The following is a 72,089-nucleotide window of genomic DNA, read 5'->3' on the forward strand; positions in this document are numbered from 1 at the left end:
AATGAACATAAGTTGTTTTTACCTTAAGTTTTGTAAAAAAAGAAAAAGATAAAAAAAGATAAACATAGTAATTTTTTTGTACCATTTCATACTATACTCTCTCTCTCTCTAAAATTTTATTTCTCCAGAATATTTCTCTCTCTATAAGTTTTCTCTACCAAACCGATTCAAATTCTTGAAACCCTAAGATTAATTTGGTGAATTTCGAACTTGTTGGTGCGAAATTGTTCAAGTATGGTTGACGAAATTGTTCGACTGTAAGTAGTTTTTGCAACTTTCTGTTTTTTTTTTTCTTTTTGTGCTTGGTTTGATTTTTGAGTTCAAATCGATTTTTTGTTTTATTTTTTTGATTTGTTTTTTTTTATTCCATTTTTGAAGAAGATCGTTCGATTATTCCATTTTTGAAGAAGAAAGCAAGCAAATAGACAATTTTAGAAAAAGTTGTAGATTCAAATAATACAATATACATTAAAATACAGTAAAATGTTCTTTTTTCATATACTTACATGATGCAAATAATACAATGTACATTAAACATGTAACCAACATTATAACATATATGTTCATTAGAATATATTACAATGTACATTATAATACAATAAAATGTACTTTTTTATATGCACTACAAAAATTTGGCCTTTTAGCAACAGGTGAAATCCGTTGCTAATTGCTAAAAATCCGTCGCTGGACATAGCTAGCTACAGATTTATCAACGGAATCACTCCGTTGGTAAAAACCTTGTCGCTAAATGAATTTAGAGACGGAAAAAAAAATCCGTCGCTGGACTTAGCAACGGAAAAAAAAATCCGTCGCTGGATTTAGCAACGGAAAAAATAAATCCGTCGTTGGATTTAGCAACGGAAAAATAAATCTGTCGATAGATTTAGCAACGGATTAAAATCCATTGGTAAAAAAATCCGTTGCTAGATTTAGCAACGGAAAAAAAAATCCGTTGCTAGATTCAGCAACGGAAAAAAAAATCCGTCGCTGGATTTAGCAACGGAAAAAATAAATCCGTCGTTGGATTTAGCAACGGAAAAATAAATCTGTCGCTAGCTTTAGCAACGGATTCAGCAACGGAAAAAATATTTTGAATCGAAAAAAAAGCTGCTATTTGGGTCAACTCGGCTTTCCATGTAACGCTCCTTGAATCTCCAATCGCAATATTACTGTTAGTAGGAATCGAACCCATGACCTCAATGTCAAATATTGATACTCTTACCAACTATACCAAATATTATTTGTTTACTTTTACGCTCATAATTGATAATAAATTAAAGAAATATTAGAGACGGAATTTAAAATCCATCTCTAGTTTAGAAACGGAATTTAAAATCCGTCTCTAATTTAGAAACGGATTTTCAAATCCGTCTCTAATTTAAAAACGGATTTTCAAATCCGTTTCTAAATTAGAGATGGATTTGAAAATCCGTTTCTAGTTTAGAGATGAATTTAACTTACATAATTCGTCTCTAATGTAATATTTTAAATAATTAGTTTAAAAAATTATCTAGAGACGGAATAAAAAAATCCGTTGCTCATATTAGCAACGGAAAAAAAAATCCGTCTCTAACTTAGCAACGGAAAAAAAAAACTCCGTTGCTAACTTAGCAACGGAAAAAAAATCCGTCTCTAAATTTAGCAACGGAAAAAAATCCGTTGCTAGATTCATCAACGGAAAAAAAATCCGTTGCTAATTTAGCAACGGAAAAAAAATCCGTTTCTAATTTAGAGATGGATTTTCAATTCCGTTGCTAATTTAGCGACGGAATTTTTCATTCCGTTTCTAAATTAGAAACGGAGTTTTAAATTCCGTCTCTAAATTAATTTAGAGACGAATTTTTTGATTCCGTCTCTAATTTAGAAACGGATAAAATTCCGTCGCTAGAATTCCGTTTCTATATGGACATTTTTTTGTAGTGATGCATACATGGTCATTTATACCAAATGTACATTTACTATTTGAATAATGTTCTTTAATATTATCATGTTCTTTACTAATATTACAAATGTTCTTTAGATTTACAAAAAAACATATAAAACTAGATGTTCTTTATAAAATAGCTATATGTTCTTTATAAAACAAGTATATGTTCTTTACTGAACAACTAAATGTTCATTCCGCCTTTTTTTTAAAGAAAACCAGATGCACCATGCTTGGTGCATCCGCCTCCACAGAAAAAATTTCAAGTTCACATTATTTTTACGTATTAGATTAATGAGAAATGCGAATTCTTATACGTGGCTGGCCACACTGTGTGGCCACATCATGGGGGATAATTCGTTAGTGTTAGCCCTATACTCTTCACCTTATTTTTGCCGAACTGAAATTATTTTTAGGAAATTTTAGATTTTAACACTAGGAAAAAACCCGAAAATGGTTTTTAACACCCCAAAAATAAAATTAATTAATTAATTTTGAACACATTAAAATTTTTCGAAAATTTGATTTTACCACCACTTAACAAATTTCGTCCATGAATCTGTTAAGTGGGGTTTACACTGCCACGTGTCGCTTGTTGGTTGGTTAAAAAACCAATTTTATAAAAAATCCTAACACTACCCAGCCATCCCAACATTGTAGGGGTTACTCGGTCAGCGTTAAAGAGGTTATTTGGTCAACATTATGGGGTTACTCACTTAGTGTTATAGGGTTTACTTTGTTATTTTATAAGTGGTCACACGATGTGGTCACTTGTCAACCACACACAAGATGGATTGTATTGGAACCGGTTTAGGACGTGTTCAAATAAGTTAAAGCTAAGGTCCAATAAGTTTTAATATGTATAGTTTAAACCAAAACCTAATACAAATGTATAAACAACTTTATCCAGTCATCATCATTGTGGGACCCACTTTTATTGAAAAAGTTATTGATATATTTACAAAATTGTCATGTGATAAACAAATATTGTGTATCTCAGAGATTAACTTGTATTTGCCCTATTAATAATATCATTTTATACTAAGGACTCCTTTCTCTCTCCAAAACCCTAGCTTCCATTGTTGAATTTTGAAAGGGCTTCCATCGATTTTAATCGGTGGAAAGCCCCAATCCTTGTTTCTTTATTATTTTTTTAGGTTTATAATAATGCTTCCTCCTTCTGGGAGGAACTTTTCTCCCTCGACAGAAAGGGTTTCCGATCTCCTTCGAAAGACAAGGGTTTTTCGATCTCATCATTCGAAAGACAAGGTATATCTCCTCTTTTCGAGGGAGAAATTTCTTAGTTTTGAATCCATGGTAGCAGATATAATGGATTGTCGTGAAATTATTTCGTTGGTGAAAAAGTTATCAAGTTTTCGAATACGAACAGATGAATCAGAAGGAAATCATCCTCACGGCTACAAACGATCGTTAGATTGTCTCTCCAACAAGGCTATAATTTTCAGCGATATAAGAAGCGGGAGATGCTGCGCAGTGCAAGATCTACTCGACGATCGTAGTTTTTATGAAGGAAAATTCTATTTGATTCAATATGACAATATCTTATGTATTTGTTAACGTAGAATCTCTATTGTAGATGTCGTATGACTTTTAATTAATGAAATATTTTTGCTATTCACAAAATATATATATATATATATATATATATATATATATATATATATATATATATATATATATATATATATATATATCATTTTATACTATGTAGTTATTTTAGTATTACAATATTATTTTTTACTTTGTATACGTTCACCCAAGCCCGAAGTAACATATCATTAACATTGCAAATCATGTTTATAAAACTTAAATTTGTCCGATGTCTATACATGTATTAAAAAAAATAAAAATAAAAATCTTGCTAGAAACAATCTGATAAAACCAAAATTTTGTGAGAAACTACTATTAAAAAAACTACTCCGTAGTATTTAGCCTGTACGATGTACGGATTAAATTTATTTGTAAAATGTTTTTTTTATAAAAATTAAAAAAACCTTTTAAATGCACCATTTTGCGAAAGAAAACCTTTTAAAAGCTTTGTTGTAAAAGAAAACCCAAACAAACATAATTTTTATTGAAGACAACCTGGTAACTCTAATTCACCTAATTAACTACTAATGACTTCTAATTATCCTTTATCTCTCACTTAACTTTTTAATAATAACATTAGTTTATAAGTAAAAAAAAAAAAAAAAAAAAAAAAAAAAACCAAAAACCACCATCCCCACCACCACCCAGTAACCCACTCCCTTTCCCCCTCCACTAGCAACAGCCTCCACCACCAATTAAGCCACCAGAATCGTTGTCCCCATCCAATAAGCCAACCACAAAAACCACCCCAGCCACAACCTACCACCAGCTAGCCTACTCCCGTCGTCAACCACCACCAAGAAAATCGTCGTACTCCCTTCGCCAGCCCACCAAAAAACCACCCACGCCCCAGAAACATTAACTTGATCCGACCCCGAATTCTCGAAATACAACATCGTGTTCCAAAGAAGGTCAAGAACAATAATCAGAGTTTGCACAATTGTAGGTCAAGTATAATAATCGTGGTGGACATGGCAGTGGAAGGAGGAGAGAGAAATTCGAGGTGATATTAAAGTCTTCAATTTATAAATTAGGGTTTTTATGAGATAATTTAGGGAAATTGAGAGGGAGAAGCCATTGCTAACCATGATTGAGCTAAGAGAGAGAAAGATGAAATTAGGAATCTTTGGAGGAAATTGATGAAGAAGAAGAATGGAGGTTGTAAAGGGGAAAGGGAGGTGGGACGCCGGCGGTAAGGGTGCTAGGCGGTGGCTCAATTGGGAGGGGGGGGGTTGCTGCCGAGGGAAGAGGAAAGGGAGAGGGAGGGGTGGCTGGCTAATGGCGGGGGTGGTTTTTTTTTTTTTTTTTTTATTTATTGATTTAATCTATAAATTAATTCAATTATTATGTAGTAAAATGAGAATTAGAGGTTGGTAAGAAGAAATTAGAGGTTAATTAAGTGAATTAGTGGGACTAGGTTGTTTTAAACAAAAAAATTTCAATTTCGGGTTTCTTTTACGATAAAGCTTTTAAAAGGGTTTTTTTTTTTTGACTAATTTGCCTTTTTTATATAAACAAAACTTACATTTAATTTCATTATAAAAAAACATATATTTAATTTCATGAAATTTACCACTGTAAAAAAAATTATTATTTGCATTAATAGGTGTACATATCATCACGAATTGAATTAGGTGATTACAACATAAATTAAACAAAAAAAAAACCAATAAATTCATCAAAATTAAATTAAAAAAAAAATAATTTTTTCCATTTTGTGATAGATTTCATGAAATTAAAGGTATATTTCTCTATAATTTTTTATTTATTTATTTTTTAAATAGATGTTTCTCTATAATTTATTTTGTAATGTATGTAAAAAAAAAAAAGTTATTTGATAAATTCATGAAAGCTATCACAAAAATTACAAAACTAATATTTTGAATAGACTATTACATAAAAACGAAAATCGACTCATCCAACAACCCCATTATCATTTAGCTAGAACTTACAAAATACATAAAAGAATGGAAAAGTTTAGAGAAATTAAAATGTAAAAATTGACTTAAAATATGAAATTAATATAAGGGGAAGATCAGAACACTTGTAACTAACCTTTAAAAATGCATAGAGATTATAAGTAGGAGAAATAAAGATGATTGATCAAGTTACATCGAATAATTGAAAATTAATTTATTTGTAAATATTAAATAGAAAAACTTTAGGGGAGTAGTGTCATTGGGGAAATGATAATGAGTAAAAGCATTGTTAGTGTCATTTGGGAAATTAAATGATATAAAAGCATTATTGGAAGTAGAAAACCTACCCCAAAAAAATAAATAAAAAATAAATAAAATAAATAAATAAAATAAATCCTACATGGCACTCTATACGGCCTTTGAATTTTCCTGTTATTAAATATTAGTATAGATGTTGTAAGAAATTACATAATAAAAGGTAAAATGTAGTATGATACTACTTTTGGTTGAGTTTGAACCGTTGACCTAATTTTATGGTGTTGACCCACCTCATAACACCCTCAAAACCACTGCAAGGGTTTGTTTTCAAGGTAGTATAAGGTTATATTCGGGGTGGTTATTGGAGGATATACTGATTTGGCACGGTTAGTTTCGTACTTCGGGATGGAGGTTTTGGGAGTTAGAGGTGGTGGTTATGAAGTTGGAGGGTGACGTGGCTTCGACGTGGTGGAGGCAATTTCAAGCAAGATGCATTAGTTTTGGGGATGAAATAGGTGGTTTTGGGGTGTGTTAAGGTGGGTTAGGGTCAACAGTGGAAATCCGGCAAAGCTAGTAATTTACAACATTTTACCTTAGGTAGTTTCTTACAACATTTTTTATCTTTCATTGGGTAATTTCTTATAATATTTTTTTTTATTATTAAGTAGTTTCTTTTGGGTTTTATTTCCCTCCATTTTATATTAATTGCAACACTAGTATGTTCACAAAGTTAAAATTTATAGAGTAGGCCCAAAGGAGGGTTTTTTTTTTTTTTTTTATTATTTATTTTTTTAAACGGATGTAAAAAGAATGTGTTGCGATTAATACGAAACCGAGGGAGTAGATAGTTTCTTACAAAATATCAAAAGACAAAAGCTAACAAACGCCCCCGGGGCGTTGGATAAGCTACCTAAAAGTAGAAGGATTAAATTAAAATGAACATTAATTACACCGATCGACACGTGATTTTGTCATGCTTTCCCAAATTAATACCACTTTAGGTATTATTTTAAATACTTATCCAACGCCCCGGGGACGTTCGTTAGCAAGATCCATATCAAAATATTACATTGATCTATAATACTCAGACTTCTATCAATTCAATCAAATAAGATTAGCACATTAATTTTCCAAAGTTCCAATAGTATAACTTCTATAAATGTACAATTATACTAATTAAGGTCCGATTTACTTAATCTTATTTTGGCTAAACTGAAATCATTTTTAGTGACCTGAATTATTTTTAATAAGTTGAAATTATTTTTACTGAACTAAAAATATGTACACTTCAAGGTAAAATAAACAGGACCTAATAGCCTTATATTCGATCTTAATAGGAAGTAAGACCATCTCCAATGGTGAGATTCAAATTTGAGTATTGAAATACAAAATGAGTTGTTTTTTACTTCCAATGGTGATACCATACTCACTTCTCAATTTAGCAACTCATGTGAAGCCTAATTTCCCAATGATGAGACTCTCTAAAATATACAAATGTCACTTTCAATTTATGGTTCACCAAATCCATTTCTTTTTTAATATAAAATATTATAAGATTAAAAAAAAAAGGTAAAACTTAAATAAATTACAAAATATATTAGAATATTGAAACGGGCCCACACTTTTTGTCAAATGAGACTCAAAGTTTAGTATCTAAACTTAGCAACTTTCTTTTGGAGTTGTTAAGTTTAGATACCAACTCATTGGTATACATTGCAAAAAATACTCTCTCTCTCTTAAAAATTATAAAGACTATAATAAACCCGGTCTACATTAATATTAATGTGAAGTGAGTAAAGTCATGTTATTTATCAGACTTTTTTTTAGAAGCTTAAATCACACGCTTTTTCTTTCTTTTCCTTTTGATTTTCTCTCTCCTCTTTAACTGTTATTTTCTCTTTCTTCTTCTTCTTTTTTTTTTCTCTCTCCTCCTTTGATATACTCTGACACTCTGTATTATACTTATACTTTAACAATGTGAAGTTCATCAAAATCAACAATGGCGGTTAGAACTAGAGTTGAAATTTCATTAACTTGGAGTAAACAAAGAGTTTTTTTTTTTTTTTATCATATTAAACTAAATGGTATGTAAAGTGAATATATTAAACCAAATGTGATTATAAGAAATAAAAAGTGATTATATCAAACTAAATGTGATTATAAGAAATAAAAAGTGATTATATTAAACAAAATGTGATTTTAAAAAATGAAAAGTGATTATATCAAACTAAATGTGATTATAAGAAATAAAAAGTAATTATATCATATCAAACTGATTGTACTGATACAAAACTGATTATACCAAATCAAAACTGATTATAAGAAATAAAAACTAATTATAGAAAATCTCAAGTACCCCATTTGATGTTTACCTTTGTAATTGCTTTCAATTACATAAAATTCTTTCAAATCGAAGTTGAACAATAATTGAAATTGTCTTTATATATATACTGATTTAGATCAATTTGATCTTGTAATAATGAATTTGACATGTTTTTTGCAACAAAAAAATATTAAGAGGAGAGAGAAAAAATCCCCAAAATCTAATATATAATTACAGAGTCTGTTAACGAGAATCCTTTAAAACCCCAATGCTAAACTCTCATGCATTTAGGTTTTTTTTTTTTTTTTTTTTTAAATAACTACACATCCTTATCCCATACTTTATTTAATTATTTTAAAACTTTTTAAAAAAAAAAAAAAACAATAAGTACACATACCACTTTTTTTGTTTTTTTTAAATTTTAAATTTTTTTTAAGGACTACTACTAAGATTTCACTTTGTGTGTGTGTGCGTTTTTTTTTCTTTATTTAAACGCAATATTATATATGCCATGCATTAGCACGGGTATACAATTCCTTTATCAACAATTAACCATAACACTCAAAATCCTCAACCCTTCAATTATATACATTTTTAGGGACAATCCTTTAAACAACATCCTTCTCTAATCATTAACAAAAAAAAATGTACAACGCGCTTTTTGCGTGACTGGCCTCGCCGAATAACTGCTTGCAAAATACAAAGTATGTAACTCCTAGAGCATTGAAGGAATAACCCTTATGAGGGTAACCGAGTAACCCCTATTGTTTCGGGGGTTTTTGTCCCTCGGGAGAGTTACAACACTGAAACTGGATTCAACTAAGGATGCCTGTACCTGCAAAGCAAACGGACCGCCGGATGGTCGGTGGTCCGCCTCCGAAGATTAAGTCAGTAAATATTCGGAGATAAAACGTGCGGAAGTAAAGTTATCTGCTTGGATTCCAAGCTCAGGTAAAGTGCTGTGTGTTCCTTGAAAACGACAGCTCTGTGGTAAGTGACGTATTGTCTCGTATTGTGTGTCAAAAATTCTCTCTCTTTTTTCGTATATCGTCATAAATGACGTAATGTCCCTATTTATAGGGAAAAGTGTGCCCTCCTAGGATCTCGTGACCTAGGAGTTAGGTCACGCCGTTTTGCGGCGCCTCGGGATTTGGGCCTTAGAAGGCCGCCATCCCAGGGCCAATACCTGAGTGACACGTGTCACTGTGCCCAAAAGGATTCTGAAGCACCTTTTGGGTGACACGTGTCGCCGCCTGAATGGTCCCTGCTGGACCTTCAGTCCACGTAGGACGGAGAAGAGTCCTCCCTCCACGTGTCATCATTCCGTAGGTCCAAATGGCACCTATATGGAGGACACGTGGCACTATCTGATTGGGCCACTTGGCCGGGTATAAAATACCCAAATCATTTGCCCCTCACAGGGGACACGTGCATTGCACGCGACTCCTGTGACAGGTGTCAGTATCTGAGTGGTCAGATTCAAAAATTACTGGAGGGAAAAATTAGGGTTTTTACCCCCCTATAAATAGTAAGGTTTGACCCCCCTCTTGGATTCACACCTTGGCGAATCTCTGGAGAATCTTGGACTTTTTGACTTAAAGAATCTCAAAATTCCCTAAGCGTTTTTCAAGCATCCGACACTCGGCTACCAGTTCGACTGTTCTTTAGTCAACCAGGCGTCTTTCTCCCTTCTTCTAAAGGTAACGCCTGTATTTTCTTTTTACTCTTCATTTTTTCTTTATTTTCGAAAAAATGGTTCCCCAATTGCATGCGGCACGGCGTAGGATAGTGATCAGCCGATCACCGGGGACGGCTGAATCTAGAACTAGCAGTGCCGAATGCTTGGCCAAAGATCCTGCTTTGCGAACTTCTCCGAATCCGATCGTTTCCGTGTCTGTGCAGGACACTATGGCCAGGACCAAAAGAACAGCAAGGCAATGTAGCTCCGATGGAGTTTTCTACCATTCGGACGGGTCGACTGTTTATTCAGACAGCTCAATAAGAGTGCCTCAAAGTGAGCTGTCGGAACACCTTGACAGCCCTTCCTATCTTCCTCCAACCCCCACTTATTACCATTCGCCCACATCTAGTGGAACTCCCAGTGATGGAATCCTGAGGGAGGCGGATGAAGAATATCAACCCGGGCCTTCTGGACAGGCGCCGGAAGAGAGTCTAGGGGAGGACCCCGCTGACACCAGTCGGCGGTCCCCTAGCTCTAATGAGAGCTCTGATGACGAGTCGGCCTCGTCATCTTCTTCAGAGAATGCCTCCGAAACTTCAGAGGAGGCTAGATCAAACATAGATTCTGCCAGAGAGTCCCTGGCAGTGGATAGGGGGGAAAGCTGGGCCGAGCCGAGTGCTTCCAGGCGCTTGGAGAGAGCCCCCTACTATCAGCATGTTCCGCCAGGCAGGCGGAGTGCCATGGCATCCGGCCTTGCCAATTTTAGGCGCAAGGTCGTCCTAGGCTATGGCTACACTTTGTCAGTCCCTAACGACGGCGACACCATAACCTGGCCGAGCCTGTCCAGCTATCAAGACAAAGCATTCGGCTGCTATGAAGCGGCCTTCCAGGCTGGTCTCCGCTTCCCTCTCCATCCGGCCGTGGAGAGGATCTTGGACATATACCAACTGGGTATCTGGCAACTTGTACCCAACTCCTGGATCAATATTCTGGGGTACGTTGCCGCCTGTGAGATGCTGCAGGTGGAGGCGAGCTTTGAAGCGTTCGCCCACATGCACTATCTGAGCAGGGCGTCTGCTAGGGGCGGTGAAGGCTGGTACACCTTGACCACTTGCAAGGGGTACATGATGGCTGTTGGCAAAGAGAACAAGTGGAAAGACTGGAGGACTAAGTTTTATATAGTCAAGTCTGCCGACAGCCGCCTGAACCAAAAGTATAACAGGTGGAATAAGGATCCACCTCTCCTAGCAGGCAGGAGCGCATTGCCGCCTATTCCCAGGCGGGCAAAGGAGGAGATCATGGACGCGGGGTTGTTTACCGTGTCCGTGTGGACGAATGATGAGGGGGACAAGGAGGTCACCCCTCAATGCTATCTCCCTTTGTACAAGTGGTTCGAAGAAGGGACATTCTTAGCCGCCTGTGGGCTAAGTTCTGAGATGCCGAGAGGTAGTCGGCCGTCTGTTTTATATGCAATTTACTTCTGCTTTTCAGTACTTGTTTAATGATGCTAATCACTTGTTCAATTTTGCAGATAAAGCAATGGAAAAGCTCTCGGCCACAAGGAAGCCGGCTGTATCTGCTCGATATAGGTCGAATGTTTTAAACAGGGCAGAAGTAACCACTCACACCAAAGTGGATGAACAGAAAACTGGCGGCACCTCCAAGGTAGAAAATTGTTATACTTTCATTTCTGACCAATATTAAATTTGCCCGAATGATTTCTAACTTGCGCTTATCTTGTGTTGATGTAGGGTGCGCCTTCCAAATCTCCTTCAAAACCATCCGACCCTAAAATCCAAAAGACTAGGGCGGGTGATGTGAGCGCATCCGGCAAGGGCGGCCGGAAGCACGTTGCTCATAAGCCCAAGAAGGGCCCAGACGCCTCTTCTCTCGAAGCTGAAAAGGAGATCAGCAAACCGGATGCCCAGAGGGCATCGAAGGGTGGCTTTAAGCAACCCACCACTGCTGTCGGCTCAGCAGGAGAGAAGAGAAGCCTGGGGAGAGAGGAGGAACAGAAGGACGACGGTAAAATCCATTCGCCCCTCTTGTTCTTCCATTTAGATGTACTTGAGTTATTTTCTCTAACTTTCTCTCCTTCTCAGTTCCGGTGCAGAGGCCGACTGTAGTCCAGATGGCCAAGTCCATGCTGAGGGCGGTCGATCCTGACGACAAGGCGTCTGTCAGAGGAGTCGGCACCCTTGACTTGGATGGCATCTTGGGGAACCTCTGCGAGGTATGAGTTAGCTCAAGCAACTCTCTTTTTTTTTTTTTTTTTTTTTTTTTTTTTTTTTAAGCATTATTTCTTTTTCCGCCTGGTTTTAACCATTCGGCTCTTTTGCAGGCCATGCTGCGCGTCCAAGGGCTCAGGCAACCCCTCAAGGAGAAATCCAAAGAGGTAACAGTCGCTAAAGCTCAGGCCGAGTCCGCCTTGGATCGAGCTCAATTTGATATTGCTCAGAATGAGTATCTGACGCTTGATATGATGTATTCGCAGGCGGAAGCCAATATGCAGGTGAAGAAGGACCTGGACTCGGCCCGCCTGCGCATCACTTCGCTTAAGAAAGAGATTACAACTCTTAAGGAGAAGCTCGAGCCTCTTCAAGATGCCAAAGAAGAGGCCGAGAGAGCCAAGCAGAAGGTGGGCCGCCTGGAGCAGCGCCTCAGCAACCAGGAGCATCAGCTGAAGTCCAAGTTTGAGTCCGTGGCTGATCAAGAGAGAGAGGCTCTTGTTAAGCAAATGATGAGCGATTATGAAGCCATCATGCGGGACACTTGGGCGGCTGTACAGCCGGACTCGGACTATCAGATTTGGAAATCCAAATTTGACGAAGCCAGCAAAGCATTCGACGCTCGCCTTATTGAAGAGGCTGAGAATGCTGAGGCCGAGGAAAGTTCTGGGTCCGACTCTTCTGGGGAGTCGTCCTCGGGCGGCGAGGAGGAGGAGGATCAGGCGGAGGAGCCAGAGAAAAAGGAGGAAGAGCAGCCGAAGGACGACAAGCCGGCTGCCACTGAAGAGGCTCTCCCCTGATCACTTAAGCTTTTATGCTTTTCTGCGGCCGAATGGCCATGTACTTTTCTTTTCCGGCCTGTGTGCCGAGTATTTGTATCTTTACCGACCGAGGGGTCGGGTAATTTGACAATCTTTCTGGCTTTGCCAGATAACAATCTTAACCAATCGTCTGGTGACGATTGGTCTTTAATTTAAATCCTTCGGCTATTTGGCTGAAGTTATCCATATTGTTGTTGTCCTTTGCATTTTGAATTTTTCATTGCATGTTTTTGGCTAAGTATTATAACCTGTATACCATGCGAATGTTCTTGCCCCTGGACGGATGTCGGGTGGTTTCGGTTTATTGGATTGATTGACTTAGAAATTTTTGATACTTAGAAGAGTATGCATGGTTTCTAAGTCAATCAATCACTATGGTGATTGCCCCAAACCACGCGGCAGACGTCCATCCAGAATTGGCAAACATAAGTGTTCATTCGGCCATTGGCTCGAACTAACTCAAATTTCCAACTTAGCTAATTTGCTAAGGGTAAACCTCCGCTTGTTCTGCCCCATAAGCAAAAACAAGCGCCTCCGGCCATATGCCTCTTTGAGATAAAATGCTAAGTTTGTAACTTAACCAATTTTCTTTAAAAATAATTGTCCGCCTGTCTTGCCCCATAGGCAAGGATCAGACGTCATCCGGCCAATAGCCTCAATAATTGCTAAGTAGTTAACTTAACTTGTATATTAATAAAATATTCCGCCTGTTTTGCCCCTGAGCAATAACAGGCGCATCCGGCTTTATGCCTCAATTAGCCTCTACTCATGAAACAGTGACGACTGCGTTAAATAGAAAATTCAGGTCTTTTAGATTTCACTTTCGATTAAAACAAACGACTGCGAATGCTGCCTAAGCATTCGGTAGAGCCGCTTGATATATTCGTAGAGCAATGTGCCACCCAAATGGGAGATGCTTCTCCTCGACGAATTCGCCCAAATGGACGTCGCCGGTTATCTGACTCATGTTGGAGCAGACGGTCATGCTCATGTTGGAGCAGACTGTGACCATTCGGTCTCTTTTTGTTTATTAACATCCGGCCATGGGCCTCATCATGATTTTATCTGGCCTTAGGCCTCTTACATGATCAAGTAAATATTCATCAAGTGTTGGTGTAAACTTGATGAATTTCGTAGGGACGCCTGTTCTAAAACAATCGGCTCCTTCAGAGGGATTGGGGCGTCTGCTGTTGGGACAGACGCTTTCCAAACATATTGGCCGTCTGTATTTGGTACAGGCGGCACTTAAAAAACTTAAATAAAAAGATAAGTTGGGAAATGAAGGCATATTCTCATTAACTATACGTGAGATTTACAAAATTGAGGTCTTTACATTCGTACTTAGAAGTAGTACTTTTTCAAGTTGTCTACATTCCAAGTTCTGGGCAGCTGCCTGCCGTCTGATTCTTCCAGGCGGTAGGTGCCGTCTCTTATCTCCTCATAAATTCGGTAGGGGCCTTCCCAATTTGGGGTTAGCTTTCCCTGTTCATTCGCCCTACCGACTGTCTCCATTTTCCGTAGCACAAAGTCCCCCACTTTGAGAGGACGCTTGTGTACTCTTTTGTTATAAGCCCGAGTCATTCTCAGACGGTATATCTCATGACGCAAGGCAGCATTGCCCCTGCGTTCTGGAAGTGAGTCCAATGCTAGGCGCATGGCCTCCCAATTTGCCTCTTCATCATACAACATGATTCGAAGGGTAGGCTCATAGTGCTCAATGGGCAGAACAGCTTCTGCACCATACACCATTAGGAATGGGGTTTCTCCCGTTGCCCCTTTAGCAGTCGTTCTGATGGACCAAAGGACGTGTGGTAATTCATCCGCCCAAAGGCCACCAACCCGCTCAATCTTCTTTTTAATTCCGTCTGAGATTAACTTGTTGAAGGCTTCGACCTGGCCGTTTGCTTGTGGCCGGCCGACTGATGCGAAGAAGCTTGAGACCCCCTGGTCTCCCAGCCAAGTCTTGAGTTGAGGCGTCTCAAATTGAGGACCATTGTCAAAAACCATAGACATGGGCACCCCGAAACGAGTGATTATGTTCCTCCAGATAAAGGAAATGACGTCTTTAGTCTTGATGTTTTTGACTGCCTCAGCCTCTACCCACTTAGTAAAGTAATCCACAGCCACCATTATATAGCGCTTGCCGCCTGGTGCAGTTGTATATGGCCCCAGAATGTCCATGCCCCATTTGGCAAAGGGTATTAGGCTGTGGATGGCCGTCAGGTCTGTAGCCGGACGATGGATGAGCTTGCCAAACTTTTGGCACTTGTCACATTTTTTCACCATTTCCATGGCATCCGACTCCAGAGTCGGCCAAAAGTAAAGCCGCCTGGCCTTGGCCGCGAGGGATCTGCCGCCTATATGGGAGGCGCAGAATCCCGAATGCAACTCTTCGAGAACTTCCTTCCCCTTTTCAGGGGTAACACACTTCAACAGGGGTTTCAAAAAGCCAGCCCTGAAGAGCTCTCCTTGCCGTAACTCGAAGTTAGCTGCTCGTTTTTTCAGAACAGCCGCCTCCCGTGGTGAGTCAGGGAGCGTGCCGTCTGTAAGATAGGTCCGGATGCTGTCCATCCAGGTTGAGCTTCGGTCAAGAATTCCAATGGGGTCTTCCTCTGATATACTTCTTTTTTCCATGACCTCCCAGAAGACTGACCGAGGCGTTTCACAGGAGGCGGACGATGCCAACTTGGACAGAGCATCCGCTTGGTTGTTTGAAGACCTGGGCACCTGAGTTAGATGAAATTCTTCAAGTTACCCAACTTCACTCTTGACCGCCTGCAAATATTTTATCATGGCCGGATAAGTGGCCTCGTACGTTCCATTAACCTGGAGTACGACCAGTTGAGAATCAGAGCAGGCGGATACCTTCTTCGCCCCTGCCGCCTTGCAATACCGGATGCCGGCCAGCAGGGCCTCATACTCGGCCTCATTATTAGAGACCTGAAACTTGAACCGTAGTGCGTATTCGTACTTATCTCCTTCAGGAGATTGACAGATAATCCCCGCACCACAGCCGTTCACAGTGGAGCTCCCATCCACATATACTTTCCAGACTTGGTCCGTATTGTCCGGAACAACCGGCCTTGTCATTTCGACAATAAAGTCAGCGAATGCTTGTCCCTTTATTGCCTTCCTTGATTCATAAGTGATTTCTAATCCTTGTATTTCGATTGCCCATTTGAGCATTCGTCCAGAAGACTCCAAGGTTGTGAGTGGCCGTTTGATCGGTTGGTCAGTATAGACCTCTACCGCATGCGCCAAGAATTAAGGTTTAAGCTTCTTGATGGCCATGTAAAGGGCAAGGCCGAATTTCTCAACCATGGGGTACCGAAGCTCCGCATTTCTCAAAACATGGCTTATGAAATACACCGGGAGCTGGATGCCGTCTCTTTCAGCTAAGAGGACAGCACTGAGGGCATGATCAGAGACGGCTAAGTACATGAAGAGCTTCTCTTTAGGCAAAGGGCTGACAAGCCTCGGCAAAGAGTGCAGATGAGTTTTTAGCCTTTGAAAGGCCGCCTCTGCATCATCCCCCCATTCAAAGTTTGTCTTCTTTTTGATTGCCTGGAAAAAGTAGAGACACTTGTCGCTTGAACGGCTGAGGAATCTCCCCAGGGCCGCCAGACAACCTGTTAGTTTTTGCACTTCCTTCACAGTATGGGGCGACTGCATGTCGATTACCGCCTGTATTTTCTCAGGGTTGGCCTCTATTCCTCTTTGGTCAATCAAAAATCCGAGAAACTTCCCAGACTCAACACTAAAGACACTTTTTTGGGTTAAGCATGACCTTGTGCCGCCTGAGTGTGGCGAATGTTTCTCGGAGATCAGCAAGGTGATCCGCCTGCTGTTTGGATTTGACTATCATATCGTCAATGTACGCCTCTACATTCCTTCCGATTTGATTAATGAAGACCGTATTAATCATTCGTTGGAAGGTAGCAGGCGCATTCTTCAAACCAAACGGCATCACAGTATAACAGAACAACCCCTGATCAGTGACGAATGCCGTCTTTTCTTGATCTTTTTTCCACAGGGGGATCTGATGGAAACCTGAATAGGCGTCCATGAAACTCATCAGGGCATGTCCGGCTGTTGAGTCGACCAGACTGTCGATCTTAGGCAGTGGATAGCTATCCTTTGGACATGCCTTGTTGAGGTCTGTGTAATCAACACACATCCGCCAAGTTCCATTCGGCTTTTTTACTAACACAACGTTAGCCACCCACTCAGGGAAGTTGCACGGCCGAATGAACTTGGCATCTAACAGCTTTTTTACTTCGGCAGCTGCCGCCTGACTTCTTTCTTCGCCGTGGTTTCTTTTATTTTGCCGGATGGGCTTCTTTTTAGGATCCACGGCGAGTTTGTGGACGGCGAGATCCGGGCTGATGCCTGGCATTTCTTCCACTTCAAAGGCAAAGATGTCTTTGAATTCCTTGAGCAGCTGGTGAAGGTTTTCACCCAACTTTGCAAAGACAATCGTCCCCACCTTAACAGTCCGCTCTGGACGGCTATCATCCAGAGGGATATCAATGTGCTCTCCAGTAGGCTGGGGACGAAGATCATCCGACCTTTCCCCGGTCAGTGATTGCTATTGCTTTTCTTTTTTGACCACCACCAGCTGATCAGTCTTTCTTTTCTTTCCGGCTGGTGGGGCCGACTGTTCTTCCTCGACATCGTCGAGGTCAATCATTTGCTTGCCCCGGCCGGATGCTGCGGCCGCAGGCTTGACGTCCGAGAGATAACACTCTCGAGCCGTCTTTTGGTCCCCATTAAGGGAACCAACTGTTCCATCATCCTTCTCATACTTGAGTAGCATGAGAGCAGGGATGATGACGGCCTTACACTCATTAAGAGTGGGTCGGCCAAAGATGAGGTTGTAAGCCGTGAGCTCTTCAACCACTAGGAGACGGATGGTCATGTGTCGACCGTCTCCCCTGCTTCCCAGGCGGACAGGTAGGTCGATTCGTCCGACTGGGTGCACAAGTCCTCCTCCAAACCCAACTAAGGTGTGGGTGACCTCCATCATGCTATCCGGTTTGTACTTGAGATTGGACAAGCATTTGAGGCTGATGAGGTCAGAGGAACTTCCTGTGTCAATCAGAATTCGGCCAACCAGCTGGTTGGCGACTTTACACTCAATGACAACAGGGTCATCATGCGGCCGACGGACTTTGCCTCTGTCCTGTTCGGTGATGACAACTTTAGGGAAGGTGGATGTGCTAGATGTATCCCCCTCCTCAACAGAATTGACCATCTTTCTTAGATGGTCCTTGGTACCCCGAATGGTCGGGCCACCACCGGCAAATCCGCCTGCTATGGTGTACACCGGTTCTTCATCAGTTTCGGCACTCACAGCAGGCTGGGGAGTCTTTTTCTTGGACTGCCCCGGATTTGCTTTTGAAGTCACTTTGGACTTCACATAGGACTTAAGCTGTCCTTTGTCGGCCAGACGGTCGAGCTCCCGCTTGAGACTAAAGCAGTCGTTCGTGTCATGGCCAACATCCTCATGGAAATGGCAATGCTTGTTTTTGTTCCTATTTTCAGCGGAACCTTTCATAGCAGTCGGCTTTTCAAGAGTTAGCCGATCCTTAATTTCCAAAAGGATGGAGCAGCAGTCCTTGTGGAATTCGTACCTTGGGACGTACGGTTTCCACTCTTTTTTCTTCTTCTGGGCCGGTTGATCAGAGTTATCAATGGCCCAGACTTGCTTTTTCTTTTTGCTCTCTTTTGGCTTAGGAGCCGGCTGAGCAGACCGAGTCTCTTTCTGCCGGTCGGACTTCTTATGGTCCGACTGCTTATTGGAGGAGCAGAGTTCGGTCGCCTGTATGTAGGCTTCCGCCTCTCGCAAGGCTCCTTGCAGAGTAAAGATTTGTTTGCGGACGAGTTCGTACTTAAAGGTAGACCCGTCCTTCAGACCCTTAAAGAAGTCTGTGAAGGCGACCTCATCAGACAGCCCATGAATCTGGATTCGGACCAGATTGAACCGCCTGACGTAGGATCGCAAACCTTCTCTATCTCCCTGCTGTACATTGCCCAAGTCAAGACTTGTCTTTTTGGCAGGGATGTTCATAGAGAAGTTTGATGCAAACAAGAACGCAAGCGTCTTGAAGCTATTTATGCAGCCAGCCGGCAGGTTGCCAAACCACTGCTGGGCTATGCCCTTCAGGGTGGCTGGAAAGCAACGACACCATGCGGCATCATCCAACCCCTGTAAATACATGAGGTGGGTGTATGCTAGCAGATGGTCTTCTGGGTTGGAGGTCCCGTCATAGGCTCCAACCAGAACGTTTTTAACTTTGGCCGGCTGTACGGCTTCAGTGATTTCCCTGGAGAAAGCAGAGGGTTGATCTCCAAGGTGTTGCAGCCTAAGCTGCCAGTCCATCGGCTGATAGCCGTATGCCGCCTGTCCTCCATAGAGGGTAGGTTGCATGTAAGGTACAACTGGCGCCTGGTACAATGGTTGTGCCATGTACTGGGCGGACTGAATCACATGTGGCCCAGACTGAACCCTTTGGTTGCTTGCTGGGGTCTCATGTACAGACTGGGAACACCTCACAGAGGTATTCCGAAAGCTATCATGATAAGTCGACGTTGAAGCCGACTCTGATTGCTGGGTTCTCCTCTCCTCAATGTATTGCCGAGCGTCAGAGAACGTTTTCTTGCTACCATCCGGCTGTATGTGCCGGATGGGTTTTCTTGCGCCCATTTCTGGGAAACGGAGCCGATTAAGGTCAAATTGGGGTCTGGCCTTCTCCTTAGGAGCAGGATGAGGAGTCGGCTGACGGTCCCTGACCGACTTCTGTTTGCCAGCTTGGGCTGGCTTCTTGGCCGACTGCTCCTTTCTAGGAGTAGGCGACTTCTTTGAGGCGAGCTGTTTGATTTCACCCCTGAGGCTGCTCAGGAGTGACATTAGCTCATCCCGAGTGACGGGAGTTGATCCTGCCGCCTGGGAAGGATCAACCGGCCGCCCCGAGGGCTTCTTTGGCTGGCCAGCAGTTTTGCTTGGTCTTGCCTGAACATGGGGACGCTCTCGCCGTTCCTTACTGCGGATGCGTTTAGAGATGAGGGATCCATTTGGATCCACATAGGTTTCGACATCAGCGTCGTCACCTGAGTCATGGTCCGTTTGGACCAGTACATCATTTGGAGGCCGAATGGTCTCCGAATTTGGTACAAGCTCTTGTGAAGCCATTTCAGAGGTACTCTCCCCACAGACGGCGCCAAATATTTCGGGGGTTATTGTCCCTCGGGAGAGTTACAACACTGAAACTGGATTCAACTGAGGATGCCTGTACCTGCAAAGCAAACGGACCGCCGGATGGTCGGTGGTCCGCCTCCGAAGATTAAGTCAGTAAATATTCGGAGATAAAACGTGCGGAAGTAAAGTTATCTGCTTGGATTCCAAGCTCAGGTAAAGTGCTGTGTGTTCCTTGAAAACGACAGCTCTGTGGTAAGTGACGTATTGTCTCGTATTGTGTGTCAAAAATTCTCTCTCTTTTTTCGTATATCGTCATAAATGACGTAATGTCCCTATTTATAGGGAAAAGTGTGCCCTCCTAGGATCTCGTGACCTAGGAGTTAGGTCACGCCGTTTTGCGGCGCCTCGGGATTTTGGCCTTAGAAGGCCGCCATCCCAGGGCCAATACCTGAGTGACACGTGTCACTGTGCCCAAAAGGATTCTGAAGCACCTTTTGGGTGACACGTGTCGCCGCCTGAATGGTCCCTGCTGGACCTTCAGTCCACGTAGGACGGAGAAGAGTCCTCCCTCCACGTGTCATCATTCCGTAGGTCCAAATGGCACATATATGGAGGACACGTGGCACTTTCTGATTGGGCCACTTGGCCGGGTATAAAATACCCAAATCACCTATAATACTGAACGAATAACCTCTATAACTTTGACAAAGTAAATCCCATAATAGCTGGCCACATTGTGTGGCCACCGGTAAGAGTAAGACCATGTTCTTTTAAGTAGAGCAGAGAACATCAAATTTAAATAGAGAAGAGATATATGTTAGCAAGCCAGAACGAGTGTTCGCAGATTACTGATACTTAGTAGCATAGCTAAGCAGGCTTCAGCAGAGCAAATCAAACCACAAGTACACAATAGACAATAACAACTAACTCAAAAGAATAAGGTCTAAGTTAATGTCAAAATCAAGTTCCCGTATTTTGAATATATTTTTTCTTATATTATATACTTCATTTAATATCTCTCTAATATAATATATACCCCGTGCATATTGAGATGGGAGAAAAATTATCCCTAAAATTGATTGAGAGCAATTTTAGAGGGAGAGGGAAGAACGACCATGCGTGTGAAAGATAATCTGTTTAAGAGGAGAGAGAGGGTAGAAGAACAATAGTTAAAGAGGATTAATCACACGCTCTTTCTTTCGGTGATGGAGTGATGGGCTTCGGTCCACCTAAAGTTAATGTAGACCGGGTCCATGCAAGACATATTGCTTAAAAATAATCATTTGAGTCTCACCATTGGAGATGGTCTAACATCCATACCTTTAAGTTCCAATTGATCACAAAAATTTCAGCTAAATAGACTAGGGATCGATCGAAATCGGAACTAGATTAAATGGGATTTTAAACTACGTACATATCCTCCAAATTGTGCTCCATATCCCTCATTACATAACCAATGAATCAAACAAACATTGCAAATCCTACATTCTTAACGACCTAATTTTTCCTAATCCCTAAAATTTATAACTAATCAAACTCAATTTCAGACATTATCAACCTCGTATAACATCATATTGAAGAACTCTCAAAGAGAAAGATTCAAGTCCACGACATCAACTTCTTCAACTTCAGCACTACTTCCACTCTCACACGACGTCGTTCCCGACACTTCCAACTCAAAACACCGGGATTTCTTGCGCTTTACTCTGTCCATCCGTGGAGAAACCACCCCAGGAGTAGTAGTCGTCAGCCGTAGATCAAGATCCAAGGATAAACCGCCCTCCACGTCACTAAAACCCCTTTTCTTGTTCGACAAGTTAAGTTCCAATTCAGAAATTTCGCCGGAATTATTAGACGTCTCAGGCAAAAACCCGGCGATAAACTCCGGTATTGGTTTCAAAACCCCACCTTTGAATACAATGTCAACCGCTGACTCACAAAGATTCCAGTTGCCGGTAAACAATAACCCTACGACGCCAGAAACCGGGTTTATTGTTCGACCGCAAGCCTCGTACAATAATGACCGGAACACAGCTGAAAAACACATACAATAATTAATTATAACCTAGTACAATATAATACACTAACTAATTACTACCTCTGTTTCTTTTTAGATGCAACAAACGAATTTTTAATATCTTAAATAATACCCATTTGTTAAAATTAAAAAGAAAAGGAGGTAGTATTAATATATTTTTTTTAATTTATTTGTAATAGGTGGAGTAACTCACTAGAATTATTGTATATCGAGAGAGAAAATAATTATATACCTGGACGTAGGGCACGGGGAGCGGATTCGAGGAGGTAAAAGAGGGAGGAGCGGCCGAAGAACTTGGAGACAAAGACAGTGGCATTACATTGAGAATAAGGGGAGTCGATAAAAGTGAGGGATTGACGGAGGAGGCAATTTTCGCCACAACCCTTTCGCAATACTCGACACCCGTTGCAACTACTCGATATCATTGTGGTATCTCGTCTGCCGTAATATTTCTTGCTTTATTAATATTTGAATGAAGAATAATGTAGAAGATTATTAAGTGTAATAAAGCAAGTATATATATAAAATAGAATTGGAGAATTAAGACTAGTGAAATTTGGAAAGATTAAGGATTATTTGACAAGAAATTGATTAAATATATTGTAGAATAGAATTACGAAAAGTTTGGTTGAAAGCGAATAAAAAGGAGTTCCCAAATATTTGATTGGGAAGCAAGGATATAGGAGGATGTCAATGAATAATTAAATCGATTAAATGTTTGTAAGTTGTAAATGCTTGGGTAAGGTTTTGTTGCGTAAATGTAACTCAATAATAGCATAAATTTAGAGTGTATCCAATCTTGTCAAAATAAAAAAATAAAAAAAAAAAATTAGAGTGTCCAAATTAATTATTTAATGAATTCTTCTTCTTTCCAAAAAAAAATATAAATATAAATAAAAAAAAAAATTATGAATTGATTAATCAAATAAAACCGTAATTGCAAAATTGGAAACTAAAAAAATTATGTAAAAAGGAGTTCCCAAATATTTGCTGGGAAGCAAGGATATAGGAGGATGTCAATGAATAATTAAATCCTTTAAATGTTTGTACGTTGTAAAAGCTTGGGTATTGGGTAAGGTTTTGTTGCGTAAATGTAAGACTCAATAATAGCCTATATTTAGAGTAGCCAATCATGTAAAAAAAAAAAGAGTATCCAAATGAACGAATTGATTAATCAAATAAAACTGTAATTGCAAGATTGGAAACTAAAAAAATTATGTTGACTAGCCTATATAGTTAGGGTATGTTCACATTACTGAAGTGAGATGAAATGAACTAATTAGAGCTCAACTGAACTGAAATGAAATTAAGCTAAAGTGAACAGGCCCTTAATAGGGGGATTTTTCTGTGTGGTCGAGGTTACTCGAGTTACTTGGTCATGGTCAGGGGTTACTCATGACCAAGTAACCCCTTATCGAGTAGCCCCTTTAGTAACCCATAACTTAGTAACCCCTGATCGAGTAATTTCTCAAGTAACCCCTGACCGAACCCCTCAAATAATCCCTGAATGAGTATCTCGAATAAATCCGGCCACATATAAAAATATGCCTAGTTAATATGACCAGATCTCAACCTCAAAGAAATATAGGATGGTAAAAAGTTTCCTTTTCAAATCAATAGCAATACTTAGGGCCTGTTATGTTCCGTTGAAATTCAGTTCAATTCAGTTCAGTTCAGCTCAGCTCTTAATTTATGTCTAATGATATTGCTAATGATATAAAGCCAAATTTCATTCTTTTAAGCTCTTATTACAACGACAACAACAACAAAAACAACAACAACAACAACAATAATAATAATAATAATAATAATAATAATAATAATAATAATAATAATAATAATAATAATAATAATAATAATAATAATAATAATAATAATAATAATAATAATAATAATAATAATAATAATAATAATTAAAATAATAATAATATTAACAACAACAACAACAACAACAACAATAATAATAATAATAATAATAATAATAATAATAATAATAATAATAATAATAATAATAATAATAATAATAATAATAATAATAATAATAATAATAACAATAATAATTGAAATAATAATAGTAATAATAATAATCAATAAATAATAATAATAATCATCAATAAATAATAATAATAATAATAACAATAATAATAATAATAATAATAATAATAATAATAATTGAAATAATAATAGTAATAATAATAATCAATAAATAATAATAATAATAATCAATAAATAATAATAATAATAATAACAATAATAATAATAATAATAATAATAATAATAATAATAATAATAATAATAATAATAATAATAATAATAATAATAATAATCATCATCAATAATTATTAATAATAATAATAAAAATAATAATATTGATACAATTCATTGTTCAAATGGTTCTATTTTTTTGATACATATTTCTCTTTATTTGGGGTTAGAGCATCTTTAATTCTTTATTTGTAATATTTGTTATTAATTAAAGGAAAAGAGAGTGGGTTAGGGTGTTGGGCCGTAGCAAATTTTAGCTTTTCTTGTTGGTTCTTTTTTATATATATATATATATATATATATATATATATATATATATATATATATATATATATATATATATATATATATATATATATATATATATATTATTTTTTAAAAAAAATTTGTTTAAATGGGTTAGATACATGTAAGTGTTTTGTGTTCTTTTGTCCTAATACTATTTTATTTTTAAATTAAATAGTATATGTGTTTAAAATGTTTAGAGGTTTCAAGTTTTTAATATATTTTCCATACATTTTATAATATATTTTCAATACATTTTATAAATATAATTATATAGTATATTTTTCGTAAATATTTTAATATGTACATTTGTATATACACATATGTATAGTAATAAATAATCAATAAATAATCAAAGATCACTAATCCGTAGTTAAAAATCATTAATTAATAAGTTCAGTTCAGTTCAGTTCAGTTCAGCTGAGTTCAGTCAATCGGAACAGACCCTTAGAGCATGTTCTTTTTAGCTTAATTTTAGTTCACTTTAACTCCAATCAGTTTATTTCAAGGCATGTTCACATTTATTGAACTGAGCTAAACTGAACTGAACTGGACCGAATAGATTGAGCTGAAATGAATATTTTTTGAGAGAAGGAAATTAGGAGCTAATTGAACTGAACTGATTGGAGCTGAACTGAATAAATTAAGTAAATTAGAACAGACTCTTATTTCATACGTAATACTACTTCCGTTTCTTTTTAGTTGACACGTATTCCTTTTTAGGAATTTTTTTTAATTGACACGTTTCCTTTTGGGGTAAATTTTTTACCTTGCATTTACAAGCTACCCCACTTGTTTTTTTCATTCTATCTCACTCTCTCTCTCATCTCCTTAATATATGTGTCTAAATCAAACGCGTCAACTAAATAGAAACGGAGGAAGTATGATTTGAGATATATAAGATGAAGTAGTATGACTAAATGATTCATGAGCTAAGACTACAATAAAGTGAATTTGGTAGAACTAATTTATATTGTAAGAAGAGGAAGATAATATTGTATACATATACTTTTGTGCTATATATATATATATATTTTTTTATTATCGCATACTCCTTATATCCCTATTTTTTATGTCCCATTTAACTTTTTACGATCTTAAAAGATTGTCTTTAAACGCTTAATTATAACTTCATTTCTTTATGCGTAAAAATCAATAAATTTAGATATTAATAAAATAAACAATGAGATAAATTCAACTAGACTCCATTTGACTATATTATTTCTTATAAATTAATAGAATTCATGTTCAAAACTGTTAAGTTTGGCCCAATTATTTGGAATAGGGCAAAAAAATAGGGACATTACAAATTTTTAATTTTGCGTGCCTACATTATTGTAGACCTGATTCTATAAAAATTGAAGTAATATACTTCCTCCGTTTCTTTTTAGATGAATCGATCTTTAGTCATGTTTGCCAATGCAAATCTTCAATAATTAATATCTTTAAATACCGAAAAGCAAATATTATATAATATTTTAAAAATATATCTCGCGATGAATCTAACAAGACCCCACATGATTATATTTTTCATGACATGTAAATCACAAAATACGGTCAAAGATAGGTGTGTGAATATTGCTAAAGTCAAAACATGTCAACTTAAAAGAAACGAAGATAGTATTAGGCCCTGTTCTTTTGAGCTTCTGGCAGAGCAGAGCATGGGTCAGCAAATCAGAGCAGATTAAATTTCAGCAGAGTAGAGTAGATTTCTAGATAGCCGAGCACAGCAGAGCCGAGCAGAGCAGATTTCGACATTATTATTAATACTATTATAATGTTATTATTATTATTGTTGTTGTTATTATTATTATTATTATTATTATTATTATTATTATTACTTATTATTATTAATTATTATCATAATTAATAATAATAATAATTATTATAATTAATAATAATTATAAAAATTATTATTAATAATAATAATTAATATTAATTAAAAAAATTATTATTATTATTAATTATTAAAATTATTATTATTATTAAAATTATTATTATTATTAATTATTAAAACTATTTTTAATATTAATAATTATTAATTATTCAAAATAATAAATTATTATCATCAATACAATATTAATTATTATTATTGAATATTAATTATTATTGTTGTTATTATTAATTATTATTTGAAAATTAAGTAGAGAAGAGTAGAGCAGAGTAGAGCAGAGCAGAGCAGATTTTTTTTTAGCAGAGCAGCGCAGAGTAGATTTGATTTGAGCATAACAGGGCTCAGCAGAGCAGCTCTAAAGAACGGGGCCTTAGTGTAGGAAAATGTGGATAAAGTAAGGCAAAATTTTTTGAGAGGTGAATAAGTGTTGTTTCGGGTAAAACAAGGGGACCTTTCGAAGGTCCTGTGAAGTGGCTGAAGACTGGCTCGGTCCAAGGAACGCTGGGTCGAGGATTTCCTACACAACAAACACATGTGAACTGGCCTCGGGGGTTGTGCCGAGGAAGGCCCCTCCGATACCGAAGTCAAATAGTGTTTAGCGAGAAAAAGCTATGCAAGAGAATTAATTGTTTGAGGCTATATGTGAATGAATGTAAAATGGTGCAATTGATGGCTTTTATACCTTAGCATAATGAGAAGAAATGGGCTTGAGGCCAAGTGGGCTGACCACATTGACTGGGCCTTTGACTCGACTTGGCATAGATTAGAGACTTAGACCTTGACCTTGGGCTTTGATTGAATCATTTATGACCAGACCCAATTAGGCTAAATTGGAGCCAAACAAATGTAATAATGTGGTGAATAAAGTAAGAGAAATAGATGTGTATTTAAGTAGATAAGAGGAGTAAAATAATTGCAATCTAGTGAGTTAGCCAAAAATGATATACGTAAATCAAAAGCCAGTTAATTAAATAAAAGAAGAAAAAACGTCTTCAGTCTTCAGACTCTTCACCTTACTAGCTGTTGTTTGTTCATTTGCACGAATGACTGAATTAATTTTGCTCTTATTACCCATTTTTCCAGAAAAATATGCTCTTTTTGTACAGGATACAACTACTGAAATGAACGGGAAAAAAAAAAAAAATTGCTAAATTTTTACAAATGATTATATATTAACCGATTGTACATTGTAAAGTACAATGCAATACTGGGACTTTCTTATGAATCTGAGCCGCTTGTATCAGCATTAGCATGTTTGTTCGACAAAAGCTTAGGAAATATCTTTTTCGTCATGAGCAATCCCTTCGCTTTATGAAGGGCAGTCTTGGTCAACACTAGGTCTACCTTCTATGAAATCATCACTTCTCTTCCTCTCCAACTTCAAAGATATACATACTGGTCTAGACTCCTAAATTTACATTCAAAGGAAGCACCTCTGGAAAGACCCAGACTAAAACTTAGTAGACAAATCCTCAGCATCAAGTCTTACATTTTGCTGTCCAGCTGACAGATCTGTCTCTCGGACCCAAGGTTTCCAGGGGTGATTCCCCACCCATTCTCCCCCCTCCTGTTTCTGCATCAGCTTTGATTTCTTTTTTGAACGACTTTTCTTTGACTCTTCTTGATGCTTCTGTACCAACTACCAAGGTCTTTGATCTTTTGGCTTTATTATATTGGTCTATGTTAAGCTAGGCCCGTATATATATTGTATTTAGTCGGGCTATGTTAAGGCCCTTACTCTAGGTTGTATAAATACCGAGTTTACACATAATGCAAATTAAGGATTCACATTCTTGACATGGTATCAGGCCAAATAAACCCTAAAAACTGAAAAAAAAAATTTCCTTTGCTCACTGTCGATTGAATTTCACCATGACTGACGATGGCAAGCTTGACCCATCATCTCCGTTCTACCTAGGTGCGGGTGATCAACCTGGTAATCTGATTACTCACGTAATCTTGAAGAATGATAATTACCTATCGTGGTCAAGGGCAATCACGTTGTCTTTGAAATCGCGCCGAAAATTTGTCTTTGTTGATGGAACTATCACAAAGCCAACTGAGAAGAAGAAACTTCTAGATTGGGAGACAGTAAATTCGATGTTGGTTTCATGGCTATTGCGCTCCATGGACCCGAAACTTGCAGCGACCGTTCCTTACTTTGATGAGGCGAAAAAACTATGGGATTATTTGGAGAAACGTTTCTGTGTCTCTAGTGGTCCTAGGCTCCAACAATTAAGAGCAAAAATCACCAATTGCAAACAAACTACGGGTATGTCTGTCGAAGAATATTATACGCAATTAACAGGGCTGTTTGAGGAGCTCACGCGACTTAAACCCCTCCATGGCTGCGAATGTGGTCAATGTACGTGTGATGTTGCGGGGAAATATGCGACTGATAGGGCAGAGGAGGTCTTGCACCAATTTTTGACCGGTATTGATGATGACTTATATGCGTTGGTGAGAACTAATTTGCTCTCGCAACAACCCGAGGTTGATTTGGATCGTGCCTATCAAGCTCTCCTCCAGGAGGAAGTGTCTCGTGGGATCGCAAGAGGGAGAGTCGAGGCTGCTCCAGCGAAAGAAGCTCATGTGTTTGCTGTTCCTACGGCACGTTCGAAGGGGAACTTTGATCGTCGAGACAAGACCAAACTTTACTGCTCTCACTGCCGAAAATCTGGTCATGATAATGAGGGATGTTTCGAGCTTCACGGCTATCCCGAATGGTGGTTTGAATTGAAGCGAAATTCTGGGAAAGGGACTGGTTCTCGTCAGCCTTCGAAGTCCACTGCTGCTGCACCATCAAAGCCCCCTGCTGCTGCGTCTTCCACTGTTCCTGCCGCTTCCCCTGCTGCCCGAGCTAATGCTCTCACTGCAGGTGATGCTCTGTCCGTGGCTGACCTTAAACCCGAGGATGTTCGGGTTTTGCTAAACATGGTTAATAATCATAGCCAAGACCGTCTGCAAGGTGAGCCTCTCTCCTCTTGGATAATTGATACGGGAGCGTCTCATCATGTCACCGGGACTGATTCTTATTTGGTGGATGTGTGTTCCATTTCTCCATGTCCCGTGGGTCTTCCTAATGGTGAACAAGCAGTGGTCGTGAAAGAGGGTCGTGTTCGTTTGTCTGATGATTTGATTTTGGAGCATGTCTTATTTGTTCCTAAATTACAATGCAATTTAATATCGGTGTCAAAAATGATTGATGATTCCCGTTGTTTTGTTCGTTTCACTAATTTGTTATGTGCTATACAGGACCAACACTCGGGGAGCCTGATTGGAGCCGGTGAACGGAAGGACGGACTCTATTATTTTCGGCGAATTCCTACCGTATGTGCGGTGCAAGTTCCAGAAATGTCAGTGTTCGAGTTATGGCACAGAAGACTTGGGCATCCGTCGGATAGAGTTGTCAAGTTAGTTCCTACTATTAGTAATAGTACTACTCTGAAACATTTGCATAAAGCTTGTGATGTGTGTCCTCAAGCTAAACAATCTAGGGACAATTTTCCTAATAGTGATAGCAAGGCTAGTCGAATTTTTGAATTAATTCATTGTGATTTGTGGGGGTCGTATAAAACTCCTTCTACTTGTGGTGCACATTATTTTTTGACATTAGTTGATGATTTCTCACGAGGTGTTTGGGTTTATTTGTTGAATTCCAAAACCGAAGTTTATTCCGCATTTTTATCATTTTTTTCTATGATTGAGCGTCAATTTGAAACGACTGTTAAAATGGTGAGAAGTGATAATGGTACTGAATTCAATTGCATGCTTCCGTATTTCAATGACCATGGCATTATTTTTCAAACTTCATGTGTTGGGACACCTCAACAAAATGGCCGTGTTGAGCGAAAACATCAACATATATTGAATGTGGCTCGTGCTTTGTTGTTTCAAGGGAATTTGCCTATTGGTTTTTGGGGTGAGTGTGTTCTTGGGGCGGTTTATTTGATTAATCGTACACCTTCCCGTTTACTACAAAATAAAACACCATTTGAAATTTTATTTGATAAAGAGCCTAGCCTTGCTGAGTTGCGTGTTTTTGGTTCTCTTTGCTTTGCCCATAACCAAAAAACCAAGGGAGATAAATTTGCACCTAGAAGTCGTAAGTGTGTTTTTCTAGGCTACCCTCACGGTAAAAAGGGATGGAAATTATACGATCTTGAGACGGGTGAAATTTTTGTGTCTCACGATGTGAAATTTTATGAGAATGAATTCCCTTTTGCTAGCGACAAAAACTTGAATGTTGGCTCCGAAAATAATGTGGACATGAATACTTTGAATATGGATAATGTGGGAGTCGATTTTGATTTTTTGGATGACTTGGAGGCGGTTTTGGAGGTGAGTGAAGTGAGTCGTGAGCAGCAACCCGAGCACACTGCTGAGGGTGTACACGGGACTGCTGCTGCTGATTCTGGCAGTGGTGTCCGCAGCCACCCTGCGGCAGGTGGCAGTGACCGCAGCCAGCCTGCGGCAGGGGCTGCCTTGGACAGCAGCAGCACAACAGCGACTGCTTTGGACAGCAGCGCTGATGCTGGCAGCTCCCTTGGGCACGGTGGGGCAGCTGCTAGCGTGGAGGGGGATGGCACAGTCCTTGATCTTGATCGTGGGGGTCGTGTGCGTCGTGCCCCGGGTTGGCACAAAGATTATGTGGCACATACTGTACAAGCGACGAGTCCTCCTAGTTCACCTTCTCCATGCTCCTCAGGTACTCACTATCCTATAGCACATTATGTGAATTGTGAAAATTTTTCCCTTCGACACCGTATATTTCTTGCAGCTGTAATTGCAGGAACTGAGCCCCGTAATTTTAAAGAGGCTATGACAGATGCAGGATGAAGAGAAGCAATGCAGAAAGAAATTGCAGCATTGGAAGACAATCAGACTTGGGTAATGACTCACTTACCTCCCGGGAAGAAGGCTCTTGGATGCAGATGGGTCTATAAAATCAAGTACAATTCTGATGGTACAATTGAACGATTAAAGGCTCGTCTGGTCATTTTTGGCAATCATCAGGTTGAGGGCATTGATTATAATGAGACGTTTGCCCCTGTGGCTAAAATGGTTACCGTTCGAACTTTCTTAGCGGTTGCAGCTGCGAAAAATTGGGATTTGCATCAAATGGATGTTCATAACGCCTTTCTTCATGGTGATCTTGATGAGGAGGTATATATGAAGCCACCTCCTGGGTTTCATGGTAGCAAACCAGGAATGGTCTTTCGTCTTCAGAAATCCCTTTATGGTCTACGTCAGGCACCCCGCTGTTGGTTTGCCAAACTTGTCGGATCTCTCAAAAGGTATGGCTTTAAACAGTCATATTCTGATTATTCTCTGTTTACTCTGCATCAAGGGAATGTCCATCTTAGTGTTCTGGTGTATGTTGATGATTTATTGATTTCTGGCAACTCTGCTTCTGTAATCTCTGATTTTAAGGCGTATTTGAGTGATTGTTTTCATATGAAAGATTTGGGTGTGTTGAAATATTTCCTTGGTGTTGAGGTTGCTCGTAGTCCGGAAGACATATTTTTGTGCCAACAGAAATATACTCTTGATATTATTGCAGAGTGTGGTTTATTAGGGGCCCGTCCGGCAGGTACTCCAATTGAGCAAAACCACACATTGGCAAAATCAGAGGCACCTCCTATTGCAGATCCCGAGATGTATCGGCGCCTTGTGGGTCGTTTGATCTATTTGTCTTTTACTAGACCAGATTTGGCATACGCAGTTCATATTTTGTCACAATTTATGCATCACCCTCATCAAGATCACTGGGAGGCAGCTCTTCGTACGGTGCGCTACTTGAAGGGTTGTCCGGGTCAGGGAATTCTTTTGACATCGGTTTGTGACTTACATTTGACAGGATGGTGTGACGCAGATTGGGCTAGTTGTCCTCTTACGAGACGATCGATTACAGGCTATTTGATGTTTCTTGGTAATTCTCCTATTTCTTGGAAGACAAAGAAGCAGGATACCGTTGCTAAATCTTCTGCAGAATCCGAGTATCGTACGATGTCTAAGGCCACTGATGAGTTGAAATGGTTGAAGGGTCTTCTTGACAGTTTAGGAGTTTCGCATCCGCAAGAGATGAGTTTATTTTGTGATAGTCAGTCAGCGTTGTATATTGCGCAGAATCCGGTTTTTCATGAGCGTACTAAGCATATTGAGGTTGATTGTCATTTTGTTCGGGATGCTATTCAGGAGGGGGTTATTAGACCGTCATATGTCAAGATAACGGATCAACTAGCGGACATCTTCACTAAGGCATTAAGCAAGCACCAATTTTTGTATTTACTTGACAAGTTGGGCATTTGTGATTTGCATGCTCCAACTTGAGGGGGGTGTTAAGCTAGGCCCGTATATATATTGTATTTAGTCGGGCTATGTTAAGGCCCTTACTCTAGGTTGTATAAATACCGAGTTTACACATAATGCAAATTAAGGATTCACATTCTTGACAGTCTATCATTCTATCAAAGCAGCATCAATGTCAGAGGTTCTCCTATCTTTGTCTTTAGAGGCAAGTGCTGCTGCCGCATTATAGGCTTCTAAGTAACTGCATAAATGACAGAAACAAGGATTCAGATCTCCAAAGCACTAATGAAGATATATCAGACTAATAACACAAATGTCTTTAGATTTATACTTAGTCTTCACCTTCTGAGCACGGCCTGAAGGGGTGTCTCTCCAAGCACTGGTATCGCCGTGCCCTTCTTTGGTAGTTCTACTGAAGTTCGTAGTGTGCGTAGGCATGCCACCACGCTGAAATAGAAACCAAATGTAATTCAGTCACAGAGCAAGATGCAAGAGATGGTAAATCAGAAACAGAAGCAGTGTTATAAGTCAGGGTGTATCCACTCAGTAATTAATAAGATTTGATCTATGACACAACAACAAATTAGATGTTGCAGTCTGAAATTTCCCATAACTAGGCTCCACCCTGAGCAGATACATATAAGCAGCAAGAGAGAAAGATAAATAGGCTTCAGTCCTCATTGATACTTACTATCAAAAGCAGAATGCTATTATAATACTAAACAAAACTCTTAAACCCTCATAGCTATGTAAATATGACATTTAAATTTAACTAGAACATACTGAAATCTTGTCCAAATCAGTACAACATTCAGATTAATATGAATGTCCCTTTGCTTCTTACGTATTGACAGCAACTATGCTACTTTATGCCTTCCTAATCAAATGTCAATAAAATCTGCCAGCAATTGGAATAATAAGAGGTTGATAAGAGTCCTTACATTGCTCAACTACTTAAGTATGAGGCAACATCGCACAAACCCAACTACTTTGAAAGGTTTTTACATTGCTAATGATACGACACATGACTTACAAAATCTTAAAAAAAACTCGTGATGAACCAAGGAACTCTACTAATATATGCACTACGTAAAGTCGTAAATTTTAAAAAAATAATAAAAAAATACATGCTAGACCATGAACCGAATGAAAATTCAATTTTAATTGTGAAATGGTTCAGATAAGAAAGTTTTAATGTACATCAAACCAATACTAACCTGTTTTAATATATTTGAATAATCAACTTGTTTTAAAATATACAAAAAATGATATACTATGTTAACATAGTGTTATACTATATTAATCTACAAAAAAAGGTTCATACTATAATCATACCTTTCTCTCAGGAGGTAAAATTGTCATCCATTCATCTCGTTTTGGTGGAGCTTTCACTTCCAACTCTGCAAGCAACACGTCATCCCCTTCCATAGCCAAACCTATTAATAAAGCAAGATATGACTCAATAAGAGGCTGCATAACTGCATAATACTAATTCTCCCCCCAAAAAAAGAAAAAAGGATAGTCTGGTGTGCAAGATGCACTTCTTTAATAGCCCTCTGCTCGATGCCCTATTGAAGCATCAATGAAACTTCATACTGTCTTCACTCTCAATAACTTTTGTCAGAACAAGTTAGAATCAATACTTTTGAAAAAATCATGTTGTTCCACTTCTTTGAAATCAACTGAAATTTGATACAGCACTGGAAAGCTGAAACTGGGACAGAAGATGAAAATTAAATTGGCTACAGTAGAGTTATGTATTGAAAAGTGTATGTTTTTCCTTTTCCTTTTTTGACAAATAAAATGTAGTGTATCCTAATATAGTTTTAAATGTCTCTCACCTTGTGACTGTCTCCATAGGGCAGCCTCCCGCATTGATCTCAATTCCACCTACAGCATCCAAACACTTTTTATTAGATATAGGAAAATTTGCAAATTGCAGCCATTTAAAGTTCGTATTTTGCAAATTGCAGCCATTTAAATTTTTTTTTGCAAATTGCAGCCCAAAAGTTCGTATAAATTGTAAATTGCAGCCCGATTCAATTTTTTCATCGGTTTACATGTTGAAAAATCTCCGGTTAAGGTTTTAGGGGTCATTTTAGAACTTAGGGAACTGAATTGAGCTCGGAATTAGCAAAAAAATAACGTAAGTATCTCGTTTTGCGTAACAAAAATGTATCAATTTGTGGAAAACTGTAAATATGAGACACTTACGTTATTTTTTTGCTAATTCCGAGCTCAATTCGGGTCCCTAGGGGCTAAAATGACCCCTAAACCTTAATCGAAGATTTTTCAACATGTAAACCGATGAAAAAATTGAATCGGGCTGCAATTTACAATTTATACGAACTTTTGGGCTGCAATTTGCAAAAAAAATTTTAAATGGCTACAATTTGCAAAATACGAACTTTAAATGGCTGCAATTTGCAAATTTTCCTTAGATATATATTAAAATATATAGATGTCTACCTGAAGTTTTAAGTATAAAGGCAATACCTTCATTTCTTCATCTTCCTTTTTCTTGATTTTATCATCTACTGCTTTTCTCTGCAAAAATGAAAAGGATTTATTCAAATACCTAGAGTGATGAACAAGATGGAAACGATTACTACACAAAATAGAAGTAGCATACCAAACGACAGAAATCACCCACAAACATGGTGAGCAAATTACAATTAATCAACATAATCACAGCCAAAAAAATTAACCGCAGCCAAAAAAATTAACCGCAATTGCACAAAATCCAACAGGCACATGTAAATGACAATGAAAACATGGAAAGCGGGTAATTATTACAAAATCATCAAGTTGTGTCCCTGGATTAGACTCATCTAAAAATTATCAAAACCCTTACACAATTTAACAAGGGAAATAAACACGTCGTCAAGTGCCTAGCCCTAGATCAAATAAAATTTATATAACCTAAATGAACCAAATACAAGTATAAGGTAAGCAAAGGGTTGAACCGCGGGGAGAAGCTAAACACTGTGATCACTACTAATCAATATCAGGACGAAGAACGGAATTATCTAAGAGATTAAAGCTAAGAGTGAAATGAACTAGAGATAATATAAAGAGAACACCAAGGGGAATAGGTAGATGTAGGTTTTACTTGAACATGCAATAACATGGGAACAAACCGATAATGAACTAAACATGCATGAATATCGATATAAGGGGGTCCAATCTAGCCACTTTTCGGGGTCAATTGGCTTCTCCTAGCATAGCCTCTATGTTTTCACATTAGAACCATATATTGGGAGGTGCAATCAAGTTACAATCGATACACATGAACTTAGCTAAGTCAACTATCCTTTCATTTAGCTAAGATTCACCCTCAATTAACTAACAACGTGCACTTTGCAAGAAGATCAAAGAACAATCAAGCATGTAAAGATCGACTTTAATCACAATCAACTTGAATCCCAACACTAAAAACATGAAGAAATTCCAACTACATCATCCCCACACCCTTGGCTGGATAGCATAGCAATCAACAAGTCAATCATGAAATGTACAAGCAAAGGCATGATTAATAACAAAATAACAAAGCAAAGCAATCTAAAACAAAATCAAATAGCAAAGTAAAAAGAAAAGAGTAAGGAAATGCTCATTCATTGAAGTTGAAGTTTTACAAAGAGGTTGATTAAGCTTCTTCTTCAAAATCCAAGCTCAACAATGGAGGAATCCACACTTTCTCTCTCTAAAATGCCAAAACTAATGGTGTTTCTCCCTCTAGATTAAATTAAAAATCAAGCTAAGCTAACCTAACCTAACTCCCTAAAACGTTCTAAAGAGGGACTTAAATAGTCCGTACAAAGTCAGCTGTAATCGAGAAATGGTCTGACCGAACACTGGGTAGGTTCAGTCGGACTCTGGGTAGGTTCGGTCAAACCATGGGTAGGTTCAACCAAACCTCCCTGCTCCTGGTATTGTCGAACTTTGGGGGTTCGGCCCCTCTTGCAAAAACACTGAAAATTGGTTTGAAACTGCTTCATTTGCACCTTGGAGGTTCGATCAAACTTTTTAAAACTTTGACCACACCATGGTTCGACCGAACCTTTGGGAGGTTCGACTACACCTCTCTTGAACTTGCTTCCCTTGCTTCCTCTTGATCTTGCTTCCCTTGCTTCCTCTCCTTCCTTTTGCTCCTCTTGATCTAGAACCTCTCATTTTCAAGACCATGGTTCTATAAAACACAAACGAGGAAACCAAGGTAGAAAATAGATAAAGAAAAAATACGAACAAAAGAAAGAAGAAATAAAGATACGAAAAAGAAGGTACAAACAAGCTAAGTATGGGTAAATAACCGTTAAAATGAGCCCTTAATCGTGTCATACATGCCACTCATCAACTTACCCGACACTTGCCTCTTGCTTGTCCTCAAGCAAAGAAAGATAGAAAAAGCTAAAGTTAACAAAGAAAAACCAGATTTGCTTTTACTCAAACAACAAGCCATTTAAACCTCAAGGTCGCCGATGAGGAAGAGTCATGATCTTGTGAAGGTTTCCAAAGAGCTTACCCAACAACTCTCACAAAATTGCATTCAAGACAAACCAAAAGTTGGAAACAAGAGAATGAATCAATAAGTACACGCAAATCATAGTCAAATCAAGCTTTTAAAGGAAACAAGCATAAGTGGATGGCAAGCTTTCTAAGTGGTAAAAGTAAGCATGCAAGGGGGATGCCAATGGTTGATTGAAGGATAAATCATGCTAAGCATAGAGAACTCTAACATGCACCACTTCTCTCGCATTCCATATAATCTTACCGCGTTCCCTCATCTAGATTCAAATCCGCTCTTGGAGGTAGCGTCTCATGACTCCACAAATGAGCCGGAACAAAGATAAAACAATACAAAATAGGAAAATCCGACATCTTACCAAGTCATGCTCTCTCCATATGCTTGAAATCTAGCTCCCTCCACCGACTAGTGACTCAACTACCTGTAGAAACCCATTTGTGTCTCCCCAAAACCAAACCCGGTGATGAGTGCCTTTCACGTCGAATCATAATCAAATGAAACGAAAGTGTGGAAAGGTCTAGTGTTGCGGAAAGTTTTATTTCTTTTCTCTTCTCTCTGTTTTTGAAAACTTTATTTTAAGAAAACAGCCAATCCAGTTTGGTTGGTCCATGATATGGGTCCAATAATGGTATAGTTGGATGGGGCTTGCAAAGACCTTTCCAACGATATATTATAAGCCCAATTCCGATGAATATTGAGGAATTCATGGCCAATTTACTAAACTGGGCCCGGTTTGAGTTTTAAGTACGGCCTAATGATCTAGGGGAGGGCCTAATATAATTTATCATTCCTAATGCAATTAGGAATGGTTTTTAGTCTTCTAGAACATTCTAGAAGATTCTTATCATTCTTAATTCAATCAGGACTCTTCAGAGTTTTAATTAGATCAAATAGCATTTTCGACTGAAATTATATTATTTTATCTTCCAGTACGGTAAGTTTATCAGATTTTCGAAAACGCGTTGAAAGCCGATTTGGCGTCCAACCCCAGGCCTTGGCGCCTGGAACCAGGATTGGCGCCAGACGCCAGCATTGGCGCCTGGCGCTAGCCACTGGTCCTGGCGCAAATGAGCCAAGTCTGGCGCCAAAGTGGTTTTGTGGTCTTCAGACTCTGTTTTGATAAATTATCTTTTTTGGATGATTTTCTCTATAAATATCGTATCAAAAACTCCGTTTTCATGGAAGGATTATCAATATTCATTCACCAAGAATCTTCAATTCTCTTCTTAAAATCATTCATTCTTTCTTTTCTAAAACTTTGTTTTCTCGAATACAAAATTCCACATTCGCAAGATCTTGATACACCTAGCCATATTCGAAGTTGCCTTCGCCCTAGACGTGAAAGAAAGAGGTACGAGGCATCCAAGTAAGTACTTTAAGTGCTCTAATTGATTAATTGATATTATGATGTAGATATCATGTTTAGATTGTTATTATGATTCCTAGTATCATGTCTAGGGTAATTTTAATATCAAGTATGATTGCTACGATGCTTCCTATATTCTTCCTAATACTTATGATTGTTAGTATCATGTTAGGGCTAAAGCTTTGATTTTTATTGTTTAGTGACATGCTAGGGTTTGTTATTAATCTTGTTAGTATCATGCCTAGGATCTTGCTATGCTTTAACATGATTATGATTATGATTGATATTATTTTTATTAATGATGTTGATTATTTATTATTATGTTGCTTGATATGTATCATATTATTTATTGTTATTGCTTGATCACCCTATATTGCATGTTTAAAGGGAATTGGTACTTGCAACCACGCTTAATAAGATAATTAATAATCTTGTTAGGTTAATTGTGATTATAATTCAAGTGATCGCCAATAATAGTTTATTTGTGCATTAAATTCAACCAACATAGATTAAACAGGTTTAGGGTTAACCTATTGATTGTATGTTAATCAGAAAGCGCACATGAATACGAGCAGAATAAAGTAGAGGCCTATTATTAGGGCAGGTTCAATCTCTTTTAGGTTGGATTTGTACCATCATCCCCGAACCCTTATTTGGTTCATGACCTTATGGAGTTGACGATCTCTTGGATCGTTAAGGGGTGTAACCTTCACCTCATGATGGTTTACAAGTTCCTTAAAAACTTGTTGGCGACTCTTTTGCTCTATCTTCTTCCCTTTTGGACGCCACCGTACTTTAGTGTATGATCACAGTGGGGTTCAAGCTAGTGGGATTTAAAGGCTTGAAATTATTCCCTACAGTTTTTGGCGACTCCGCTGGGGAGGATTTCTATTTTAATTCCTGAATTTGTTTCGGCAATGATTTAGAATGAGTGGATGAGACTCGAAAAGTTCTAAGTATTTCATGTGCGTAATTTTGATTAACATTATTGTCATATACATAAAAAGGTTCTCATTGGAAAGACCATCCGTAATGAGTCAAAAACATAGGATTTTACACGTAGGAAATTTGAGAAATGTCTTTCACAACTAGGACTGAAATAACACCACGTGAAACTGGATGATTTTATTGAGCACAGAAAGCTGCCGAGGCATGTGGGAAGTAGCGTCAGGGGCCAGAGCTTGGCGCCACACTTTTAGCCGTAGCGCCAGACGCCAATATTGGCGCCAGGCGCTACAGTTAAAAGTTGGCGCCAGTCTCTGTTTGCTGGCGCCAATTTCCCCCAATACCGAGCCAGAAATATGCGTTCTAATTTCAACTGGTTTTTCGTATTGTTTGCTCGATCCTACTTCCTGATTGAATTTTTTCTCACTTTTCTGAAACCCATATGTGTTCTACATATGGACATAACCCTCTGGGAATTCATGCTCTATCTACCTGATTGAACGCTCCTGGCAACAAAGGGTACATCTGAGAGGTTGAATTCACCAAACCATGGAAGTGAGTTTTTTCTAAAAACTCGCGGTGTCCTATCCACACGCGTTAACCCTTCACGGTTAGGCTTCTACGCGGTGCATCTGGACAATTAACCATGGACCCTATTTGACTAAACCATATCCCGAACTTTAGAGAACTAGATCCATGGTTAGGTTGCGAACTCATTGCATCATATTGTGCCTACTTGACTAATTGTGCATTATTTGTTGTGCATATGTATCCCATGCTCCTCTTAACCGTTTGTTGATTTGTGATGAGATTATAATTAATGACTTAAAGAACTTTGCCTAATTAATTAATTAATTAATTCGAGTCAATAAAGTTTTTTCTTCTTTTAATCGGAATTGACCTAGTACGACTTTAGGCATACCCCAGTTGACTAATAATACCGAAAACAGTCCCAGACCGAGGCTCCAATATTGGTGCCAAAATCTGAGCTGTAGCGCCACTGTATGGTGTGTAGCGCCAGACATTTACTAAAAAGTCTGGCGCCAAGCACCATATTGTGACGCCAGTCCTGTCGCTTGGCCGACAGTTCGGATTATTTGTCGAGTCATCACCTAGGGCCTAATTAACCAGTTTGCTAATTAATTCGGTTAATTTTCGCTGTCAATAACACCTTGTCGAGTCATTAATCGAGTCTTGGTCACATAGTCTAGCCACATGGTCATGACATGAGCCTTAACATGTCACCTACACTCACTAGTCTTAGCACACACTTTGAGTACACATCACCATGACCATGTCGTAGGTCCATGCATGAGTCGGTCTGTCCGTCATTTGAGTTGGGGGGTACATTCTATTCCTAATTCTTCATATCCCTCCATCTAAATCTTTCTTCACATTCTTCCATCTTTCTTCACCTCCTCCATCCATTGCATGTTGAATAAAGTTTGAGTCAAATAAGTACAATAAGTATCCCCAAATTCCTTTTCCACAGTACTTGGTCGAGGAGGGAAGGGCGATTAATCAAAGACAACACCTTTGTTCAAGTCTTGCTTTTTGATAAACCAATTCGTCAAAAGAGGAAGGCTAAGAAGATAATGGCAACTCAAGAAAAAGTCAATGAGCTTAGGAATCAATTGGTTACCATGACTGAAACATTGAAGCTCCTCACACTTAAGGTCGATGATCCTGTGAAGCAACAACGGATGGACCTCATGCAAGAAATCTTGAGCAAGCTATCTAGCGACTATAAATTTCAAGGCATGAGTTCGCAAGGGGTCTCGCTAGACAAGGAACTTCTTCCGCATAAGTTCAACGCCACTGACATCCCTAAATTCAAGGCAACAGACAACCCTTACTTCCATATAAGAGCTTTTGAAACTATAATGAACATTAAGGGTATCGATAAGAAGGTTTTCCCCTCTCTGTTCCCACTATCTCTTGAAACCGTTTGCCAACAATGGTTCTTCTCCCTTGACAAGGAGAAAACCTCTACCTGGGAATCAATAGTAAACACTTTCGTTTATAGGTACAAGTGCAATATCCAAGTTGAAACCGATCATAGACAACTTGAGATGCTAAGACAAAAAGAGAATGAAGGCTTTACTTCTTTCTTTAATAAATGGAGGGAAACTTCCGCCAAGATGATTGAGGTCCCCACTGTAAAAGAATCCGTGAGGATGTTTATCAAAAATCTCCAAGAAAAGTATTCAAAGCACTTAAAATATCAACACAACTTGAATACTTTCAAGGCCGTCTATGACATAGGTATCGAGATCGAAGATGACCTCGCAAAGCAAAAAGCTACCGATAATAGCAACCACGGTGGCTGGAAAGGAAAGAAGAGCGACAATCCTTCTTCTTCCGAAAACGCCCACTCTAGTAATAATGTTAGTACCTTTGACCATAATGGTGTCTTAGCCATAGATAATCAAGGATCTAAAAGGAAACCCAGGCGAGAGTTCACACCCATTGGAATGACCTACGATGCTGCTTTCGATCGTCTCTATGATCGAGGATTAATCAAACCTATTGGCCCTACCGAGGATCCAACACCAGAAAATCGATCTTCGAGATGGAATCCAAATTCCTATTGCAAGTACCATCGAGGAAACGGTCATACCACCGATGAATGCTACAGGTTTCAAAATCTCATTCAAGACCTCATAGAAGCAAACAAGGTCTCATTGCCTCTAGTTAGCGAGAAGACTGGGTGATGATGAAGTGAACAACACAAGACAAGAGGCGAGCTGCAATGACAAGATTTCATGACCTCTTTTTTCTAGTTCTTTTCATTTTTTCCTTTCCCCAATAAGTCTAGCATAGGCACCTTTCTTTTCCCTTAAGATTACTTTTGTAGATTCTCTATTTATTTAGACCGCATGATCGGGATTGCCCACGCTTACAAAAAAAAAAAAAAATGCTAAAGCAAAAGATGACAGAGAGCTAAAAAAGAATAGAAAACCTCAAGCATGAAAATACAAATATTCAAAAGCAAGGTTGCACACCTTGGGGGCTTATCTAGGGTCTTGAGCCTTTATCCCCTTCTTCTTTAAACCTTTAGCCTAACCACGTTACAACCCTTGAAAAGACCTTTTTGAGGTATACACACTTGTGCGAGGTTTGGCTAGAGCTACGTTTGGCCTGATTTCTAACGGATACGTAGGCAACCTCACATCGAGGTGCGGCCGTAATAAACATGCATTCATATTCACATTCACACACTTGCACCATGATCATATCAAGGAATCTCCAATGCTCATCCCTATTCACTTAGAGCTAGATTTGGGGGCTTGATCCCTACATCATTAGCTTACCTAGCCTAAGAGTCACCACCATTTGACTCTTTTCAATAATATATTTTTCCACACTCTTAGCTCTTGCAGCCTAACTTTAGTGTCACTATCACACACATCATGCATACATGACCAAATATATTTCCCTTAGGAACCCTTTGTCATGAAATCTCAACGTTGAAGCATGCCGTATCAACATCACTCATCACTCATAATTGTCATTGCATCACGAAGTATGAAGTGCTTAGCCTCCGTGCCTAAGTTACCCAAATACTTTCATCATGGAGTCAACCATTGAGATAGCCTAGGATGGATTAATCCTTTCACCTTGAGAGATAGTATCGAATGACATTTGACTAAGCTCATTCAACATGCATCTTCAAACTTTCGATTCTTTTTCGCGTCTTTCCTTTTCGGGAGAAAGTCGGTACCCTCCACAAAATTGACGGAAAATTTTTTGCTTTTCTGCATTTTCGAGTCGCACGATCACATTACAATGCACACACAAGTCATGTCGTGTCATATCACTTTGATTTGAGTCTAATACATGTGTCAAACACTTTGAGTCGAGTCAACCTCGAGTCAATCACAGCGAGTCAAGTTTATGCCTTGAGTCGTGTCAAGTCGATAAGTCAAGCAACATTAAGCCTTAGGTCAACCCTAAGATAATTAAAAAGATTGGCAAAGTTCTATAGTAAAAAATAAATACAGGTGCAGCAGAACAGGGAAGACCCTACTCCAATTCTTGGCGCCAGAGATATCTCAGCAACGACAGAGCTCGAAGCCTCCCAGAAAGGTGATTTCGACCTCATGCAGCAATTTCGGGTTCCTTGGTACGCCAGTTAGCCCCTATAAGCAATTTGACATGATTAAGTAGTCGATTTGATTACAATTGCAATAAGTGATCGATCTGACGAAAGATCGTCTCACTTAGCTTAAGCGCCTAAAACACTGTCTCATTACAATCGGTTCAAAAGCAAGCACTTAAACGACAATATTTCCAAATATGGATTATCGCGCATTCTTATTAAACGACAAAGTTTTCCAAAAATTGGATTGTCATCCCCAACTGACAATATTTCCAAAAATGGATTGTCGTGCATCTTCTTCAACGACAATTTTTCCAAGATTGGATTGTCATCTCTGGCAAAGTTTCCAAGCGTGGATTGTCGTGTTCCTTCTTTGTTTGGCAAGTTTTTCCAAGTTCGGATTGTCATACATTCATAGATCGCTGGCAAGTTTTCCGAGATTGGATTGTCATACACCCAGTTCCCTATGGCAAAATTTCCCAAAGGATTGTTGTAGGTTTCTATTCATCATAAATATCGACAAAAGTTCCTCAACGTGGATTGTCATTCATTTCAGTAAGTGGCAAATTTTCCCGAAGTGGATTGTCGGTCGACTCTTTTTTGCAAATGTTCTAAGACGCGGATTGTCAATAGTGGCAATATTTTCCCAAAAGGATTGTCGCATAGCGTTGGCAAATTTCCAAGGTGGATTGCTTTCAAGAGTTATATTCCAAGATGTGGATTGTCGATCGTAGCAAAGTTCTTATGAAAGATTGTTACGAAGCATTGGCAACTTTTCCAAAAATTGGATTTTGGCAAATTTTCCGAGGTACGGATTGTCGCTTCATCGTGACAACATTTCCAAGGATGGATTGTTACGTGGCATTGACAATTTTCCCTAAATCGGATTGTCATACATCATACAAGAGTTGTGTTGGCAACTATTCCCAAAGAAAAGAGGATTGTCATCACAACAAAAGCACCGACATACTGGTTCACAAGCAACAAAGCGCCGACGTACTGGCATAGCAAACATTAAGAAGCAGTGATCTTTTCGAAGACTATCACAGCGGAAATTAGAGTCATATCAAAAAGAAGCTCTTTGTTTAGAGACGAGTGAACATCGAAACAACAAGGTGGCGTTCCCTAGATTGTGGAGAGTTGTCACAGACAACTGAGGATTGTTTCAAGAGAAGCAATCTTCGATAGTATTCCCTTGGACATGGAATATTATCATAGTGGAGGAGGATAGTTTCAGGCGAAGCAATCTTCTAATTTGGAAGCGGTTACGTAGCGGTTTTCAAGCGGGATGGCATTCTCTAGCTTGCAGGAGGTCATCAAAACAACAGCAGCAAAGCGGCAACATGTGGTTACTTTCAGAGACGTGTGCTCGACGGTGCAAGATACGCGTTTCTTAACTCTTTTATCTGTTTAACTAACGCTAGTTTTGCAGGTATCGGCGTTAAGATTGATTTAGGATCGCATAACGTTCTGAATCATTCTCCGTCCCTATCGCTACTTTGACTTTCGTTTTCGAAACTTGCGTTTCTCCAAACTCAGTCAAAGTGGGGGCTTCTATAGACACCCATTTGTGTCTCCCCAAAACCAAACCCGGTGATGAGTGCCTTTCACGTCGAATCATAATCGAATGAAACGAAAGTGTGGAAAGGTCTAGTGTTGCGGAAAGTTTTATTTCTTTTCTCTTCTCTCTGTTTTTTGAAAACTTTATTTTAAGAAAACAGCCAATCCAGTTTGGTTGGTCCATGATATGGGTCCAATAATGGTATAGTTGGATGGGGCTTGCAAAGACCTTTCCAACGATATATTATAAGCCCAATTCCGATGAATATTGAGGAATTCATGGCCAATTTACTAAACTGGGCCCGGTTTGAGTTTTAAGTACGGCCTAATGATCTAGGGGAGGGCCTAATATAATTTATCATTCCTAATGCAATTAGGAATGGTTTTTAGTCTTCTAGAACATTCTAGAAGGTTCTTATCATTCTTAATTCAATCAGGACTCTTCAGAGTTTTAATTAGATCAAATAGCATTTTCGACTGAAATTATATTATTTTATCTTCCAGTATGGTAAGTTTATCAGATTTTCGAAAACGCGTTGAAAGCCGATTTGGCGTCCAACCCCAGGCCTTGGCGCCTGGAACCAGGATTGGCGCCAGACGCCAGCATTGGCGCCTGGCGCTAGCCACTGGTCTTGGCGCCTGGCGCTAGCCACTGGTCTTGGCGCCAATGAGCCAGGTCTGGCGCCAAAGTGGTTTTGTGGTCTTCAGACTCTGTTTTGATAAATTATCTTTTTTGGATGATTCTATCTATAAATATCGTATCAAAAACTCCATTTTCATGGAAGGATTATCAATATTCATTCACCAAGAATCTTCAATTCTCTTCTTAAAATCATTCATTCTTTCTTTTCTAAAACTTTGTTTTCTCGAATACAAAATTCCGCATTCGCAAGATCTTGATACACCTAGCCATATTCGAAGTTGCCTTCGCCCTAGACGTGAAAGAAAGAGGTACGAGGCATCCAAGTAAGTACTTTAAGTGCTCTAATTGATTAATTGATATTATAATGTAGATATCATGTTTAGATTGTTATTATGATTCCTAGTATCATGTCTAGGGTAATTTTAATATCAAGTATGATTGCTACGATGCTTCCTATATTCTTCCTAATACTTATGATTGTTAGTATCATGTTAGGGCTAAAGCTTTGATTTTTATTGTTTAGTGACATGCTAGGGTTTGTTATTAATCTTGTTAGTATCATGCCTAGGATCTTGCTATGCTTTAACATGATTATGATTATGATTGATATTATTTTTATTAATGATGTTGATTATTTATTATTATGTTGCTTGATATGTATCATATTATTTATTGTTATTGCTTGATCACCCTATATTGCATGTTTAAAGGGAATTGGTACTTGCAACCACGCTTAATAAGATAATTAATAATCTTGTTAGGTTAATTGTGATTATAATTCAAGTGATCGCCAATAATAGTTTATTTGTGCATTAAATTCAACCAACATAGATTAAACAGGTTTAGGGTTAACCTATTGATTGTATGTTAATCAGAAAGCGCACATGAATACGAGCAGAATAAAGTAGATGCCTATTATTAGGGCAGGTTCAATCTCTTTTAGGTTGGATTTGTACCATCATCCCCGAACCCTTATTTGGTTCATGACCTTATGGAGTTGACGATCTCTTGGATCGTTAAGGGGTGTAACCTTCACCTCGTGATGGTTTACAAGTTCCTTAAAAACTTGTTGGCGACTCTTTTGCTCTATCTTCTTCCCTTTTGGACGCCACCGTACTTTAGTGTATGATCACAGTGGGGTTCAAGCTAGTGGGATTTAAAGGCTTGAAATTATTCCCTACACTACCCTAAGTCAAAAAGAGCATTAAGAGGGTTCTAATGTTGGCTTGGGGTGAAGGTGTAAGAAAAATTTGGAAATTGGTGCTTAGCCTAATTGTAAAGAGAATGGTGATCAAGCCTCTTTTCCAAAATCAAACATCTACCAATTTTCAGACTACATTGCCATAAACTTGAATTACGTTGCCAAGTATTTTTGAATTTTCATTTTTCCTCTTTCATCATCATACAACAACTCTTTATTCTTTCTTTTTTTTTTTCTCAAATTTTCTCTTTATTTTTTTTTTCAATGTCCTTATCTTTTATAACTATGGACAACTTTTTCTAGGATTTTCACTTGATTTTATTGAACAAACATTCGCAACATCACTATTTCACTTTCCATTTAGAACCATTACCTTCCACATTTCAAATCAAAACTTCAATAAGCTTTCACGGCTTGAGCTTCACGATCCTAAGGGTGAAAGTAAAACAAAAGACCGTGGGCTTGTAACGTTCTATAATCAAGGAGGGAAAGGTTCAACATAGCAAGCAAAAGGGGCACATGCAACCAAAAATATTTGAGACAAAAAAAAAAAGCTAATCCTTGAAAACAAAATAGTCACTGAATGAAGAATGCTCTTTGTTATCCCTAAATTAGTTCGGTCACGATCTCGGGAAGCTAGATGCCAAGTTCTAGATCTACGCATGCCTTCGTAAGGATCTTTTGCCGCTCTTACAAAAATTGTTAGAGGCTTGAACAATGAAACTCACAAATGGTTACAAAAACTACCTCCAGGGCTTCAAATCCCCTAATGAGAGCAACACCTTCTTACCACGAACAAGTGAATTTGGGTTCGATGAGCCTTACAAGTTCTAAACCGACTACCTTAGCATGAACTTATCCTAGAATCAACCAATGGCAATCCTGAACCGTGCAAACTTATAGCATTTAGGAAGCAAGACATTCAAACACACGAGTCAACTTTTATTATAATTATAATGAAAATGAAACAATTAGAGTTTGCATGGGTTGTCTTCAACAAAAAAAAAAAAAAAAAAAAAAAAAAAAAAAAAAAAAGAGAAAAGGAGTATAAAAGTTGTAAGAGGTAAGTAAGCACATAATTCCCAATCAACAAACAAAGATCGTTTGGCTTCATACCAACGATCACCGGATTCCGTAGAATCAAATTCAAACAACCTTGCACAATCAACTCCATCCTAATCTAACTAACTATGCACACAAAAGGAAATAAAATAAAGTAAGGAAAGGTCTCACTATGCCGCTTGAATCATAACACAAGCTAAATATTGCAATCTCACCAAGGTTTTCGGAGCTTGAATCGCTTCTAGCCTTTCTCTTGTGTCTCCATTCTTCAAACTGCAAGGATATTAAACCAAAAAGAAAGAAAACTACAACTAAACAAGAAAAAGGCTAGCAAACAAAAGAAAATGACAAACAAAAAGCTATCTACAAGATTTTAAGGGGGAATTGGATTATGGGGATTGAAATTTTTTTTTTCATTAGGCCCAGAGAGAAGAGGGGATTCAAAATTGTTCACACCATAGAAATCATCATCAAAAGCTAAACAACCAAAATCATCACCTAACTACAACAAAATAACTATCCTCAACGGTTCTCCATATGTAGAAGCAAATATCCTACCACACTACCCTCATATGTACACTTCAACCAAAAGGAACATCATCCCTCACACTAGTCTTTTGCACGTCTCGAGGAAAAGTGAAAGGTAAGGATTTTCGGGTGGAGAAGAATGGGGAGAACCCTCATTGCGGGTTTCTATCATCCCGTTCTGTAGGAGGGTTATCGAAATCAAACCCCGGGCGATCCATGAACGTATGGAAGGGTCTATAGAAATGATCATAGGGCCACCCTTGATCACCCCAACCACCATCAAATGGATTTGGGGTTAATGGACATGCCAAATCATAGGCATAATTACACCCACCCGACCGATATGGGTTGTATGGTGGGGTACCAACACATTGGAAGGGTCGATAGGACCTTCCCAATAGGGGTATGCGTTGGGGGCGGGGTTGTTGGGATCATAGGGTCCCCAATGGGCAACTGGGCCTTCTTGAGGTGGGTGCCTGGGTGGTAGGGATAGTTAACATAGGGCATTTGAACGCCCGCTTACACAAGACTATCATAGTTTATCCTTCTGTAATACCCCCATTGTTCAATGAAAACTTAATTATCGTATCGAATACCATCTCAAGAAAGTTCTTTTCCAAACAAATTAGCTTGGCAAAGCTAATTTGCTTGGCTAAGCCAATTGCATTTTTTTTGCTCCAATGGTCAAGTTAGTAGCTAGGGATTATTTAATATTGCAAGCAACTCCCTAGCTACAACCATTGGAGTACTTAATAAAGTTTATGAGCCGGCCCAGGTTGATATCGGAGATTAACTTGGCCCGTTTATCTCGGGGTAAAAAAGTCTTTTCGCATGGAAAGTAAAGGGTGTAATTATCAAGCAAATTTTCACAGACTTCTGCGGTTAACAAAGCGTTAAAATCACTATCACTAACTATGGTTAGTTAGTGTTACCTCTGCAAACCTAATATCCTTGAATTCAGCGACACTTCAGCAAGAATTTCAAGTATATCTTCTTCAATTTAGCGAAAATTCGAGTGGTGTATTTAATGCATTGAATTGCAAATCTTGTGGGTGATGCCGTTTGTCAACCTTGAACTCGGATCGATTTTCTTCTGTTGGAACTTTCATATAAAGTCGGTAATATTTGCGATTTAATTTGACTATCCTACACACCTTCATCATCTTCTTCAAGCTCTATTAATGGCGGACACCAGACCTCAACACCATTATCGGTGGCTTCGCCGCCAAATCCAACCAAAACCCTAGTAAAAATATAGAAATTAAGGAAATGGTTAACCCTAAAGGGAAGGTGTTTTCGATTGCTTGTTTGATTTACCCCCTCTTATTGGTATTCACCATTGATGGAGCTTGTGAGCTCCTTCATTTCCAGGCCTAAAAGAATCTATTTTCCATTTAATCTGCTTGAATAACTAAATTAGGGGTATTGGGAATCCAAATTGATGTTGCTGGGGAATTTTCATGTACTCTCATAGCTTGCTTTTCTGGATAAGCTATTCTGAATAAGCTTTTCTCTCATGAGCAACATGGCAGCTTGAGTCACCTGTGATTTACTTAACTCACCTTAAGTTACCCGAAAGTGTAGACAGCTCCCAATATAAAGTTTGTTAACTCTGTTTATTGCACTTTTTCATGCCAAAAAGACATATGTTAGTTTTTCAGTTCAAAAAGCATTTTTTTTATTGCCTAGACACGCATTTCAATGCAATTTTATTACCAAATTACCATGAGATAAACAATTCAAGTTTATCACCGATATCAAGTTGGATTTTCTCAAAGTTTATCACTAGCCTTTAATTAAAAAAAAAAAAAAAAAAAATTACCGTTCGTAACATTTCCCTATCCCTGTAAACGGGTTATATTCCCTTAATCCCTTTTGTTTATTTAGTAACACATGCAACACTTTCAAGTTTGCCAATTACATATCTCTAATCATCAACAAGTTATAATAATCATAAAAAGGTGAAATTGTGAATATATAAATAAAGAATAATCTAATAACAGGTAGTCAAAGTGTAATACATGAAGCGTTTCAACTTAATAAACTTTAGAAGCAATATGCATTCATATATAAATGAACACATTACTTCAACATAAATATATTATCAATCTTCTAATATTCAAATATTTCATCCATTACTATGAATACAATATAGAATTAGGTTATTGTGATATATTAATCCTCCTCTAGATTAACTCTACATAAACTAAACATATAGCTACGACTATGCTAAATTGTTAAACATCACTTGAAATTATCATAAGAATACTGCTCTCAAATTCAGGATTGTAAAACGGATTGAAGATAACAAATTTATTGATTGATCAATCATCAATGTTAATCAGTAATTTTTTTAAGTTAAATTATAGACATTTTGTCCATTTATAATTATTAATATATCATTACTGTATCTCCAATACTCCCCATACTACAGCAGTACAGATTACCTTTTTACTCGAAAGCGCAGAAAATCACTAATCCTAGGCATCTAATGTGTTCAAAAGAAAATCGAAAGGGTTACAACAAAAGAAGAGGGGGGGGGGGGGGGGGGGGATCAGAACTCAGGAGACTTACAACGAGACGACTATAATTCAATAATGTACTAAGAAACTGAAATCCTTCGGTTAGCAGAAGATGTAGATTTTGCATATTCGGGATTTGCAGTACTGGGAGTTTCTGATGAATCTGAGCCGCTTGTATCAGCATTAGCATGTTTGTTCGACAAAAGCTTTGAAAATATCTTCTTCGACATGAGCAATCCCTTTACTTTATGAAGGGCAGTCTTGTCAACACTAGGTCTACCTTCTATGAATTTCTCACTTCTCTTCCTCTCCAACTTCAAAGCAGCTAATTCACCCTTTAGGGCCTTCAATTCCTCAGCTGTAGCCACTGCGTCCCAATCTTCATCTGCGTTAGGTGTTGACCTTGAGCTCCTCATGGACCCACTGTTCAAGTCTCTGATGCTCTTTGGCAGGTCAGGTGTGCTGGTCCCAGATGTAGCTGCAGCACGAACCTGCTCAAAGAAAAGCACCTGCACAATCACCCTCATTGGGAGCCTTTCATTTTGCACTGCATGCATGCATGCATCGACTGATAACTTCTTGCAGTCCATGTATCTACATATCTTCTTCCTCTCACTCTTATTGATCTCTGGGTGTTCCTGCATTTACAGACAGAATAAGATACTTCTAAGTTACAGCAGAGAAGATAAAAAAAATGGGTCTCAAATTTCTTTCCTTACAACTCACCCCTAAAATCTATTATAATATAAAGTTTTCTTCTGAATTCTTTTATCCAGTTGAAGAAATCATTATCATCAATAAAATAAGAATTATCCCAACATAAGTTTCTACTTTGACCAATATAGGAAGAATGGACGTATAATCTCAACAGAACTACTATAAAAAAAAAAAACCTGGAGTAAAAATAAAGCCTATGACAAGCAGGATTAAGGATTTGAAATGTAGAAAAAATATGCAAGTTATGTTGTTACAAATTTAAATCAAGAACCTCCTCAAAATAAAAAATTTAAATCAAGAACTGTAATTTGAGATGATATTGAATCCTAGTACAGCAGTTACAAACTTGCAATAGCAATGTGCCAAAATCCACTCCCTTCATGCCTTCATCTTTTTTCTTTTTTCTTTTTTTTTTTTTTTTACAGATTTGTCGTTATCTGTTGTCTCAAATTATTTACACACTAACATTTCAATCAAACTTGGACTTAATTTCTATTTATATAACTCACTCTTACTTTTCCATTACCCATTTTCTTAATCTTTACACCAAATAATTGTAGTCTCTTTTTTTTATTATTATTATTATTAAATTACAGAGCAATTGTAGTTTTTATTAATTATTTTATGCCACAATAGCATCAATGCAATGAACTATTGCATAAAATTTCACACACCAATACACTTTGAGTACTCAGGCAAAGACAAGAAATGCATTAACCAAGAATTTTTGACAATGATGCATAATAAATATAGATTAATTACCTTGAGATACATGTCAATTGCACGATATAGCCCATCGTGTCCAGGCCTGGAAATTGTAGATACCATCTCTGTGAGTTCAACAAACTTTGACACGGGCAGATTCCGATCCCTTGCTATTTCAGTAAGGTATCCATCAATCAACTTGGCGACCATTAGTTTTGATGCTTCAGACAAAATTCCAGGTTTTTTAAATTTCTGAGCCTCATCTGCCTCTAGTGCTTCAATTTCAGAATATTGATCTCGGATGAAAAACTCATGTACTATGTTCAGTACAATGTCAACATCATACATCAAAGAATCACCTTCTGGTGCTCTGATTAAAAGATCACTGACAGAGGCCTGCTCTAGTTGGTGTCCGATTTTCTTTATTAACTCTTTCTTCAACACTTCACTAGAGTCTACTAGTATGACTGCTTTTAGCAATTTCAGCAAAAAGCTACACGACACACAACCTTTCTCATCAGGTAGGAGAAAAATGATTGTATCAACAGTGGATCGATAATTTGTCAAATCACTAGACCTAGTCACACCCTTGACGAGACCAGGCAATTGTCGATACACATAAGCTTTTAGAGCTTCTCCAATCACTTCACCACAAACAATGCCTTTGCTATTGATACTAACTAGAACTCTTTTATATAACTCAACCTCAAGCTCGCACAAGTCCTCAACCCACCAATCATTTGGCACCACTTTATAGTTCATTGCACCATTCCAATTTGATTCACTTCCATTTTCCTCTGGAAGCTTTTTCCGGTTGTATGTGTAGGACCAATCCACCTTGGAAGTGTCAATAACTGCTCTGGAAGCAATAGCCTCAACACAGTGACTAATCAACTTCAGATCCTCAGACCATGGGAGCAAATACATAGTTGTCTGCAGAACTATGATAGAATCCTTCCAGCTGCGAAAGATGATAGAGTTCAGGAAGGCATCAATTTTGTATGCAAGGTTGCCTTTCTCCATAGTTTCATGCATACCCAAGTACTCAGCCGCACAACGAGCAGCAACAACATTGTGAGCATTTAAGGTAACCACCATTCCATAACAGAACTTGGCACAAATTTCAAACGCAGCAGGCCCTCCTGGAATGTCTGTGATAGTTACTTCATCATTACTCTGTTCATTTGCTGTTGAAACCAACTTTTGCAACTGAGAACTCTTGGAGAGGAGAGGAAACTGTAAAAAAAATACAAGAAAGCTATGAGTATTTGTGGGAAAACTTTATGTTATATGTCCTTGTCTAGTGAATTGATGACATAAATTCAATGGAAGAAATTCTTCGTTCTTTTCTTAATTATTTCATTTAATTTTCTATTTGGAGAATTGATAAACTGAGCAATTTATAAGTTCTTTTAGCATCCATTTAAATGGTATCTTACAACTTTTCACTGGTTTGGTGATTGAATATGTTTACCGAACCAGAGTAATCTTTTGAGTTTTCGAAACCCTGAGGCAAGGAAGACAACCACCTTGGTATAGCTGAAGTGTTATGTACTTGATTTGCGCATTCCACGAATTATGCAGGATTGGCTCTAATCCTTTGATGCTTTTTAGCACAATTTTTTTTTTACTCAAACATAAGACTAAGAAAACAATCCTGTCATGCCCATGCTATATTTCAACGAGTAAGGTGAAGCCCAAACATCCTAGGTATAGGAGGTTCAGGTTAGTCCATTAAATAATATAATTGTCGAGGCCATCTAGCAATGGGAAATGCAAGAACAAAAACTATCGCAAATGCAAAGATTAAAAAAAAAAAAATAACAGAACAATAACATGATCGCCTTCATCTGATGACAAACAACTAAGAGCTGAAATTCTCAGAGAAAAGCACCATTTTATCTTGATAGTCGTACCTTGTGCAGATAAAACATCACATCTCCAACATTGACAACAATGTCAGTAGACAGCTCTGTTGCCACATACCTACACATGCCAAACATGTATTGATATAAATAACCAAGTCAACTCCATAAAATAAAAAAATCAAGCAGAGAAAAATTATAGCTAAAATCAAATGGGTTAACACTGCTACATTAAATTTGCCCATTTAACCAAATTAGACTGCTGCTAATAAACCCAAAAGAAACCATGAACACAATTATTCTATTTCACTAGACAAATCAATTAACATAACATAGCATCCACTCCATAAATCTGAATTAGAACAATAAACCAAAGCCTTTCCACATGCATGGTAATGATTCGAATTTGTATATGCAAGTAGGCAATATTAAACTTCACAGCAGACACACCAAATTTTCTGTTATTCAGAAATTATTCAACTAGTTGACTGGTCCATAACAATAACTTGAGAGATCGGAGTGGGTGCCTGACAAAGAAAGACATGCCCATAGTTCACCTTTTTCCGAATGATATTAGTCCAATAAATTTAAAAAGAAGTGATAACAAATATTGGATCAGAAACCAGTAAATTTAATGCTTGGGCTGATGTGACCTTAATGATATTTTGAAGGATGATTTAATTTATAGAATAATCAACTTCTTATGAGCAGAAAAAATAAGCAATTTAGGTGTGAAGGCCAATAAAACTTAGGGATCTTCAAATAATGACAGTAACCTATGTTGAAGTGATTATTATAGGTTATCTCATTATCAAGTTTATATGCTGAAAGTAAAGAAAGATTGAAACACATATAATATATAAACATTTAATCGCAAGTAGCCAACAAATTCATATGCTAGAATGCAGGATAACTATTACTCGCCTATGCAATCATATATTGTTTATTATAAATAAAAATGATGATTGATTCAAGCAATTTTTTCTTGCTTCTCTCCATCCAAAACAAATTCTTTTCTTATTTTGGATCCAAACTTGAGAAAGTTTCTAATAAATTTGTTGAAATTTCTCTCTGAAGATGCCATATGCTCCTAATCTCTTTCTTTAAAGATCCATTCAGATTTAAGGGAAGAACTTACTACAGAACCTTAAGGGCTCTGTTTACTCCAAATAGGTGAACCAGAAATGATCCTAAAATCGCCAAAAAACAAAATCTCTCTCTCTCCTAGCAGAAGATGAATTAACAGACTTAAATAGCTTAATCTGTCTGGAACAGTGGAAAGGCAGCACACAAATCACAGTCAATATGATGAAATTAAAATACCCAACTTTTGACTAGGGATATTTTCAAGTGAATATACAACCACCTAAAATGATCAAATTGTCCAAAACGGCAGGAAGTCCCCAGCATAAGAATTAATCTTAACTTGGCAAGTCAGACAAATTGCACAAACACTGATTAACGAAATCGAACATAAATTACCCCAAAAACAGCAAAAAATAAAAACTGAAAACAGCACCAATACTACTATCATGACCACTATCACTACTAGGCTGTAAGATCTAACCTGACATGCTTATCTTCACTTAGAAATGTATCTGGCTTTGATCCAAGTTTCATAAACTTCATCTTGGTCGGTAAAGATCTGGACTATCGTTACTTTTACACAAAGGTGCTGTATCTTCTATAGAAAACTAATCGATCCGAGGACATCAATTCCCAGACTATACAAATGTGTATGCAATCATGCAACATATACACGAATCACGAAAAATTTCCTGAAAATGGAACATTTAATCTCCCCAGGGAGTGGGACCAAATAACTAGATTTAACAGAAAGGTTTAGTTTCAAGATAATTTGGAAAGATCTCAAGGGAGAGGACATATGCAGTCAGCAAGAACGAATCTTGGCGGAAACGAAGCCAGAATGGTGAATGGGAAAGAGAGAGAACGAAATGAGATCGAGTAACTTTTAATAAAGGACTCTCTTGTATGACAAGAGAACCTAAGAAGTGCCTGTTTCCCTGGGTGGCGGCAAACCCCATGAACCCCGGGCAAACAAAGTTAAGTAAGGAGACATAAACAACAGATTCATAACACTAAAATAATTCTTACAGTCAGTGACACCCACAAGCATCTGACTCCCTAACTCACACCACCTTCTCTGCTCAATTTCTTAATAATTCTTTCCTTTAATGTCTCACTTTTCGCTCTTTGTTCTCCTTATTTTAAACCATTTTAAAGATCCACACAACCAAGACATTCAACATACTCATCAAAAATCAAAATACTTCAAGTTCCAACTCCATTAATCAAATGCAATTTAATCAAAACCAATAATTTCGCCACGTATTATTAAACAATAACTAAGTTTACCGTTACTACACCAACGAAGCCGCGAAAATCTGCAACTGAAAAACAGCATCTGGGTATCAGTTCAGGATAACACCAAAATAATACAAGTAATAGACACAAAGCATCTATTGTACTTTAAAATAATACAATCTGACTAAGAAGATTACAGCAATGCAATAACTTATTTTATATGGGATTTTTACAATCAACATTAACTTCCAATAAAGAACTTCAATTAAGGGAAATCTGAAGAATCCCATGAGAATCTACTCAGATGAATCACAAACAAATCTGCTTTAATTAACCAAATTTCCATCAAATCATATGGGTTGAATTAAAATCAAATAATTTGGATAAAATGTGTGACCATTATATAAAAATAAATTAATTCATTATAATTCATGATCTAACAAATATGTATCAAATGGGGTCAAATAAAAATATCTTCTAATAAAGCTACAATTTTTGTAGATTATAACTTAAATTAAAAACTTTTGACCAAATAAAATAAAATAGAACAAAACCCAAAAGCAACTCTCCATGTAAACCCCAACAAAACCCAAGAAAATTGAATACTATTGTCAAACATTTAAAAAATTTAGCAATTGGAAATTGAAGAATTTGACAAAAGAACTACATTTAAATAAAATAAATAAATAAAAAGATGCATTGATGTAAATTAATTTGAAGCTACGAACAAAATATGGCGAATTGTAAATTCAAAGAACAAACGTACGTATGCTATATGTTGCAGAAATTGCGGAAATTTATTAGGAAACACAAAGAACCCTGAAACACAGAAGCTAGAGTAATAGTGAAGCAAACATTTTAATTAAATTTCTCAAATCAAATAAAATAGTAAAATCAAAGTAAACCTCAAATTATAAGGAGCATGTGCATCAATGATCAAGTTAAATGCTTTACTCACCACTACAAATGCTATATTGGCAGGGTGGTCACAGATCAGTGAACTAGGAAGTTGTATAGGAGCACGAGGGATCATAAATACGGAGTATTGTTCATTACTAAGGCGTAAGGGTGTTCAAAATAGGGGTGAGCATGTGACGGGTACTCATACCGTTAGTACTAACGGTTCGGGTACTTGATAACCAAAATCACTAAAAGTGATACCCATAACCGGAATCGATAAGTTCGGGTACCCGGATTTCGGGTACCTGGATTTTCAGATCGGTTATCGGATACCCAATAAGATATCCAATAATGATAATTAAACTTTAATTATGTAGTTATTATGATATAATTTACAACTAATTAAAAACAATACCATATTATCTTGACCAAATTATTAATTATATTACTAATCATTGATATTATGAAGTAAAGTATTAGTTTAGATTTATATTAATAGATTTAAGTAGGGAAAAAAAGCAAAAAAAAAAAAAAATGCTTATCGGATCGGATCAGGTAACCGTTAATTTTGAAATGATACCCATAACCATACCCGATAACAAATTATCGGATCGGGTACCCTAATTTTCGGAACGGTTATGGATCGATTTTTCGGGTTTTCGGTTTTTCGGGTAGTTTTGCTCGGCCCTAGTTCAAAACTGTCAAACAGGACCGGACTTCGGACCGAAAATATACAATATGAGGGTCAATTGATGGGAAAATACAAGATTATCATCCTGCATCCTATATACTACCTCTGTTTTATATTATTAGACTACAATGATTATACATTATTCTTCTCTACTTTATGTCAAATCGTTACAAATAATATGAAACAGAGGTAGCACAAAAAATATATTGCCTCCTTAAATGTTTTCTGCAATTTTGAGAGGGTTTGCGGTTCACGATACAAAAGTTAAGGGACACAGATTAGAGAAAGTTAAGAAAAGTGATTAATTGTTTAGGAGAGAAAATGTAGGATACACCTTGCATTTTAATGGAAAAATCTGACAAGAAAGGAGGGACTTTATTTTCCCTATCAATTTTCACCAAAATTTTAAAAAGTTGGAAATTTTGGGACTTCTATTTTTTTATTTTTTATTTTTTTAAATCATCTAGCTTTTTTTTTTTTTTTTTTTTTTTTTTTTTTTTTTTTTTTTCTCACTTTGTTTTAACATGAATAACATCAAACATTCTTCATTTCCCCCTAAAAAATTATATAGATATATATTCTTTATTAAAGAGGCATATAAAAACCAACCTCCATTAGCTCCTAGCATTCAATGTTCATCGTAAATTTACAAACCATGAGTATTTTCAAAAGATAACAACGTTTTCCAAAAGATAGCACTAAATACACTTGATTAGCCCATTAATACACAAAAAAATCCCATAGCTACAATTAGTGTTGCACATCTGTACAACTGAGAAGCTTCATTGGCTTGAGACCTTCACCATCCACAAAAACCAACAGGGTAACTCCTTCTCCACAAAAAAAAAAAAAGGCTAAAGCCAACCCTGTTTGCTTAACCCTGATCCGAAACAAAAAAATAAATAAATAAAACAGCAAACATGGCAGAAATGGATGAAGGTGTGTTTTTCGATGTTGATCAATTGATAAGTGAGGAAGAATGGGCAGAACTTTACTATGACTACCAAGAAGACATCCAAGACCATGGCATGGAGGATTATGATTCAGAAAATGAAGCAATGAAAGATGAAGAAATTGAAGATATTGGGCAACATGGTATACAAGATCAAAACCAACAAATGCAAGAAAATTGAGCTGAAGTTTCAAGTCGAAAACAACTTACTTTGCAAAAGAAGAGGGAATTATTGATGCAATGTTAATTAAGATGCAAAATGGCATTGTACCAAGAGGTTACAAGCATCAACTATCCCTCCAATTTAGTGTTCACAAGTCAACAATTACAAGGGTTTTCACTGACATAAAAAAGCAGTTGGAATAAGATAATATGATTGATGTCAAGATAAAAAAAAGTTTGGCAGAACTGGTCCTAAACCAAGGAAATTCTCTGATGAATTCTTTCAATTAGTGCCTCAGCATCTTAGGTAGACAGAAATAAGTTATGCAGCTGCTTTGAGGATTTATCATGTTACTCTTCACAATTTGAAGAAAAAAGACAGGCTAAGAACACACACAAGCAATAACAAGCCAGCACTCACATCAGACCACAAAGTTGCAAGACTGAAATGGGTCCTGTCATACATAAATCCAATCACAACAAATGAAGACCCCACTTTTGATGACATGAACCATGTCATCGACATAGATGAGAAATGGTTCTATCTCAAACCTAACAAGAGGAGATTTTATCTCCTTCCAAGTGAAGAAGAGCCATATAGGGCACAACAATCAAGAAGATTCAAAGTTAAGGCAATGTTCATGGCAGTTATTAGAAAGCCTTTGTATGACAGAAATGGGGCATTACTACATGATGGGAAGTATGTCATATTCCCATTCACAGTGAAGGAAAGAGCTAAGAAATCAAGCAAAAAAGACCTGCAGGAACCTTGGTGACCAAGGCACTCCAAAATGTGAACAGAGAGGTGATTAGGGAGATGTTGCTCACAAAGGTCATACCAGCAATTATTTTTAAATGGCCAGAAAGTCTAGCAAAAAATGTCACAATTCAATGGGATAATGCAAGACCACATGAGATACCTACAGATGAAGAGTTCATTGCAGCAACAACAACAAATGGGCTTAACATTCAGCTTGTTTTCCAACCAGCACAGTCACCAGACTTGAATGTGCTGGATTTAGGCTTATTTAGGTCTTTAAGTCATTACAGTATCAATCATTTCCTAGCAACCTAGATGAGCTAGTTGACAAGCTCATTTAGTCTTATGACACCTTCAAACCTAAGGCGAACAAGTACATTTGGGTCACATTGCAAAACTGTATGATCTAAATACTGTAGGCGGAAGGAGGAAACAAGTACAAAATTCCTCACATGAACAAAAAGAAACTTGAAAATTTAAGAATTCTGCCAGACGAGGTATAGGTGGAGAAGGAAATAGTTATGGCAAGTGTGGGATACCTGAACACTACGTTTAAGCCAGCAAATCAAGGGACTCAAGAAGCAGCAAAAGATATGGAGGTTGATGCAGACTAGGGGACTCCAACCAAGTACCTAAAAGCACATGAACAACATGGACTGCCACACATAACCACTTAACTCTTTATATAAGTTTTTAGTTTAAGTTTTTTGTTCTTGAATAGGTGGTGTAGGGAATATTTCAAGCAGTACCCCTAGCTTGAACCCCACTGTGATCATACACTAAAGTACGGTGGCGTCCAAAGGTGTTAAATCGAATGAAATACTACAAGAGGGGGGGGTGAATTGTAGTATGTTCCTAGTGCCTACTTTTCGCGGAATATAAAACTGATTGCTGTTAGGAACTTAGACAATGCAAAGCGGGTTTTATGAGGAAACCATCAAGAGCCCAACTGGAAGTAAAACCTCGACCCTACCTTAGGGATTTCAAACACAAACCACTTCACTATAATAGGGCAAACACCAAGTTACAACCTATTAGACACGGACCTTTATTTCACAAGTTCCTCACTGGACTTGCTACTTGATAGGACCCTAACCTACCCAATCTAAGTACCACACTTAGATTCACTCGTACCACCAAAGTACTACACGTACTGCCAAAGCACTAAATACTTGTACCACCTAAGTACAAGACTCACAGCTTCACCTAGAAGCTTACATATTGCACTCTTACAATTATAACGAGAATCCTCACGAACTCTCACACCCCAATACATAAAACACTCAAAACCCTTTTTCCCAATTACAAGCTCTCAAAGAATAACTCTAAATACATATCAATGAATAAAGAGATAAAACTAATAAACTGAACACTTCAAGATCTGTTTGGAATTTACTGGACGAACTGTAACTGGAACCTGACTGGAACTTTGACCTGGAGGTTTGACTTAGCTTCGTGGTGAAGGATGAAACCATTAAGCACGACCACTAAGCTTCATCAGCCTCAACTTTGAATGAATACATATGAGCATATTTATAGTACACCCAAATTATTCTTTTCGTAAAAGATAAGTTTTATTAAAAGATAGAAATAAAAGATATTTTCCAAAAATAAGTTTTCCAAAAATATATCTTTTGTTAAGAATATATTTACCATAAAATCAGATTTTATCTAAATCTTATATTTTCCAAATATACTAATATATCTTTTAACAAAAGATATACTTACCATATCTTTTTACAAAAGATATACTTGCCATAAAATTAGATTTTATTTAAAACTTATTTTACTGAAAATATTTTCCAAAAATAACTTATCTTTTTCCAAAAGGGATTTATTAGAAAATAAATATTTTTATTCTGTAAAACCAAATCCCTAAAAGATATGCACGTATTAGGTAAATATTTATATCATTAAATTCGACCTGCGACCTTTAACGACGTGCAGACCTAAGTTCCGATTAGGTTCTGGAACTCTGACAGTCTCTGAGTTCCTGACAAGTCAGTAACTCTAATTTCATTGACTATCATGAGTTCACCTTGGTTCTTTAGACTTGTTCCAGACTGACTTTTATGTCCAACATACTTACATGAATCCTAGAGCGACATACTTCGATTTCTCCGTCTTCATGTTGTTTCTTTGAAACACTTGTTCTGGAATCTTGTAATATTGATGTATTCTATATCTCGGGGCAAGTTCCTGTTAGGGAACTTAGATAGTTCTTGTTAGAGAACTAAGTTCCTGTTAGGGAACTCTTCATGTACCTGTTAGGGAACATGGAACTCTTCATGTACCTGTTAGGGAACATGCTCCGACTTTCGTGGGAAAGCCTGCCGAAAGTTCCTTGTGGATCTTGTTAGAGAATACCTTCAGGTTCCTTCGTGGTTTGGTTCTCATGGGAGAACCTGCTTTAGGTTCATTCATTCTCTCTTGTTCCTCTTGAAGTCTTCTATGTTCCAACCCATTGACTTCACCTAAGTCAGTTCCTGTCTTCACATAAACACTTAAGAGAAACATTAGATTGAAGTTTGTTTGTCATAAACAAACTTCAAGTGAGAGAACTAATTAAACTTAAAGCTTATGTAAATACTCCTACACATATACAACTCATGTATGCATAGTGTACTTACCTTATGAAGCTAACATATGCAAACACCTATTTACATAGTTACCTTCATGGTTCTTTAGCCATCATCATGTTTATCAACCATAACACTCATCATTGTTCTTGTTTCTCTATTGTTTATCATATATTGCTCAGGTTCCTTATATATATATATGTAACTGCTCAGGTTCCTTGTATCCTGTTCCAAGTATAACTTGTTCTTTCTATGCACAACTTAACAAACACATTAGATAAATAATCATCATTAGTTTACAATCATCAAAACCTAATTACTCAACAATTTCCCCCTTTTTGATGATGACAAACTAATGATGCTTATCACACATTAAAGGATATAAATCGTTGTACACTTATTCCCCCTTAGTTCTTCAAGGAAATAACATTTAGAACAAGTTAGGAACATACACAGGAACTTCACATAGTTAGAAACTTAACAATACACATCCTTATCAATATATATATACTTTCAAAGATCATGTTGTAAGAACTTTAGACTTAACTACTACATACCATAAGCATCATACTTATTCTTCCCCCTTTTGTCTTTATCAAAAAGGGTATTGTTCCACAAGTTTGTTTTCCGTAAATTACACACACATAAAGTCATATGTCACACCTACCACCATATAATAAGTAAATATATAATGGTTAAACACTTGTTGTTCCTAAAAGCCTCAAGGTACTCACTTTTCAAACTGGATACTATTTCCACACTAATTTCCAACTCACAATCCAAAGGCCCAACTTCAAAACCCTTAATTGAACTTGACAAATAAGAAGTTAAAAATCAAGTAAAAATCAAAGCTAAAAAGTTAGAAATGGATTGCATGAATAGACAAATGAAAGCGCAAGCTCAAAGGATATTTAAAGAAGCATATGGAACAAAATAAGTAGAGGGAACATGAAAAGGAATTTGTGCTCTTCGTTTAGACCTTTTGAGATGATAAGGTTCACCACATTTGTTCTTCATTTCATACTCTTTAACCTCCTACTAAACACAACACATATTCATCTTGCTAATTGATAACCAAGTTCCCTTACTTCAACTACCAACTTCTTTGAGAAACATTCTGCTTACTGGAACTTAAACAGATTTCAGCTTCATAGTCAAGTTCCTTCAACGTTTAATGTTGCTCCTTCACTAGCTAGCTTACCAAGTATACGAGTACACGACATCAACATAGTCAATATTCTTCATATTTAGATATCTAGGAAATTAAATATTGGATCACCCTTATTCTTCTTCTTCTTCTTCTTCTTCTTCTTCTTTTTTTTTTTTTTTTTTTTTTTTTTTTTTTTTTTTTTTTTTTTTTTTAACATAGGGTGTCATTACACAGATTTTGCATGATTTCCTAGAATAACACATTTTAAATCAATGAAGATAATACTCATTACACAGATTTTGCATGCTTTCCTAGAATAACACATTTTAAATCAATGAAGATAATACTTACTCATACACTTGAGTTCCACAACCAGCTTTGAACCATTTTGATTTCTTGGTTCCTACCTTATTCCCTCTGAGTTCCTTATCATTCTTCTTCCTTTTCAAGTGCTTACTTCTTTTCTTTTTCTTCAACTTCCCCCTCAACATGTAATCACCATTCTTCACGTTTCATTGATCCATAAAAAGATTATGAACAAACTTAGAGCACATGGGAATTAAGAATAAGAAGTATGGCTATATGAAAAGATAAGGAAATAGGATCGATAGAATCTTCGAATATATGAAAATATGAAATAAGTATAGCGCAACACGGACACTCAACTAAAAGTTGTAGAATAATGTTGCATTCGAAGAAATATGGTGTGGATACTTGAAAGTTGGCTAAAATATAGGTTAGTTCCCTCTGAAATTTAAACAAGTGAGGTACAAACGGTCTAGGAACTTACCTGTCTTGTTCCATCAAAGTTTCTTCCATTTTTCCTTTGGCAACTTAGGAACTTCGTGTTTGACAGCACCCATAGTTCTATTATGAGACCTCTAATACTCTTAGGCAAGTGAGTAGGTCTTTTACAACATAAGAATTAAGTGTGACACATAAACAATAAGCGTACATTCTTTACTTTAAGTTTAACATGCATAGGAACCCAATCTTGACATAACTTAAGGGAAAAATACTTTATACTCATGTTATGTTTCATCAAGTCTTGTTCCATTAAGCAAGAATATGACAAGTTAAGACAGAACCATAAGTTAATCAATCCATAAATTCACATATTGCATTCATACCAAAAATATATCAATTCAATTCATCTAATGCCGTCATGTGAACAGGAACTTATATCTTCTGTAGTCTTAAACCAGTAAAAATATAACTTTTAAAACTTTGGTTGATATGATGGCTTACCTTGGAGTTCTTGAAGTGATTGTTTGTTCCTTGATGATCTCAAATCTAATATGAACTTCCACTTCTAACTCAAGTTCCATTGTCAATGGTTAATGCTTACAAATATATTTTCTCATCATAGAATCATCAAAAACCAATGCACAATGGCTCGTTAGTTGTACCAAAAATATAATCAATGTAAATAAGTACAACTAATACCTTAGTCCATCTTGAAAACAAAAATTGACAATTTTAAAGCTCAATTTTCAAGAAGGAACTTGGATAACAATCTATCCTAGAGTATGTTCCACATAGACATCTATAACAGAAAGTTATACAAAAGACATTCATGACATCCATGTGGTACAACTCTAATCCCATATAAACAACAAGATAAAATAATATTCAATTACCTTCAAGTCTAGCTATATGAGCAACAAGTTCCTGAAAAACAATACATACCTTTGTATTGGTTGTTTCCTATAAGAACCAACATGGCCTTGTTCCAATCACGTGCCTTACTCAACAAGCTTTTTCCAGAACACCCTTTTTAGTTGTTCTAGAATAGGTTCAGGATGTAACAAACACCTTCTTCTTTTTAAGCTCATTGAGTTCTTGTTACACATCTAACCTTCAAGCTCCATCCTCAAATGCTTCAATATCTTGAGGCTCGGTCTTAGTTACATATGCATATAAGACACTGTAGCTCCATAGTTTGTTGAGATTTTGCTGGTCGGAACAAATATTATCTCAGTTCTGGAACTTCGTCGGAACTTGCTTTCTTGTATTGAGTTCATTGAACTTTGCTGCATGAGTTGGAACTTAACATCTAAAAGTTCCTCAACATGTGTAGCTAGACCTTGCTATTATCCTTAGTGACATATTTCTTTATTAGGAACTCAGTTAGTTCTACAAGAATTTGTGAGTTCAACTTTTATAACCTGCTTGATGAGAACAAACCTGTTAGTCTCAAAATATGTTCACTTTTTGCACATCAAACATGATAGTGTAAACTCCTTTTGTTTTACTGATCTAGGCGTTTATGGGTAATCTCCTTGACACTTCTATCATCAAACATCCCTAAGTGGAACATAGGGTGTCTTGTTAATCAAAGATCTATTGCTTCAGTGTTGATTTATGCAGGGATTTATGCTTTCGGAGTATTTTCCCGAGATATTTTGGAGCAATCACGAACATTGGAGAAGCACGACCAGATTTTATAGCCCAGGGCCGGTTAGAGCCATCGAACCGGTGATTAAGGGCTCGGTATAGGTGATACCGGGGCATTTGGACCGAGTATTCAAGACCGGAAGAGGAAACCCAGATTGGCCTAAAGAATTGGAGCCCAATCATAGTCCAAATAGTGGCCCTAGTGAGCCGCCCGGCCAAAGAGGCTGGCGCCCGGAGGCGCGCCCAGCCGGGCGGGAGAAGCTAAGGTTGGCGCCCGATGACGCGCCCGGCCGGGCGAGAGATTATTATTGAGGAAGCAAAAAGGCGCGCCCGATCGGGCGGTGCCTCGTCCGATCGGGCATGTGTATTTATTAGTTGACGATTAGCGTCGTTTTAGTTTGTTTTAACTTAGGATTTGTACGGAGTATAAATACTCCCCCGTAATACGATTTTAGATGAGCTATCTCTCTCCCTTTCTCTCTCACTTTCCTTTTACTCTTTCTTTACTCTCTTAGTTGTTCTCTTAGATTTTCTTTCTCTTAAACCTTTTTTCTTAATCCATTCTTAATTCCAGATTTATTTTGGTAACGATTTCTCTTCTCTTAATCTTAGTTGTTTATTTTATTCCTTTAATCATGTCTTGCTTTATTGCTTTGATTAGTTTAGTTTCTACTATGTGTGAGTAGTTTTCTTTTTAGGGTTTATGGGGATCCATAAATAGTATGAAGGGGTAATTTATTGTTGTTAATTATCAATGCTAGATTAATTTCCTATTGATTGGTTTAATGCTCTGTGACTAGATTTGCGCAGATCTTTTATGCATGAGTTTAACAATATTGATTCGAGATTCGACAGATGAGAATTAACGTTTAGGTCTAGTTTCAATAGGCAGGTTAATTTATAAATGGTTAAGTCGAGATTCGAAAGATGAGATTTAATACCGGTAAATTAATTGTGTGATTGTAATACGTAGCGAAAGCCCTTTATAATCTGATTAATGTATGCATTGATGAATGATTATTATATTCTACCCTGGAATATTATTTATTGGTGAACCTATGCCCTAGATCCTTCTATTCATTGCTTTCTCCCTACTCTTAATCTTTGTAGTTTAGTTTCATATTCAATTTTATATATTGGTTACTTCATAATCTAGATTATATTAGTTAATTAGGAATAGAAAGACTCGTTTCTTTGTGGATTTGACCCTACTCCCTATCTACATTAGTTAGAGGATTTAGGAATTACTTTTGATTAGGGGATACGACTTTACCCTGTCAAAATTTGGCGCCGTTGCCGGGGAAACGGTTTTATTTTTATTTCTGATTATTTTTGTAGTCTAGGTTACTTTCTTCTTGTCTCAGAGAACATTAGTTCTCTGAGGCAAATATCATATTTGCTTCTAGTTTTTGTTTATGCCCAGGTGTTCCAGATCAGGTTACATCTCATTTGATCCTGAGATCGAACGTTCCTTCCATAGATAGAAAAATCTCTACAAGCAAATCCTGGCGGATTCTGGTGATAATAATAATCACCGAGACCCTCCAACTGTTTCTAGAGATTCAGAGGTATCATCAGATCCAGAATTAGAGATGACGGCTGCAAAGAAGCTTAGTGATTACTCACAACCAAAGCTTACAGATTTTCCACATCTCACCCCTACTTCGGCTCTTGATGGGGTTCAATTCGAAATTAAGCCTCAATTTATAACGATGATAGAGAGGAAGCAATTTAGTGGAGCCAAGGGTGAAGACCCAAATCTTCACATTGCCGACTATTGTCAATATTGTAACACCATCAGGCAAGCCGGGGTCACTCAAGACTAAATCAGGGAGATTCTTTTTCCCTTTTCTTTAACTGGAAAAGCTAAATTGTGGTTTAATGGATTAAATAGAACTGCACTTGGTATAACTGACTGGGAAACTCTTGTTTTGAACTTTTATAATAAGTATTATCCTGCAGAGAGAACAACCGTACTACGGAGTGCGATTCAGAACTTTTCCCAAGAAGTCGATGAATCTTTATATGAGGCTTGGGAGAGGTTCAAGGACCTACAAAGAGACTGCCCCCACCACAATTTAGCACAATGGCAGTTAATCCAAGCCTTTTACAATGGCCTTGGAAATTCTTCTCGAATAATTTTAGATTCTGCAGCTAGTGGGAGATTTATGAATCTTGATGTTGAAGATGCAGGTCAGGTTATTGAAGACATGGCGATACACAATTCCCAATATGGGAATCCTAGAGGATTTGCTAACAAGGGGAAACATAGTGTTGACTCTGTATCCTTTTTACAAGCTCAACTGACCTCTATATGCCAAAAATTAGATAATCTGAGCACTGCTAATGTAGCTAATGTTTCTGCGATTAATAATAATTCTAATGAGGCTTTTTGTGAAAACTGTGGTATTATAGGTCATTGGGAGCAAGATTGCAGGAGTTCCGTGGAGCAAGTTAATGCCTTTCAAGCTTATAGGCAGAATAACCCATACTCCAACACCTACAATCCTGGGTATTAGAATCATCCGTACCTTTCCTACCGGAGTACTAATGTTCAGAATCCACCACCACAAGAACCACAGGCGCCACAGCAACAGCAGCAGAAATATTATCATCCCAATGCTAGCCAGAAGAACCAACCACAACAACCCTCCTCATCTTCTGACCCTTCTCTGGTGGAAATTAGAGCAATGTTGGTTAATATGCAAAAGCACATAGAGAGTAGAGACGCACAATTGATCAAATTCTAGCACATAATAAAATTGTAGATAATCAAATTGCGCAACTCTCCGCTACTCTACAAGCCCGCCAACAGGGAGCTCTACCGGCACAATCGACCAGGCCTACGGATCAAGCATTTGCAATTACTCTAAGGAGTGGTTCAAACTATGAAGGGCCCTCTATGCCCAGAGTTGATGAACTTGTTTTATTAAATAATGCTAATCTTGATTCCGTTAAACCAAACAATGTAGTTGATAGCCCTGCAGGGCTAAAGGATAATAATAACATACCTAATTCTACATTGCAGGGTACGACTCCAGAGAAGGTGGCTACTCCAGATAAGAGCAATAATGCTCCAAAGCCAATTATCAAACTTCCATTCCCCAATCGTCAATTGAAGACAAACTTGGATAAGCAGTTTGGTAAGTTCCTGGAGGTGGTAAAAGATTTGAAGGTAACAGTTCCCTTCACTGAATTAATCACACAAATCCCCTCGTATGAAAAATTTATGAAAGAAATATTGACAAGGAAAAGGTCTATTAGTGAGGTAGAGACAGTAGCTTTCACTGTAGAGTGTAGTGTCGTACTTCAAAATAGGTCTCCACCTAAATTAAAAGATCCGGGTAGTTTTTCTATCCCTTGTCATATTGGAAATCTCTTGATTGATAATGCATTATGTGATTTGGGTGCTAGTGTTAGCGTCATGCCATTATCTGTGTGTTCTAAGTTGAATATGGGTAAATTAAAAACTACCAATATAACTCTACAAATGGCCGACCGTTATTTCAAATACCCCTTAGGTGTTTTAGAGGATGTCCCCGTTAGAGTAGGTAAATTTTATATACCTGTAGATTTTGTTGTTCTTGATATGGCTGAGGATATGCAAACCCCAATTATTTTGGGTAGACCATTCCTTAACATTGCAGGAGCAATCATAGATGTGAGAAGTGGTAAGTTAACACTATTAGTGGGGGATGATAAAATTGTTTTTAATCTGAATAATGCCCCTAAAAGCTCCATGACTGAGGAAAAATGTTTTAGTGTGAATGTAGTTGAGAATTATTCTAACAAGCCCCAAGCTCTTGAAAAAGATCCCTTGGAGGCGGTATCTTGTGTTGCATCCCTTTCAGATGAGATAGACAAATGGCAGAAGGAAGTCGATGCAATAGAAAGAGCACTTTACACTGTTGGTCTTGGTTTCGAGGATGAAAAGGTGGAACCGATCAAGTAAAATGTGCGATTTGAGCCTACGGTCAGTGTTCCACCAGATCGAGTTGCAAGTGTTGAATGCAATGATAATTTGAAGCAATCCTCGATCAAAGAAGGATCTTTGGTGCGTAGCATTGAAAAACCCCTTACCCAAGTCAAGGAGGATCCACCCGATAAGGTGAATTGGCGTCCCACAGGGTATGTCAGGAAGCCGCGTCGCATCCGAAACACCGCTAGACCGGGTGAGAAACCACCCGATCAAACGTTAGGCCAAAGGTCCTAGTTATTGTACTTGGTAAGAAGGTCGTGCGGGACCTAGATAAACCAGCGCTTTGCGGGAGGCAACCCGTATTTTTAACGCTTTTTAGACTAGTTTTTCTTTTCTTTTTCTTATGAGAGGAGAGATGAGGGAATTTAATGAGTTTGATGAGTTTTATTCAGGTTTGAAGAAAAAAAAAGAGTTAGCCAAATTTTGAAGAAAATAAGCAAATACGAAAGCTGACAATTAGTCTCGGGCCCGACCGGGCGAATGCCGCCCGATCGGGCGCGAGACCTAGGTCCAAAAATTAAGTATTTTTGCCCGACCGGGCGATGGCCCCCTGACCGGGCGCGATATTCGTCGTACGGACTAAATTGTCCGCCCAATCGGGCACGAGAAGAGCTGAAAATTCGATCGATAGATCGCCTGATCGGGCGAATGGCGCCCGACCGGGCGCGAGAGTTGGAGAAAATCGGGGCATAAGATCGCCCGACCGGGCGAATGCCGCCCGACCGGGCGCGAGAGCACAGCGCAAATTTCAACTTAGATCGCCCGACCGGGCGAGATGCCACCCGACCGGGCGCGGCATACCCGGTCCCTCCTTTTCTTCTTCTTTCTTCAGCTTTTCCCATTCTTTCTTCTTTCTCCATTACTTTCTCTCTCTAAAACTCAAATTCTCTCTACCTTCTCTCTAAGATTTCTCCTCCATTTCTCATCCAAATTCAAAACTTTTTACATATTTGTAATCCCCTCTTCATCCTCTACATTTCCATATAAAAAGTTTCAGATTTTATTCAAATAAATTTTCAAACCCATTTTCTACCATGGCTTCAGAGAGGGCTAGGTCCATTTTCGGTAGGAGCTCCAGTTCGAGGGAGGAATACGACCCGGATTTGCAACTTCCGTATTGGCCGACGATCCGTATTGCTAGCCGAGAGCAAAAGGAGCGGCTAGAACACTTAATCGGTCGTGAGCTCTTCTGGTGTAGGTGGTGCAGGTGGCAGTGGAGGTGCGGGCTTCGGCTCGATGGATGAGGATGATCAGGACTAACTATGCTGGGCTAGTTCCCGAGCCAATGAGGACATTGTCTGATTCTGGCTTGGGGGAGATTTTGGATTTGGTATCTTTCTTTTTCCTCTTTTCTTTTATTTTTGGTGTGTTTTCTTAAGTTAGATTTCTTGCTTTCTAAGTTAGTTTTATTTCTTTCTTTTATATGAAAAAAAAAATTGAAAAAAAAAAAAAAATCCAAAAATACGTTTCAATGAATTGTAAATTATGCTTCCCTGTACCCCTTACTTGAGAAAATTATTTTGATCCTTGGTATTTGATGATAAGCATTGTGGATTAGTTAATCATGATTTGATGTTTTATTGCCTTGAAACCTTAACATGCGTCAATTTTGTCCAACTATTTGTGAATATAGTGCTTGACTAGTTGATTTGGTTAGGAATGTGTGATAGTTCCATAGTTCCTGGTATGTCAATGA

The 72,089-nt window shown here is 37.8% G+C and overlaps 2 protein-coding genes, 1 non-coding gene and 1 pseudogene across 10 annotated transcripts; 1 reads left to right on the forward strand and 3 right to left on the reverse strand.

The window, feature by feature from the left end:
- Positions 1–21,548: 21,548 nt before the first annotated feature.
- On the reverse strand, positions 21,549–22,426 carry LOC145636761 (LOB domain-containing protein 38 pseudogene; annotated as a pseudogene).
- A 5,891-nt stretch (positions 22,427–28,317) lies between these two features.
- On the forward strand, positions 28,318–31,284 carry LOC145636762 (uncharacterized). Its single transcript, XM_081688315.1, has 2 exons — positions 28,318–31,153; positions 31,226–31,284. Exons 1-2 carry the CDS (start codon positions 28,318–28,320, stop codon positions 31,282–31,284), a joined length of 2,895 nt encoding a protein of 964 aa, XP_081544441.1.
- A 19,753-nt stretch (positions 31,285–51,037) lies between these two features.
- On the reverse strand, positions 51,038–57,913 carry LOC145635938 (phototropic-responsive NPH3 family protein NPY2-like). Of its 8 annotated transcripts, none has more exons than XM_081687329.1 (6): positions 57,782–57,858; positions 56,875–56,909; positions 56,066–56,222; positions 54,550–54,619; positions 52,691–53,869; positions 51,038–51,849 (listed from the first exon to the last, which is right to left on the reverse strand). In XM_081687329.1, exons 3-6 carry the CDS (start codon positions 56,125–56,127, stop codon positions 51,292–51,294), a joined length of 1,869 nt encoding a protein of 622 aa, XP_081543455.1. In that variant the 5' UTR covers positions 56,128–56,222; positions 56,875–56,909; positions 57,782–57,858; the 3' UTR covers positions 51,038–51,291. The 8 variants fall into 8 exon arrangements, with proteins under 8 accessions (XP_081543455.1, XP_081543453.1, XP_081543458.1 ...); XM_081687327.1 differs by adding an exon at positions 57,590–57,656 and having other exon boundaries at positions 56,066–56,909; positions 57,782–57,851; XM_081687332.1 differs by lacking the exon at positions 56,066–56,222 and adding an exon at positions 57,590–57,656 and having other exon boundaries at positions 57,782–57,849.
- Positions 57,914–68,387: 10,474 nt separating this feature from the next.
- LOC145637609 (small nucleolar RNA R71) lies at positions 68,388–68,494 on the reverse strand. The gene has a single exon (XR_014114373.1). It is a non-coding gene; the product is annotated as a small nucleolar RNA R71 (small nucleolar RNA).
- Positions 68,495–72,089: the final 3,595 nt, after the last annotated feature.

The sequence above is a fragment of the Chenopodium album genome, chromosome 6 (assembly GCF_948465745.1).
Source record: "Chenopodium album chromosome 6, dcCheAlbu1.1, whole genome shotgun sequence".
Classification (NCBI taxonomy): domain Eukaryota; kingdom Viridiplantae; phylum Streptophyta; class Magnoliopsida; order Caryophyllales; family Amaranthaceae; genus Chenopodium; species Chenopodium album.

Bases quoted from the DNA above. Each gene is read 5' to 3' on its own strand.
- LOC145636762 (XM_081688315.1), top strand. From the start codon at position 28,318: ATGACTGACGATGGCAAGCTTGACCCATCATCTCCGTTCTACCTAGGT. The intron at 31,154-31,225 runs GTACTCACTATC...TATTTCTTGCAG, and splicing joins ACCTTCTCCATGCTCCTCAG to CTGTAATTGCAGGAACTGAG.
- LOC145635938 (XM_081687325.1), bottom strand. From the start codon at position 56,127: ATGAAGTTTATGAAACTTGGATCAAAGCCAGATACATTTCTAAGTGAA. The intron at 54,620-56,065 runs GTTAGATCTTAC...TGGCATGTGTAG, and splicing joins AGTGAAGATAAGCATGTCAG to GTATGTGGCAACAGAGCTGT. The intron at 53,870-54,549 runs GTACGACTATCA...TTTTTTTTACAG, and splicing joins TGATGTTTTATCTGCACAAG to TTTCCTCTCCTCTCCAAGAG.